This window comes from Phaseolus vulgaris, chromosome 5, assembly GCF_051622355.1.
Source record: "Phaseolus vulgaris cultivar YP4 chromosome 5, ASM5162235v1, whole genome shotgun sequence".
In the NCBI taxonomy this organism is placed as follows: domain Eukaryota; kingdom Viridiplantae; phylum Streptophyta; class Magnoliopsida; order Fabales; family Fabaceae; genus Phaseolus; species Phaseolus vulgaris.
In genome coordinates this window covers 2,012,842-2,082,950 of record NC_143502.1, presented here as the reverse complement: position 1 = coordinate 2,082,950, position 70,109 = coordinate 2,012,842, and the positions used below count along the sequence as shown (strand labels likewise).

General features: G+C 31.3%; 8 protein-coding genes across 11 annotated transcripts; 4 read left to right on the top strand and 4 right to left on the bottom strand.

The window, feature by feature from the left end:
• The first annotated feature begins 1,750 nt into the window (after positions 1 to 1,750).
• Positions 1,751 to 7,384, top strand: LOC137834759 (actin-related protein 7). The gene is made up of 7 exons (XM_068642935.1): positions 1,751 to 2,227; positions 2,365 to 2,580; positions 3,786 to 3,927; positions 4,450 to 4,694; positions 5,562 to 5,745; positions 6,560 to 6,627; positions 7,012 to 7,384. The coding sequence occupies exons 1-7, from the start codon at positions 2,150 to 2,152 to the stop codon at positions 7,162 to 7,164; spliced, it is 1,086 nt and encodes a 361-aa protein (XP_068499036.1). The 5' UTR covers positions 1,751 to 2,149; the 3' UTR covers positions 7,165 to 7,384.
• Positions 7,385 to 14,246: 6,862 nt separating this feature from the next.
• Positions 14,247 to 15,679, bottom strand: LOC137836205 (putative cytokinin riboside 5'-monophosphate phosphoribohydrolase LOGL6). Its single transcript, XM_068645053.2, has 7 exons — positions 15,414 to 15,679; positions 15,184 to 15,281; positions 15,058 to 15,088; positions 14,860 to 14,959; positions 14,731 to 14,801; positions 14,486 to 14,629; positions 14,247 to 14,395 (listed from the first exon to the last, which is right to left on the bottom strand). The coding sequence occupies exons 1-7, from the start codon at positions 15,546 to 15,548 to the stop codon at positions 14,354 to 14,356; spliced, it is 621 nt and encodes a 206-aa protein (XP_068501154.1). The 5' UTR covers positions 15,549 to 15,679; the 3' UTR covers positions 14,247 to 14,353.
• A 441-nt stretch (positions 15,680 to 16,120) lies between these two features.
• On the bottom strand, positions 16,121 to 17,441 carry LOC137836204 (two-component response regulator ARR14). Its single transcript, XM_068645052.2, has 5 exons — positions 17,246 to 17,441; positions 16,963 to 17,118; positions 16,554 to 16,880; positions 16,384 to 16,460; positions 16,121 to 16,304 (listed from the first exon to the last, which is right to left on the bottom strand). The coding sequence occupies exons 1-5, from the start codon at positions 17,343 to 17,345 to the stop codon at positions 16,197 to 16,199; spliced, it is 768 nt and encodes a 255-aa protein (XP_068501153.1). The 5' UTR covers positions 17,346 to 17,441; the 3' UTR covers positions 16,121 to 16,196.
• Positions 17,442 to 18,988: 1,547 nt separating this feature from the next.
• On the bottom strand, positions 18,989 to 23,825 carry QRT2 (Pectin lyase-like superfamily protein). Its single transcript, XM_068645050.2, has 9 exons — positions 23,381 to 23,825; positions 23,183 to 23,308; positions 22,930 to 23,097; positions 22,437 to 22,457; positions 22,102 to 22,309; positions 21,934 to 22,015; positions 20,540 to 20,648; positions 19,410 to 19,526; positions 18,989 to 19,309 (listed from the first exon to the last, which is right to left on the bottom strand). The coding sequence occupies exons 1-9, from the start codon at positions 23,639 to 23,641 to the stop codon at positions 19,079 to 19,081; spliced, it is 1,323 nt and encodes a 440-aa protein (XP_068501151.2). The 5' UTR covers positions 23,642 to 23,825; the 3' UTR covers positions 18,989 to 19,078.
• A 5,500-nt stretch (positions 23,826 to 29,325) lies between these two features.
• On the bottom strand, positions 29,326 to 34,170 carry LOC137834758 (F-box protein SKIP23). Of its 3 annotated transcripts, none has more exons than XR_016521057.1 (2): positions 31,230 to 34,081; positions 29,326 to 29,883 (listed from the first exon to the last, which is right to left on the bottom strand). XR_016521057.1 is itself a non-coding variant. In XM_068642933.2 (2 exons), exon 1 carries the CDS (start codon positions 34,050 to 34,052, stop codon positions 32,934 to 32,936), a length of 1,119 nt encoding a protein of 372 aa, XP_068499034.2. In that variant the 5' UTR covers positions 34,053 to 34,170; the 3' UTR covers positions 29,326 to 29,883; positions 32,923 to 32,933. The 3 variants fall into 3 exon arrangements, 2 of the variants coding, with proteins under 2 accessions (XP_068499034.2, XP_068499033.2); XM_068642933.2 differs by having other exon boundaries at positions 32,923 to 34,170; XM_068642932.2 differs by having other exon boundaries at positions 32,911 to 34,136.
• A 4,578-nt stretch (positions 34,171 to 38,748) lies between these two features.
• Positions 38,749 to 40,281, top strand: LOC137834757 (Nucleotide/sugar transporter family protein). The gene has a single exon (XM_068642931.2). The coding sequence runs from the start codon at positions 38,909 to 38,911 to the stop codon at positions 40,166 to 40,168; it is 1,260 nt and encodes a 419-aa protein (XP_068499032.2). The 5' UTR covers positions 38,749 to 38,908; the 3' UTR covers positions 40,169 to 40,281.
• A 3,381-nt stretch (positions 40,282 to 43,662) lies between these two features.
• LOC137834753 (BRCA1-A complex subunit BRE-like protein) lies at positions 43,663 to 48,288 on the top strand. Of its 2 annotated transcripts, XM_068642927.2 has the most exons (13): positions 43,663 to 43,857; positions 43,939 to 44,029; positions 44,119 to 44,296; positions 44,369 to 44,459; positions 44,676 to 44,711; positions 44,822 to 44,920; positions 45,004 to 45,134; positions 45,256 to 45,304; positions 45,414 to 45,503; positions 45,591 to 45,644; positions 47,241 to 47,306; positions 47,834 to 47,931; positions 48,018 to 48,288. In XM_068642927.2, the coding sequence occupies exons 1-13, from the start codon at positions 43,774 to 43,776 to the stop codon at positions 48,082 to 48,084; spliced, it is 1,134 nt and encodes a 377-aa protein (XP_068499028.1). In that variant the 5' UTR covers positions 43,663 to 43,773; the 3' UTR covers positions 48,085 to 48,288. The 2 variants fall into 2 exon arrangements, with proteins under 2 accessions (XP_068499028.1, XP_090158473.1); XM_090302347.1 differs by lacking the exons at positions 43,663 to 43,857; positions 43,939 to 44,029; positions 44,119 to 44,296 and having other exon boundaries at positions 44,817 to 44,920.
• Positions 48,289 to 50,247: 1,959 nt separating this feature from the next.
• LOC137834752 (cellulose synthase A catalytic subunit 3 [UDP-forming]) lies at positions 50,248 to 58,563 on the top strand. Its single transcript, XM_068642926.2, has 15 exons — positions 50,248 to 50,823; positions 51,144 to 51,386; positions 51,519 to 51,714; positions 52,413 to 52,633; positions 52,782 to 52,893; positions 53,014 to 53,191; positions 53,481 to 53,747; positions 53,864 to 54,209; positions 54,321 to 54,458; positions 54,814 to 54,939; positions 55,024 to 55,236; positions 55,385 to 55,649; positions 56,002 to 56,204; positions 56,874 to 57,224; positions 57,595 to 58,563. The coding sequence occupies exons 2-15, from the start codon at positions 51,360 to 51,362 to the stop codon at positions 58,177 to 58,179; spliced, it is 3,228 nt and encodes a 1,075-aa protein (XP_068499027.1). The 5' UTR covers positions 50,248 to 50,823; positions 51,144 to 51,359; the 3' UTR covers positions 58,180 to 58,563.
• The last annotated feature ends 11,546 nt before the right edge of the window (positions 58,564 to 70,109 follow it).

Below are 70,109 nucleotides of genomic sequence, written 5' to 3'. Positions count from 1 at the left end.
ATTATTTTCAAATGTATATTAAACTGTATTAATTAATATTAGTAGCATGTTATTATCTTTAAATTCTTCTGTATTTTAAGTTCTAATAAATCAGCATATTTCCTTTAAAATGTTTTTTATAATATTTGTGGAGTTTTATCTTGTCTTTTCATCTCTTTTTGGTAAATTATCTAGTTAGTGTTTGATAGAGATTGTCTAGTGAACATAGTCTATTTTCTTAAGCGTTAGCCTTTGTTTAAAACTATTATTAGAAACTGTTATTAGATGATTTGTTTGGTTATTAGGTTTTTATTTTATGTTTTTAGTTACGGTTGTAGCTACTTTACATATATACATAAGTCTAATTAATTTGAAGGTGTGTAGATTGATGTGTGTATGTAATTCATTGTTAATCATTCATGTAATTATCTCTTTTGAGCTTTTGTACTCTATTCTTATAATCATGGTGTTGTTGAGGCATATAGACTCTTATTTTATGTCATGTTTAAGACACTATTTTTTATAATAACAAACAATATCATGTTTTGATGTATCAAAAGTTTGAGTATGAAAACAAGTTTTAAATGTAATCTAATTTATAAAGTTTAGACAAAAGGCACAATATGCATATTAAGTTCAACCGAAATGTCCAATACAAAAGCTTAGAATTGTGTCTTTATGAGATAGACTTATGAGACACAATATAAGATAACACATTATACATGTGTTTAACACAAGTTTTCTTACACAAGGTTTACATTTAGCAAAGAATATTTGCATGTCAACCATTTCAAGTGACCATCCTTTTATCATTATGTTAATATTTTATATTCTTAATGGATTATTTTTCAATACACTCTCCATTATCTCTATCCCTATATTGAGCTTTAATATTTTTTAAATGATCAATAACTAAAAAATATCTTACATCTCAATTTAAATACATTTATATGAAGGCAGTTTCTTCCTGCACCCCCACATTTTTCTTCCTGCACCCTCACAATGTTGTGCAAAGACAAAATTGTCCCTATATAAAAACTGTACATTTATTATTTTGCATTTCGGATTATAAAATCCGGTAAATTTTTGGATTGACGCTTCCACTAAAATTTTGGATTGGCACGTCCGGTAATCTCTCGGATTGATGCTTCTGGTAACCTTTTGGATTGGTGCTTCTGGTAGTACATGAATGGTAATGTTACAAAATATGCATTTCGGATTCAGAAATCCATAACTGAAATTATTCCAGATCCACCAATTCGTAATAGAAATTAGGTTTCCAGATTCAACAATTTGGAAATCAACAATTTATGCAAACTTTATTTTTGGAATACCCTCTCATCCGAAAAGCAATATAATTCACTTATGGATTGATGAATTCGTAGCACACTCTCAGATCCTTATTTCAAATAAAAAGTAAATATCAATTTTAAGATTTACAAAATTGTGGGGTGCAGGAAGAAAAATATGAGGATGCATTATGAATTCAATTGGTGTCCACTAACAATTTAACACTGTTAACTTATTATAAATATTCTTCACTATAACTTTTAAGATAATTATTATACTAATTAAAAAATTTGTCATGTATAATTGTTAATAATTTGATGATAATATAAATTTATAACATTTTTATTTACATTATTATATATTTTATTTCTTGTAAAGCTATTTATTTATTATGTTTTAATTACGCAATTTATATCCTAAAATATCAATACCCATATTTATAATATATAAGTATAAATTTAATAAAATCGATATACCTTTTAGTTTACACATGTTTTTTTACTTTCTTATCTTTCAACTTAAATAGCTTGACCATCCCACTAATTCCATAAATGCCAGTTACTCCCCTTTCTATAAATAAAAATATTTTTTTTACATTGTTTAAAATTTGCTTAAATATATTAAAATTATTTGAAATCTTAGAATAATAAATAAAAAAATATAGTGATATAACTCTTCCGCTGTAAGAAAATAAAAAATAAAAAATGGTAAAATCATATTCATATTCAAATTAAAACGCGCTAATAACTATATTTGTTTCTTTCTTCTTCTTCTGCAATTTCTCTCTATTCAGTTTCAGCTCAGTGCTCAAAGCTTTCTTCTACAAAACCGAATTCTAGGGTTAGGGTTAGGGTTAGGGTTTTCGTTTTAGTGCAGAGCCATGGAAGCCGCAGTGGTAGACCCCGGTTCCAGCCTCCTCAAAGCCGGTTTTGCAATTCCCGATCAAACTCCCCCCATGGTATGGCGTGAATTCTCACCTGAAAATACGTTTTCCCCTTTGCTTCTATTTTCATTTCTCAACAAAAGTTATGGAATTTGTGTTAATTTTGTGTCCTCCGCCAATGTGGGTCCCTAATTGTGGCTCTTTTGGTTCAGATAATTCCCTCTCAAATGAAGTCAATGCTCGATGATGGGTCAGTGACCGATAACCCAACATTCGACGAGGTTGCCGTGGATCCGGTTTGCCGAGGTTATGTCAGAGATTGGGATGCCATGGAGGATTTGCTGCATTATGTATTGTATACTGGCCTTGGATGGGAAATTGGCAATGAAGGGCAGATACTGTTCACAGATCCACTTTGTAATCCGAAGGTTTGACTTTAGAAGTTTATGCATTTAATTGTCATTAAAAAAATATTACTGATTTAAATATGTCCCGTTTTGTTGACCCTATTTTTAGCTTGTTTGGGACTATATGCCGCATTGAGCACTTGCTAACTATTTTTGGCCCTGTTTGGATGATTTAATTTTTGACACAGTTAGGAATTAAAGCTTATGAAAACAATAGATTGCGGCAGCTGTTTCTATGATAGTTTTTTTTTTGAATTTACTGTATAGAATCGTGCAAACTCCATTCGTACAACAGCATTTCTTGTAGTGTGTATTACTATTTTGCTTATTTTAGACCTGTCGTAGGTTTGACAGTGGAGCTTATTTAACAAGCTTAATTTCAACAAGTACCTACATATGCCTTTTTTATCCTAATAGGGTCTTAATGTGTCTCTGGAGTGTATGCGTGTATATTTGTTATTGTGTGTATATTTACGTTATTAGGAAACAATTGCGTTTCTAGTTTGTGATTTTGTTCAACTACATAATAAGCTTTCTATATGATATAGCATCTGTTGGGATAAACTCCTCCAAAAGCACTTCTCTACAAGAGGAGAATTAGAAAAAAATGAAGCGAGTTTCTCCTTAAGCTAAATCAGTTTATGTATAAGTTAATTTATAGAAGATCCCTTATATTTTCTTGAGTAAAAGATGATTTTTAGCTCATGTTTTCAACTGTAATTACTCTACAATATATATAGAAGTTTTCTTTTCTATTTCTGTAAAGCAGTAGGTATTACTGTCACCGAAGCAGTACAGCTGTCTCTTATAACCTTCTAAGTATATAGGTTAGGTTACAGGTTAGTTAGAGCTCTCTATATACTTGATTGTATTCAGTTAGCTTTGTTACAGATTATTTAGCTATATATACTTGATTGTACTAAATTGCACTTGGGTTAAAAATTCATTTTACATGAATTTCAAATCTCATTCTTTCTATCTCTCAACCTTGATATTATTCATAAAATAATTTTAACATATAGAGAAGCTTATTTCATTTTTTTTTCTTCTCCTAAAAGTTTTTATAGAAAGGTTTATCCAAACATGCCTGTAATTCGTTGTACTTTCCTTGAAATCCAAATTGAGGGTTACAAGTTTGTAGTTCTCTTTAATTTAACTTTTCTTCAATGTTTTCTTTAACAGATGTATATATTACACTTTAATAAATATATATTATTGTTTTCCAGGCTAACAAGGAACAGTTAGTGCAACTAATGTTTGAAACATTCAACATATCAGGGTTTTATGCTTCTGAACAAGCAGTGTTGTCACTATATTCTGTAGGACGTATCTCTGGATGCACAGTTGACATTGGTCATGGAAAAATAGGTATCATATCTGAAAGAATGGGATTTCAAGTTTTGTTTGAATTGTATAAGTAAAAATTATAAAGAAAGATGGTTTATTTGATTTTCTTGCTGTACATCAAGTTGTCTAATTTGAATGTGGTTGTATGTATTATCTCTATCGCATATTCATGTGATATTTGTGCCCCAACAGCTCTATGGTGGGTGACTAGAAACCTGTTGTAGTCAAATCTCAGTATTGCAATGCAGTAAAATAAAAATAATGTATAGTTGCATATCATGTCAGTGGTCAAATATAAATCACTTGGGACTTTGTCTGTCAGCTCTTGAAAGCCAAAAAGTGTCAAAAGGATAACTTAAAAATTGAACTATTGCCTGCAATTGCGTATTCATTTTACCCTGCCTATTCTACGTGCCATCTTTGGTGATCTAATAACTATTGTATGTGCTATCTAAGAGCATGAGTAGAAATCTGAATGTTTCTCTTTCAAAATCTGAGCTTACTAATTGTCCACAACTTGATCTTTTTGGCTTGCCTGATCAGATATTGCACCAGTGATTGAGGGTGCTGTTAACCACATTGCTTCAAGAAGATTTGAGTTTGGAGGTATTGATCTAACTAATTTCCTTGCTCAAGAACTTGGCAAATCCAATCCACGAGTGAATATCAGCATCTCTGATGTTGAAAAAATAAAACAGCTATACTCATGCTGCGCTGAAGATGAATTAGCTTATCAGCAGACTCAAGATTCTTGCCCTGCGGAGACACATACCTTGCCTGACGGACAGGCATGTCTCTTTGTTTCTGATGTTTTTTACTCAATGTTTTTTCATTTACTTATTCCTGTTTCTGATATATTTGATCAGTTCTTCAACCAAGTTTGTTTTACTTTAGATCTGACAATCTTAGTACTAATGGAAAGCAAAATTGAAAGGTGGGTTGAAGAATTGTTTGTGTTAGGGCTTAAGCTTAAGAGGTGAGTCCAACCCAGAAGACTAGTTCATTATGTGGGATAACTGTTGAATGTGGTGGTGGCAGGGGCTTCAAACTGTTGAATGTGGTGGTGGCAGATCTGAATGGGAACAATGACTTTATACCACATAGCAGAAGCTCATCATACTAAGAATAAAAGAAGAGTTAAAAGTTAGGAGCTGTTTAGTTAAATGCAGGAACTAGGAAGAAGATATGTTTTCTGAAATATTCAACTGAATGCAATTTGGTTAGCTGATAGATACCAGAATAAGGAGTCTAGCCTCAATAAGTATTATTGAATGAGAAACAAAGAGCACAAGTACATATACAAATCAATAATCTGAGCAAAATCTCCTCGGAACAAATTCACAGGAACACCACCTCTAATTGACCACCCTATGTCCTGCCTATTTTGTCTAGAATAATCTCTCCAAATAGCAGGTCTTTCTTCTTGCTGACCTACAAATATAACTCTCTCCAAGTCCATGGTATGAAATTGGTTGCCAGATACAGTGTTTTTGGGTTCAGTTTAGTAGTTTGTTTTCCTTTCTGGTTTATTTTGCTCACCTGTACTACCTATGATTGCCATGTTTCTCTACCTTACTGTGTACACTCTCTCATTCTTACTTTAGATCTTCTATATTTTATGACTTGTTGGAATCCTGATTTTTTAATTTGTCTAGGTCATTACAATTGGAAGAGAAAGATATACCATTGGTGAAGCTTTATTCCAGCCATGTCTATTGGGTTTAGAGGCTCATGGTATTATTGACCAGCTTGTTCGTACTATTTCAAATGTGTCATCTGATAATCATCGCCAACTTCTTGAAAATACTGTGGTTTGTGGTGGCACTTCTGCTATGACTGGTAAACAATTATTTCATTAGCTCTGCTGAATCTAGTATACAAGATCCTGTGTTTTCTTTTTCGTTAATATGAGTACAACAGAACTATAATAATAAAATTTTAGTTTAATTATAATCTTAGTCTCAAACTTATGGGGAGTTTGTTGTTGCTTGTTGAAATTTAAAATTGATATTTTTAATTCTTATAAAAAAACTTGTTTTTTGTCTTTTTGTCTAGTGGTTTCTACCAAAATGTCATTACAATGAACTTTGACAGGAAGTTAATCATGCAGTAGGTTATCATGTAAACAACTTATAATTTATTAATTATATAAGTGAAACACTTAGCGATATTCAGGCGAAAAGGAGTAAAAGAAGTTTTTTCCAAATTATTGGAGTTAAAAAGATCAACTCTAAATTTGGGGAACTAAAACTAAACTTATCACAAATTTGAGACAAAACATATTTATACATAAAATTTATCTTGTTCTTTCCTATACTGCTGATGTGTATGAAACGATGAACACAATTTCTCATATTGTGCATTCATAACCAAATAGTAGACAGAACAAAAACTTATCTTGCAACTCGCTCTTCTTGTGCAGTTCTGTATGTGTGGTTCCTTGATGTGCACAAAATGCAGTTTCTATTGCATTGTTCAATAACTTCTTTCATATAGTTGCGTATGGAATTTAGGTTTTCTCTAATTAACAAGGAAATCAATGTCATGTTAGACATCAATTTGTTCAGTATGTTCATGACAAGAGGAGGGTTATCTCAGTAATCTGATCGCTTTTTATGAGAAAGCTAACTGCCAATGTTGCTTCTTACTGTAGGTTTTGAGGAAAGATTTCAGAAGGAATCTAGCCTAAGTTCATCTGCCATTCGACCTACCCTAGTAAAGGTAATTCTTTTGTCAAGTAAATAATCTGACAAGCACATCTCATTGACATCATATTTATGTTAACTTGAGTATTTAATCATTGAAATAGTTTGTTTAACTTTTGTGGTCACTAATTCTTGAAATCTGGTGCGTAATGAAATATGGGATCCATGTGTTGCTAGCTATCCTTGGTTTTCTTTCCATCCCTTTGCAATTCACATGCTTAGACCAATAAACAGTTCTCCGCAGCAATCCCCTGCTCCCTCTCTTTCTGGGGATAAATAGTTGCTGGCTAATCTTTATAATAGTTCGTTGTTATCCCTTAGTTTTGTCCATAAACTTCAATATCGTTATTCATGTTCCAATTTATGTTTCCTCTGATGGGTAATCTCTGGCATATTGCAGCCTCCAGAATACATGCCAGAAAATTTAACCGTATATTCGGCATGGGTGGGAGGTGCCATACTTGCCAAAGTAGTTTTTCCTCAAAATCAACATGTAACCAAGGCAGACTATGATGAAACTGGGCCTTCCATTGTTCACAGGAAATGCTTTTGATGGGATTCAACTGCACAATCTTCTCAAACAGCCAGTTCCTTTTTTACACTTGTATTAGCACATGTGGATAGGCCCTCATTTTGACTTTAGATAATGTAGTGGATATTCTTTAATCATATTTCCGTTTTTAGGTGTCTTCAGTAAAACCCGGCTCTGCCAAAATCATGTATATCGCAGCAGTAGCTGCTTGCATATCTTTGAGCAAACTAATTATTTTGCAGGTTTGCTTGTAATGTTCTTTCCTTGAATACCATTTTTAAAACAGTTATGTGAAAGTTAATAACTCATTTTAAAATACTTAACAATGAAATAATAAATTAAAAAGCTGTACAGGTATAAGAAGCAGTGAGTATGCAAGAGTGAAGAATAATTGTATCTCAACTTTACCAATGAGGACAGCCAATAAAATTAGAACTATAGTCATAATAAGTTTAGTGTATTTAATACTACTAGTCTTGTGAAACCTATGCCCTCTAGCATGCATGCCAAATAATGAGTTGGAAGGCTCATTTTCCAAATCACTAATTGTAAGATTTATAATCCATAAATAAAACATAAATATATACTAACAGACATGTTGAAGCACCTATTCAATATAACTCTAGGAACATGAGATGTACCAGCTATGTTAAAGTTTGTTAGTAGAATAACATTAAAGTCTTTTATGATTAAGTTATTAGATATTTTTTTATTAACAAATTTGGACATCCCAATGAGGCTCGAACTCCAATATTCAACAATCATGTCATCACATGAAAAGTTGTACAAAAACATTAGAAACCTAACTAAACTCATACTTAAAAATAAGTTCTCAAAGAATATATTTAATAAAAACGAAAATTGATACTTATTTGGGAAAAAAATCTAAAAATTAATAGTAAGAAGAATGACACTAATCCACTTAAAATCAACTCTATTATTAATCTCTAGATTTGAACATCAGCAAAGATTTATTTTATATATCATCACAACTTTTAATGCACTTCATCCATATTCCTATAATAAGAGCCCAAGCTACAAATTGAGGTGAGGAAAATTTTTGACAAATACTTTGCAAAATCTCTCTTTCTCCACTTAGAGGAATCTTCTCCAACTAGAGGATTACCTACTGTCTTAAAAAATTGCATAACATTACACTTCTCATTGGAAGGAATTATATTATGCAATAACTTTCATAACGCTAAGAATTTTAATTAGCATGTCAAATGGACTCAACAAAACCATCCAAAGTTTAATTAAATATACCAGGAGGCTGGGAATTAAGCTATGCATGTTTATTAGATATTTGCATTTATAAAGATTATAACATATTTTACTATACTTTATAATAGATTTTTTTTATAATAAAAGGATGTCGACCACTTGAATCGTATTGAATCACATGATTTGATATTTTATGTGTAGTTTTATGGTTAGCTCAACTCTTATTTCTTAGTTTCTTATTAATTAGATATCTAAGAATGTCTATGATTAAATAAGTGTAACTTTTGAGTTATATATAGTGATATTTGGTAGACAACTCCACTTCAAATGGGTCAGTATATAGGTATTGAGTATTTTATATTAGAGTAGCATTATTAAGCTATGCATGCACCACTTCCTTCAACTTGCTAAAATATCATTATTTTCTTAACTTTAACATTATTTTATTTCTTCAACTTGTAACTATTCAGGAAAAAACTATTTTGGGAGAATTTTTTAGAAATTTTCGCTCACACCAAACCTATCCTCCACCAAAACTTGTGAAATTTCGCCATACTTTCTGCAATTTTTATTCTGTGTCCGTATTGCGCTGAAAAAAATCACACAAGTACTTTCATATGTTGTTTGCGCCCAGGTAAGGAGGCGCGTCCATAAACGAATCACAAAAAGAAGATACGAGGAAGAAAAGCTAGAACGTTTTGTTTTCGGAAAACTAGTTTTGTTCCCACTCGGTCTGGGACTTACTACGCCTTACTCCTTGGTGTTTTGGTCTGAAATTTTTACCAGACGTTCGTCACTGTGTCTATTGAATTTTGGCTGAGATTTGAGCACCAGATTTGTCTCACAAGATTGGCAATAAATTTTTTATTGATCAGTGTCAGAGCTGAAAGGAAGGTTCGTTCGTGTGTGAAACTGTTTGATATTTTTCGTGGGTCAATACTCATCCGTTTGACCTAAAATTTGTCGCGTTTTGTCCCGAATTCAGTGGAGATTCTTACGTGGAAGTTCAGGAAAAAATTATTTCGGGAGAATTTTTCAGAAATTTTCGCTCAAACCAAGGCTATCCTCTACCAAAACTTGCGAAATTTCGCCCTACTTTCTGCAACTTGTGAACCTAACTACGCCTTACTCCTTGGATGTTTTGGTGTGAAATTTTTACCAGACGTTCGTCACTGTGTCTATTGAGTTTTGGCTGAGATTTGAGCCCCAGATTCGTCCCACAATATGGGAAATCAATTTTTTATTGATCATTGTCAAGGCTGAAAGGAACCTTCGTTCCTGTGTGAAACTGTTTGATTTTTTTCGTGGGTCAATACTCATCCGTTTGACCTGAAACTTGTCGCGTTTTGTCCCAAATTCAATGGAGATTCTTACGCAGAATTTCAGGAAAAAACTATTTTGGGAGAATTTTTCAGAAATTTTCGCTCAAACTAAGGCTAGTGAAATTTCGCCCTACTTTCTGCAATTTTTATTCTGCGTCCGTATTGCGCTGAAAAAATTCACACAAGTACTTTCATAAGTTGTTTGCACCCAGTTAAGGAGGCACGTCCATAAATGAATCACAAAAAGAAGATACGGGGAAGAAAAGCCAGGACGTTTTGTTTTCGGAAAACCAGTTTTGTTCACTCTCGGTCTGGGACTTACTACGTCTTACTCCTTGGGTGTTTTGGTGTGCAATTTTTACCAGACGTTCGTCACTGTGTCTATTGAGTTTTGAGTGAGATTTGAGCACCATATTTATCCCACAAGATTGACAATAAATTTTTTATTGATCAATGCTAGAGCTGAAAGGACGGTTCGCTCCTGTGTGAAACTGTTTGATTTTTTTCGTGGGTCAATACTCATCCGTTTGACCTGAAAGTTGTCGCGTTTTGTCCCAAATTCAGAGGAGATTCTTATATGGAATTTCAGGAAAAAACTATTTCGGGAGAATTTTTCAGAAATTTTCGCTCAAACCAAGGCTATCCTCTACCAAAACTTGTGAAATTTCGCCCTACTTTCTGCAATTTTTATTCTACGTCCGTATGGCGCTGAAAAAAATTCACACAAGTACTTTCATATGTTGTTTGTACCCAGGTAAGGAGGCACATCCATAAACGAATCACAAAAAGAAGATATGGGGAAGAAAAGTCAGGACATTTTGTTTTTGGAAAACCAGTTTTCTTCACTCTCTGTCTGGGACTACCTACGCCTTACTCCTTGGGTGTGTTTGGCTGAAATTTTTACCAGACGTTCGTCACTGTGTCTATGGAGTTTTGGCTGAGATTTGAGCCCTAGATTCGTCCCACAAGATTGACAATAAATTATTTATTGATCTCTGTCACGGCTGAAATGAAGGTTCGTTTGCGTGTGAAACTGTTTGATTTTTTTTTCGGGGGTCAATACTCATCCGTTTGACTTGAAATTTGTCGCTTTCTGTCCCGAATTCAGTGGAGATTCTTACGTGGAATTTTAGGAAAAAACTATTTCGGGAGAATTTTTCACAAATTTTCGCTCAAACCAAGGCTATAATCTACCAAAAGTTGTCAAATTTCGACTTACTTTCTGCAATTTTTATTCTGCGTCCGTATTGCGCTGAAAAAAATTCACACAAGTACTTTCATATGTTGTTTGCAACCAGGTATGGAGGTACATCCATAAACGAATCACAAAAAGAAGATACGGGGAAGAAAAGCCAGGACATTTTTTTCGGAAAACCAGTTTTCTTCACTCTCGGTCTGGGACTTACTACCACTTACTCCTTGGGTGTTTTTGTCTGAAATTTTTACCAGATGTTTGTCACTGTGTCTATTGAGTTTTTGCTGAAATTTGAGCCCCAAATACGTCCCACAAGATTGACAATAAATTTTCTTTTGATCACTGTCACGCTGAAAGGAAGGTTTGTTCCTGTGTGAAACTGTTTGATTTTTTTTCGTGGGTCAATACTCATCCGTTTGACATGAATTTGCCACGTTTTGTCCTGAATTCAGTGGAGATTCTAATGTGGAATTTCAGGAAAAAACTATTTAGGGAGAAATTCTGCAATTTTTATTCTGCGTCCGTATAGCGCTGAAAAAATTCACACAAGTACTTTCATATGTTGTTTTCACCCAGGTAAGGAGGCACGTCCATAAACGAATCACAAAAAGAAGATATGGGAAAGAAAAGCCAGGACGTTTTGTTTTCGGAAAACCAGTTTTGTTCACTCTCGGTCTGGGACTTACTACGTCTTACTCCTTAGGTGTTTTGGTCTGAAATTTTTACCAGACGTTCGTCACTGTGTCTATTGAGTTTTGGCTTAGATTTGAGCCTCAGATTCGTCCCACAAGATTGGCAATGAATTTTTTATTGATCACTGCCAGGGCTGAAAGGAAGGTTCGTTCCTGTGTGAAATTGTTTGATTTTTTGTGTGGGTCAATATTCATCCCTTTGACCTGAAATTTGTCGTGTTTTGTCCCGAATTCAGTGGGGATTTTTACGTGGAATTTCAGGAAAAAACTATTTCGGGAGAATTTTTCAGAAATTTTCCCTCAGCTATCCTCTACCAAAATTTGTGAAATTTCGCCCTACATTCTGCAATTTTTATTCTGCATCTGTATTGCGCTGAAAAAAATTCACACAAGTACTTTCATATGTTGTTTGCACCCAGGTAAGGAGGCATCCATAAACGAATCACAAAAAAAAGATACGGGGAAGAAAAGCCAGGACATTTTGTTTTCGGAAAAACAGTTTTCTTCACTCGGTCTGGGACTTAGTACGCCTTACTCCTTGGGTGTTTTTGTCTGAAATTTTTACCAGACGTTCGTCACTGTGTCTATTGAGTTTTTGATGAGAATTGAGCCCCAGATTCGTCCCACAAGATTGACAATAAATTTTTTATTGATCATTATCAGGGCTGAAAGGAAGGTTCGTTCGTGTGTAAAACTGTTTGATTTTTTTTCGTGGGTCAATACTCATCCGTTTCACCTGAAATTTGTCGCGTTTTGTCCCGAATTCCGTGGAGATTCTAACGTGGAATTTCAGGAAAAAACTATTTTGGGAGAATTTTTCAGAAATTTTCACTCAAACCAAGGCTATCCACTACAAAAACTCGTGAAATTCCGCCCTACTTTTTACAACTTGTGAACCTTACTACGCCTTACTCCTTGGGTGTTTTGGTGTAAAAATTTTACCAGACGTTCGTCACTGTGTCTATTGAGTTTTGGCTTAGATTTGAGCCTCAGATTCGTCCCACAAGATTGGCAATAAATTTTGTATTCATCACTGCCAGGGCTAAAAGAGAGGTTCGTTCTGCGTGAGACTGTTTGATTTTTTTCGTTGGTGAATACTTATCTGTTTGACTTGAAATTTGTCACGTTTTGTCTCGAATTCAATGGAGATTCTTACGTGGAGTTTCAGGAAAAAACTATTTTGGGAGAATTTTTTAGAAATTTTCGCTCAACCCAAGGCTATCATCCTCTTCCAAAACTTGTGAAATTTCACCCTACTTTCTGCAATTTTTATTCTGCGTCCGTATTGCGCTGAAAAAAATTCACACAAGTACTTTCATATGTTGTTTGCACCCATGTAAAGAGGCACATCCATAAACGAATCACAATTAGAAGATACGGGGAAGAAAAGTCAGGACATTTTGTTTTCGGAAAACCAGTGTTCTTCACTCTTGGTCAGGGACTTACTACGCCTTACTCCTTGGGTGTTTTTGTTTGAAATTTTTACCAAACGTTAGTCACTGTGTCTATTGAGTTTTGGCTAAGATTTGAGCCCCAGATTCGTCCCACAAGATTGGCAATAAATTTTTTATTGATCATTGTCAGAGCTGAAAGGAAGGTTCGTTCGTGTGTGAAATTGTTTGATTTTTTTTCGTGGATGCAAATCTCATTTTATGTGGTGGTTTTATAAGGTTGAGTTAGACTAAAGTCCAAAGACATTTCATAGTGTATAAGACTAGAGTATAAACTTCACTTTATAAAACCGATTTTATAACTTAAAGTTCACTTAATAAATTAGTTTCAAATTCACTTTTTAAATTTTAAGCACGAAAATTAGTAAAAGTGGTTTCAATTTAAACGTAAATCTGGATTTCGCATTTAATTTGATTTAATATATAGATGGTACAAAATGGGAGGAGAGGACCAGTAATCTTAGTATCTAAAATTTACACTATCATAAATTAAAACCTTAAAAAAAATAGATAAATTTTACCCCCAATTAATTTTATCCCATTTTTGAAATATAATACTTTTAATTTGTTTCGATAATACTTTATAATTGATGTATTTCAAAAGATTTAAATAATACTTGAATGAGAAAATTTGATGTATTTCAAAATTGGAAAAATAAAAAAGAATAAGAATTTTACATGACTAAACTCGAACTTCAACCTTTTTACAGGATGATTCCAAATGCTTCATAATTTCTTTTCGTATTTTAAATTTAAGATAATAATAATAAATTACATATTCCATATAGTTTTGATATAGTTCTTCCATAATTTTATCGTATAGTAACAGAAAATTATTGTTATAATTATTGAATATTATTGGAAGTTTTATAAAAATAATATCTTAATATCTTTCTTTGAGAATTTGAAGGGAAATTCCTTGTAATTAAATAAGAATAAGATTAGAAATAGCTGAACTGCTTATTTTGAAAAAAAAAATTAGCGTAGCATAAAAATTGATAAGAATTATAATAATTTTAAAACAAGCTATAATTGACTCACTTTAAATAACTGCATTGAATTAAGTGTTGTTTTTTAATTAATTGAGAAAAATAACCCACGTAAAATGTCTTGAAATAATTATAAAATATGTTTACTTTTTTTAGACCAGTACTAAAAAAATGGTTCCATAAACATAGCAGTTTTTATATCACAAAAGGAGATAATTATGTTGGATGACATTCAAAAGTTGATGATGATGAAAATATATTCATACAATTTTCATGCTGAAGAAAGGGTAGTTCAGAGGATCTTGAGTGATTTTGGTCTGATGATGAAGATTTTGGATCATAATTGCTCCACTCTTCCAACTTTATTTGCAACATATTCCTGTCAAACAAACAAACAAAAATCATCATTCCTCTCTTCTTTCTTATCTTCATTCACTCCAATAATCTCCAAACCACACTAATTAATTACCTCCATTTTGTTTATGAGTTCTTCTGGTGTGTCTCCTATGAGCATAATATGCCTTGCAGACTTGTCTATGAAACCATCTTCCACTCCCTTATCAAATACCTCCAACAATCCATTGAAATATCCTTCCACATTCAGCAACCCCACCTGTTTATACAAATCAAACACCACTAACACAATATACAACAATATATAACAAAAAGTTTTTATATATGTTTTCTGATTGAAGATGAGCACAGTAATCATACTGGTTTGTCATGTATTCCTAGTTGAGACCAGGCTATGACTTCTAGCAGCTCTTCCATGGTTCCATAGCCTCCTGAAAACTTCAACTTTGATGGTAAACATCACACTGCAATTTTATGGTTTTAACATACCAGGAAGTGCTATGAATGCATCACCATGTTCAAACATGGTTGATTTTCTTTCATGCATGTCTGCAACTCTTTTCACTTCTCCAAAGGTCTCTCCAGACACCTAAAAGTGGGATTTGGCTAGAGTTAGCCTCTGGTGTGGAAGAATTCAGATTCAAATAGACACATATATGATCATAAAATTGAAGATAAAAATGGTACCTCACGAGGCAAAAGAGTTTCTGGAATCACTCTAGCAAATAGAACATAAACAGTTTAAGGTCTATATGTGAATTAATAATATTAGCATCTAATGTAATATATTTATGAAGAAAAAAATATATATACCCAACAACATGGCAACCTCCATTTAGCACAGTCTGAGAGATCAAACCCATTAGTCCTAAGCTTCCTCCTCCATAAACCAGATCAATTCTCCTTTCAACCTTCATCATCACAAATCAAAAAAACAAGTAAACAAGAGCATGCAAAACTCATGAAAGTAGAATAATTGCACAAAAGGGAAACAACCCAATATTCTTTGATGAATTGGTATGCATAAGTAGTATAGAGAATACCATGAATTTGCCAAGCTCAAGAGCTGCATCACTGAATGCAGACTTGTATCCAGCTCTACTACCACAGAAAACACATATTCTTTTGAACCTGCTTTGTTGCTCATTTTCTGCTGATACCTTTCCCTCTCCTTCCATTCTTACAATGTAATCATACAACAAAAGTACAAGTGTGTGTGAAAGAGAAAAACCAAAGACCAAAAGAACACACCCTTACTCAAAAACGTAACAGTTTTATCTGCTAGAGAAGAAAGAACTTGGAACTGCAACTATCCCCATCTTTACACACATATATATAGGAATGAATTTTTTTGAACTTGAGAGAATGAAAAGTCTAAACCTGTGAGTTATTCCATTTGAACTTGGTGGGGCATGAGGTTTGATTATATAAATATATATATTTATATTTATATTTGTTTCAAAGTTGCAAGGGTAATTATATCACCTTTTTATATGTTATTTAAAAAGAAAAACATGAGACAAGTTTGATATGAGAAAGGGAGACAGTGAGAATGTTTGAAGTAACATCCTAAACAAAATTAATGATTATATAAAATCCACTTTTACCAAACAAAATTCATCATTGAATCTCCCCTTTGCTAGACAGAATCCTATTAAATTAATAATATATTCTCAAGCAGAATCAAAGATAAAATACTGTTATGATATGTAAATGAAAGGTGAAGAGTGAGATGAACTAATCACATTCATAAAGAAAAGTATTGTAGATTGTCACAAGTGAGTTACAAAGTGTCCTAATATTGAATTGAGTGAACAATGAGAAGATTAAGGCGCAGGCTTTGTGATGGTTTCATCATCCATTGTTTCATCAGAAGATTGGCTGCTAATCTCAGTTGCATCAGAAGCTTTCACACCATATAGATTTCTCATGAACTGTGGAGAATTCGCAGTAATGGCAAGGTTAGGAAAGGTTATTATGAAACTAGAACATCAATTGAAGGTAGAAACTAACCTCTAGATGACTTTCAACATCTTCTAGTTCCAAACCTGGCACGTTCATAGCTTCAAGAATATCCTCGGGCTTGGATACTAAAAGAAAATAATCAAGCAAGAAAAATAAACCAAAGAAAGAAATACAGATATTGATGAACATAGAGAGAAAAAATTGTGGAAGAATCATACTTTCCAATCCAATTTTTATGAGAGCCTGGTGAAACAAAAAATTAAGTTCTGTTGACCATTGTACACTATCAGCACTGTCTGAGTCATCATCATCAGAATCATCAGTCACTCTTGTTCTGTCATCATCACAATCATCAACCACTCTTGTTCTGTCATCATCTTTCTGGCTACCAATATCTTTTTGCTCCTCATCTTTTATGTTGTTCTTCACAACATCTATCCACATATTCACCAGCCGTTGCTCAGACAAGGGTTTGACCCAATAATCACAAGCTCCAACTTCAATGGACTTCATTATGGAAGGCCAGCTACCATCCGCGGACATCACTGCAACTTATAAAACACTTCAAATTCAAATTATTCTTTATCAATGAAAAGTTGAGTAAAAGTATAAACAACTGTTACATACTGATGAGAGGAATATTAATTTTTTTTTTGTTGAGAAATTCCATGAATTCAAAGCCATTGATCAATGGCATGTGAACCTCAATGAGTATCAAATCAATAGGCTCCTTTGTTTGCCCCAAAAAATAGGCAGCAAGCGCAGATTCAAAGCAGGGTATAACTGCACAAAACTCAAAACAAAACAAGAATGAATCTTTGTTTTTCAGAAATTATTATGACTAGAATATTACCATAACAAAAAAGAATGAATCTTTGTTTTTGAGAAATAATTATGAGTAGAATATTACCGTGATAGCGAGAGGGGGGGCATGTTTTCTTGACGTATTCTAAAACACTGAGGTCATTGTCAATGACAAAGACATTAAGCACTGGAGAAATTTCCATCATGGAATGCAAAGAATGGAGAATGGAGAATGCAGAGAAAGCAGAGAAACCAGAGAAAGCAGAGAAAGCAGAGAAACCAGAGAAACCAGAGAATGCAGAGAAAGCAGAGAGAATGCAGAGAAAGCAAGTGAAAGAAAGAAGTTTTGGTGGGTAATTTATAATTCAAATTCAGCTCCTCACTTTAATTTTTGTTTTTTTTTCAAAATATAATAAATAATTAAGTAATGGTGTTGATATATTAACACCTTCAATAATAAAAACATATACTTCACACCTTAATAAATTAATATTTTATTTTTTTAATTTAAAAATATTATTATATTATTATACACAGAGTAAAATTACTTTATTTACTATTCATAGTGTTAACAAAACAAAAAAATTAAAGGTTAAAAATTATGTAAAAGATTATATCTCAATTTATTATTGTCATTCACAATGGTTGTCACAAAAGATGTGATGGTATTTTTATATTTTTTGTGATTTTTTATTAACGATTCCTAACACGTCATTTACAAAACAAATTTAACTTTATTAGATATTAATTTTTATTTGAATAAATTATTTAAAATACCATCCAATAAAAAAAATTATTTTAATATTAAACATATGTAATAATCTATTAATTGAAAAATAATTCCTATTATTTCTAAAATATATAAGAAAATACAAAGATAAAAAAAAACACGTGTAATAGAGAAATATAAAGAATTCAAAAATTTAATTTTTTAGATGAATTTTAAATTATCTAATTTTAATTAGTTAATATGTTCTTTTAAAGCTGTAACATTTAAAAAAAAAACTATTCAAATAAAACATTTTTATCATAAAACATATCAAATTCTTTATAAAACTACATTATCCTCTAAAAAACTATCCAAAACACTATTTACACAGATAATTAATTGTTGAATAACTTTTTTCATGAATTGAACCTGTTTTTATATCTTTTTACAAACGATAATTAACCTATATGAAGAGCAAGTCATTGAAATTAATTTAATTTTTCTTTTAGATCAAATTCATATTTTTTATTTCAATTTTCTAATACTATAAATAAAAACATTACACTCAAAAATAAAAATAAAAATATTTTTTAAAGAAAGATAATGAAACAATAAAACATAAAAATTAAAACAAATAATGTTACCTTTAAAAGAATATAAAAATAACGATAAAAAGTAAAAGAAAAATAAATTGAATTAATATAAAGGTTTTCACTTCCAATGCTCTAAAAATTCAATTTTAAATACTAATTTAAAAATTATCTATTAATAATATATAATAATTATTAATACATTTTAAGTTGAGGTGATGTCTCTTAGGTGTGTATTTTTTTACATTATTTTATTTATTTATTTTATTATTAATTTTTTAAGATCTCAACATGAACTCAAAATAAGGACATTTCAAAATTTATAAATGAGTGTAAACTTTATTATATGAATCGGTTTTATAAGATTGAGTTAAGTTTCTATTTCTTAATATATTATCAAAATTATTTTGAGTCTATCCTAAAAAAAAAATTAATCTTATCAGGTCACTCGATATCGGATAAACTCCACATCAACTAAGGTCACTCGATATCGGATAAACTCCAGATCAACTAATAACATGTCAAAACAATATGAAATGTCTAATACTGATTGAAACTAAGTGCTAAATTTTATTAAACCAATGATTAACTTTTGGACTAAGATGTATATACTCATTTACAATTCTTATAAGTATAGTGATCATGAATTAGAGCATGGAGGAAGAAACTTTCCCCTATTAACATATCTAACATTTTGACATGTAGCAATGGTTTTAGAGGCAGCATGGCCATGTGGTGTTAAGACCACATCTTCAAAGTGTATTCCTTTGCATGGGAAACTTTTGCTGCACTCAAATTTTATTGCCACTTCTGAAGCACTTGTTCCTCTGATGTTTTGGTACACAATGTTGCTCACTTGCACTGCTGAGACCTGAAATTTTACCAAAATGGTTGTGATTGTGAAATCTTATTCAATCTTAATGCAATGCAAACAGTTTCTCTCTTTGCTGATTCAGAGCTTCAGAACTCACCTTCTCTTTGCATGGCTTCTCCTGGTCACAGTAGTTTTGATCTACAATTATGGGATTTGTCACATTTCTCATTGCTATATTCTCAAATTTTATGTTTTTTGCATATCCAGAACCTCCCTGTGTTGTCATAGAGAAATTATGTAAGATCATTGATTAAACACCTCTCATAATCTGAAGATAAACTTTTTTAATTGTGACTAATTATATTGGCAAATCCGCATCGTCTAGAAATAATGACAGTTGGACACATATCTTAGTAAGATTGAGTTTAACTTAAAGTTTACTTTTTAATATGTTTATAGTGAAAATTTATTGGATTTATTAGAGAATGCGTTATCGAATTAACCATAAATATATAATTTCCTGAAAAAAAAATCTCAATTTTTGTAAGGGTAATGATACACTGATAACCCACAATTTTTATACAGTCACACTACAACTCCCAATACTATTATTTTAATATTTTTTATATCATTTAATTAAAAATTTACCATTTATTATATATTTATTTCCAAATTCATCCCTTCAAGAATGGTATATAAGTCTTGGAGTTTTCAAACCATATTTTTTTTTAATTTGAAAGTACCTTTAATTTTGAGGTTTTCTTAAATACTATTTATTTTTCCTCTTTGAATTAGACCTTACTCACTAGCTAGCAATCATTAAATTCAGTTAATCAGTTAAATTCAGTTAAAGTTTAGAAAAATGTTATGTGTCTTTTCATGCATTATTAGCATAAAGAACTTCCAAAAAGTAGTTGCCATGTCATTCCACAAACCCAAATGAAAACAAAAAAGAAAAGTTGGTTGAGATTAGTTAAGAGGAAGGATACAAGAAAGTTGAACTACACAACTTTTTAAGAGAAAAAAAATGTTGACTTGTGAGAAGATGGTTAGGAATTGGTGGAGTGTGTGTAAACTTGCCAAACCTTGTTAGTTGAAGCATTTCATGTCAACTTCCTAAAGTAATAGTCTTATTGTGCACAAAATTTGGCAATGTGCATGTTCTAAATTGTCAAGAATTACCAATTTTTCTTGAAGAACTTCTTTGAACTTTGTAAAAATCCAAAATAAATTGAAGTGGGTAAGTTGAATTGCAGTTTTTAGAAGGAAATTTAAAAAGTTGTATACCTGCCAAGTCTTGATTCTAACTCCATTAGTGGTTCCTGTTATGGTGGCTCTGTTCACTAACACATTCGACACTTGAGCTTTTGAGTTACCAGCCCCTAAGCTTCCAATGCTGCAACACAATAATTCAACATTAACTTTTTTAACACTATTATTAATATAATTTTTTTAATAAAGTTTTCATGTTAGGTAGTACTATGTAATTTGACATCTCAATTATACTGACACTCTAAATAACAACAATCATTTGTTATCACATGAAAAAGTATTATTAAAAAAATATGAAAGATTAGACCAAAATTCATATGTTAACAAAAACGATTTATAGGTAAATTATACTTATTCATAAAGAACTTTAATAATAGACTAAATGAAAACCTATTATAACAAATGAAATGAGTCTCTATGAGTAAATTCTAAGTTAGCTAGTTTATCCGCACATGTATTCCCTTTACGAAAAATATGAATAACTCCAAATCTTATTTTCCCACATTAATAAAGAAAAGTGTTCATCGATTACGAAACATTCACGGAACTTTCGATATAATAATAATAATAATTTATAATTGTATTTTTTTTCCTGACACTTTCTTTTATCTACTAAAATAGACTAATTTTATTGCTATTACTTATTAAAATTCAAATGTATACAAGGTGTATAAATATAGGAGAAAATATTATAACATGCTTCAATTCCTTTTTTCTTACAACATATTTTACTTTGTAACTAGTCTAACGAGTTTTTGAACACAATAAGATCAATTTTAAATTTTTCATCATATAAATTATTACACTAACACTATGATTAGGAATGGAAAAACTTGTAGTTATAGGTATTGTTCAAACTTAAATATTTTCCATCCTTATTTCATGTGATACCATATTGTTTTAAATTCCTAAATTAATATTCATTTATTTGTATTTATTTTAATATTTATCCAATTATAATTTTTTATTACTAAAAAGAAAAAAATGTTTGTTTTTTAATTGAATTTTGTTATAATATTATTATTATTAACTACTATTTGATCTTTATTAAATTTATGAAGATTTTTTTCTGAAATTTATTTAATAATTATCAAAATAAATAAAATTATTAAAATTATTAAAATAAATAAGTCGTGTTAATATGATACAACTTCATTACAAATAGATCATATTAAAGTTATACAACTTCATTGTATTTAAATTAAAATCGTATCAACATAACACAACTTCAATATAATCAGATTTCAATTGAATTGTACTTGACACAACTTATTATTTTGTAATTTTTAAAAAATTTATCTATTTTTTTCATTATAGTGTGAAATTCCACTTGGGGGAAAATCCCTATTCTTGATGCATATATACTATTTTATAATTTGTTCTACCATGATTGTTGTATTACTACAAACCTGATTCCATGCCCTGGTCCACATGTAACATCTGTGACTCGAACATTCTGGGACCCGCTCACTATTGAAATACAGTCATCACCTTCAACGAAACAGTGAAAAAACAAAGTTAGAAAACTTAAAAGTCGTAAACTTTTTTTCTAATTTTGTGTTGATTTTGGTTTTCACCTGTCCCAATGGAACTATTGCTTATCATTATATTTTTTGTCTCTGTGACGTGAATTCCATCAGTGTTGGGGCTGTTCCCTGGTGCTCTCAGGATCAAATTCGAAGCTGTGACATTGTTGCACTTTTGAAACCTTACATGCATTTGCTGTGCATTTTTTAACCTCAGGTTTGTCACTATCAAGTTGTTGCATCCAAAGAATGTCACAGCCTGTGCAACAAATTTCAACCAAATTTAAGGAAATTTTTTTGTATAGAAACAGAGAAATGTGCATCAACGTGTCAAATTGTTGCACGTAAAGTGAAACATCATGTTACAGAGAAGAACATGAACTTACAGTTGGGGCATGTTTGCATGGCTGTGGAACACAAAGAGACAAAAAAAATGTTCAGAATTGAAAATCACAAGAAATTTGACTTAAATAACATCAAACAGATATGCACTATTCATTGATTTAAAATGTAATGTAAAAAAATTAACAAATGTGACTCAGTTAATTAACATTACCCTGAATTTATAGGACCAATCTGAGTTTGATTCTGGTATAATGTATCAGTTTTGCATAATACAGTGAATAGATTCAAGAATAGATTTCAATTACTTATATATATATATATATATATATATATATATATATATTATGAAATGTTATTTTTAATCGATTTTGGATCTCCCACAGTTTTATAGTAATATTCAAATGATGGAAGCTTGTGGAATAGTACAAGATTTCTCCTAAAGGGAAAGATTGTAATCACAATTGTTACTAATGTAAAGAACAATGAGAATGGTTCAAGAGTTTGAGTCATTTATAGTAAAATTGAATAACTTACAAGGTTTTCATTGGTTTTGCAAGAGTTCTCCCACCATTTTCTCCCATTGCCATTGATGGTGCCACCACCATCAACTCTAAGATTGGTGAGATTCTGAAACATAATCCATAGTAGTCTTTGTTTTCCATATGCTGATATTACAGGCCATGCTCTGATTGTTCCATAGACCTAATCAACATGAAGAAGCAAATTGTGAGAGAAAGTAAAATCACCTAATCTCTAACTAATAACTGGTTGAAAATGTTAATCTCACCCTGAAAGCAGTGTTGGGATGGCATGGTCCTGAAAAAGTTATTGGCTTCAAATGGTAGATTTTTGCTTCTGGGACTACAAGAACACCCCCTCTAGAACATGCCTCATTCCATGCCTTCTCAAATGCCTAAGGAAGAAGAAAGATTCATAACTGAATAGAATTGAGCACATTTGTTAGACTGTAACGTTCATTAATTACCTCAGTGTCATCTCTTCCATCATTAGCTTTGGCTCCAAAGTCATCAACACTGATCTTTCTTTGAGGCCCTGCAGAAGGGGTGGATCCATAGGCCCTTTTCATGATGCTACCAAAATGTTCATTATTTGGTTTGATAGAGTAATGTTGGTAGTTAGTTAGATGATAAGTGTCTTCTAGGAAAGAACCAAAACACACCCCAAATGAGAGAAACATGGTGATGAAAAGTGAATGAATCACACCACTTTGTGGAGACATTCTCATGTGTCTGCACTTTTTATGACAAAACAAAAAAGAGAAGAAAAGGTTGTGAGGATTGTAGAGAGATTTGTGGTGTGATAAATGGCAAAGGAAGAGTTATATTTAAAGGGGAGTTAGAAGTGGCTTTGCAGAAAGAGAAAAATTGGCATTGATTGTAAGAAAGATGCAGAATGGTAGAGACTGATACGAAATGAATACTGGGGTGTTACCAGAATTTTGAATCAATGCATCTTTGTTGAAGAAAAAATCAAAGTTGAGTTCGTTATTTTCAGGTGCTTTTGTGCTTGTTTACCAACTATCAAACATTTTGTGCTGCTAAAGTATGTTGTTATGTTTCCATTGACCTTAAACCAGTTTAACATGCAAGATTAGCTGAAACTAGTTTAAGGTTTAAGGATGCTGATATGTTTGACACTGTCAACAGTGAAAACATAAAGTTTACATTCCAATAAATTAATATTCTATTCATTTTTATTTTATTTTTTAATTCAAAATATTGCATGTCATTTAGTGTTGATGGTGTTAATTTAATCAGTAATGTCAAATTCAAAGTGCAGAATAATATGCAATATTAAACAAAAGGAAAACTTTAACATCTAAAAGATTGTGAAAAATCTGAATTTTGAATACTTTCTGTATGGAAAAATGAAGAATTTAATGGGTGAGTCATTGATTACTCTGATTGGAAATTGATAAGAGTTTTGGAGAATAAGGAAATTATTTATATAAATTCAAGACATGAATGTTTATGTACTTTCCTATTCAGCAATATTCATATTATAAACTTCAGACTTCTAATTATACTATATTTAAAAAATTTATCACTTTCCTAAGCTATAAAAAATGATATCAAGTTTTAAAAGCTGGTTATAGAACCAAATGAAAAAATTTAAGTGTTAAAAGGTTATGGGACAATATTTTAGGAGGCTACTTTTTTAATATAACCAAAACAAAACAAAATATATTGTTTTTTCCTTGTCATATTTTCCTTTTGTTAGTTTTTTAATTTATTTTAAGAAATTATATTATGTTAATTTTTTTTTAGTTATTTAAATTATGCTTATTAAATAAATAATTTAATATTTTTGTAATTAAATTTTTAAATATTAAGTATAACTATTTATTATTTTTAATAATAAAAAATATTAATTTTACCAATTATGTAATTAGTAAATATTTTAATAATTCATAAATATTAATAATTTAATTAATAATTCATAGACAAAATGCATTTCATATTTTAATGCTTTTAATAAAACTTCTGCTTAAACTTTTTGAGCAGTTACATAACTATTGAGTATTTGAACTAAATGTTTGATATTAAAAGATCAAACAGAAGAATAAAATAAATGCAAATTTAAAAGTTAAGAATCACACTGCACCATCCTAAATGGGTAGATAAACTTGCAGAGTTATTATAATTTAATTTTCTTCTTTTCAGTTTATTCTAATTCACCTATTAGAGATTAATTTTGTTTATTAATATTATGATTGTTACTGATCTAACTAGTTCTGCCACATAATTAATAACAACTGAATACACTTGCATGAACTGTTCTAATAACATGTGACTATAAAGTTTAACATCTACATCAATTTATGGTATTTATTATAATTTAACCTAAATTTTCATGTTTGAGTTCTCATTATGCATGTCAAAAATTTGAGTTTTAATAGAAAAAGTACTAAAACTAGTGTACTCAACTCTAAACTGAAAAGAATAAATTAATTTTTTTTCAAATATTTCTTTTTTTCTAAATCTAACATTTTATTAGTTCAACCACGAATAAAATTATCTGAAAAAAAATTAAATATGTAACGTAAAATTAATTTTTTTCTGTCATAAAAATAAGTTTACAATGACTCGTAAACATAAGTTGATAATGATTTATTCCAGTAATTTTCTTACCACAAGTATTCAGGATATTTAAAGTTTGAACTAAGAACGAAAACCAATTTTACATGAAGATGGTCACTACAAGAAAAACATGAAATAAAAATAAATTTTAGAAACCAAAGAAAAAATAGTTGCTATGGTAACTAAATTAGAGACCATTTTAGAAATTAAAAAAAATGGTTTCTAAATTAGTTTCTATTATTGTTAAATGGTTTCTAAATTGGTATCTAATTTGCAACCAAGGCTTTACCAATTATTTAGTTTCTAAATTTGGTAGGAAAAACCTTGGTTGCTAATTCTATACAAATTTAGAAATCATTTAATAATAATAGAAACCAAAAATTTTTTAGTCTCTAATTTTGTCATTATAGTAACTAATTATTTTTTGTCACTAAAAATTAGTTTCTATTTTATGATTTTCTTGTAGTGGGTGAAAAAAAAAACAATTTTACATAAAGGTAGTGGTATGAAAAATATATTTTTTTTAAAAAAAACACAAAGTGTAAAAAATTATTTTATCTTTGTTTTGACTATGTTCCCTTATGTCACAACTTCTTATTTTTTTTGTTTTAAAATATGTTTGACTAAGCATGATTTAGTTCTTGTTGTGAAAAGTGATCTTAAGACTTATGGTGGGTTAGGCAACAATTTAACACTTTTTTTTGGCATTTGACAAATGTGGATTGGTAGCTATCCACCCACACTAGTGTGAGAATATGGTTTGACAAATAAGAAACAACAACCTTCACTAAAACATTCTAAAAGAACAAGAACCACTTTTCTTTTCTTCACTCAAACTAGGTGGAAGAAGACCCCATGGTTTCTCACATATGAATCAAGACTCAAATATTTTGGCTTTGAAATTGAATCTTGATGATTCAAAGAAAACTTCATGACACCTTCCATGGTGGTTTTCACACTAGGGTAAAGAGAAGTTCAAAGTTAGCACAATAATGAGAGTTTTTTCTATGAAAACATTCAATTTAATTCATAAGATTAAATTAATTAAATTTTTATAATATTATTAAAATGAGTCTCATCCGATAGATTAATTCATAAGATTATAAAACAGGTTAGATGATATTTTTAGAGAAAAATTATAAATTTTTAAAAAAAAAATTTAACTTTTATTATTTTATTTATATATATGTTATGTATGAAATTGCAATATTTAAAATTAAAATTAATTTATTCAGTTCAATTTTTAAAAAAAAAATATTATTATTTTCTTACTTTTCAAAATAGGTTAAAATGGTTTGTTAGTTCAATATGACTCTATGTTTTTCAACTTCACCTGTGGAATCATGAAGATATTCTTCTAGTACACCTGTAATTAAAATATCATTATTTTTGTATAGACACGTTTGACTTTGATTTTGATTCCTACATTTTTTTCTTGATTTTTAATTTTTTAAATTTTAAAATTATTATTTTTAATCTTTAATGGTAATTTTAAGATAAATAAATAATATTTATTTTCAACTCAATTTTTCATTAATATATTTTATTATGATTAAGAACAATTTATAAAATATATAGATAGATTTTTTCAATGAAATTTGACATTTACATATTGAATAAACTTTAGATTATATTGCTCTTAATAGTCATGATTTGTTTTGTCTCTTGTATTTTTTTATGTGAGAAACAAATGTGTGTGTTCAAGATTTAATTTCCATATAATTAATTATAGTTTTATAATAAAATATTTTTTCTTTTATCATATTTATATTATTTTTTTATATCGTAGATTATGATAATGACAAATAAGTTTGTTACAATTTAATTTAATTTTTTATTGATAGTATAAGATTATTATAAATAAGATAATAATAATCCTGATAGATTAATATATACGTGATATTATTTATTGGATAAATATTAATAAATATTAATTTTTTTAATTTACGTATACACATAAAGGGCATGTTAGTGGGATCATTCAACTTACTTAAATATGCTAGTAGTTAATATTACCTTTAAATATTTTTTTTAGTTTGAAATTACCATGTTAGTTAACAAGCAAACTATGGGTAATGAGTTTAAATTTTATGATAAAATTAACACTTCATCTGATTAAATTGAATGAAAGAATAAAATGATTTTTTAAAATCAAAGTTTGAAGGATGAAAGAAAATATAATATAATTTTTCTAATGGCTCTAAAATGTAAAACAATATTACTTCATCTTATTTGGACATTGAGAAGTATTGTTAATTGCTTACCATGATTAATATATTATTAAATTATAATTTTAAACTTAGGATTGATCAATTTGAAGTGAAATATTATTATATTATTTGATAATATTTAAAATATGAATAATATAAATGTGAAATTGGTGTTTGATCTAATAGAAAAAAGTGAAAAAGGAAAGAAAATGTTTTGATAGAGTAGGAAGCATGAATAAGTTAGGTAGAATAAAAAGGGGAAGTTGGGAGTGATTTTGGTTGAAGGAAAAGGGTTGAAGAAAAGTAAGATTATGTTTTGATATATGAGAGAATGGGCTTCAAATATGCTACCCATCATCACCTACAAAACTTGCCGTAATGTGCTTTTCAAATTCCTCAAAATAACCATTCTTGTTTTGCTCAACATAATAGCCATTCATTTATTTCTCCATGCCTCCTTATAAAACCAGTCATTGTTCACCCATTACAGAATAATTAACAATTATTAATCAATTGAAAATATGTGTTGATTAACTCTTAGATTTCGTATTAATTGTATAGGTAGATATTTTGTCGATCTAATTAGTAATCTTTTCGGCTATGCTCCATATTAGGAGATTGTGTACTAATATGTATTTTCTTGACATAATTGATAGTCGTTTAGCTTTCCCTTCAGAATAAAGGATTTTGTATTTTAGGTATTTTGTCTACTGATTAATTTTCTGTTTGCTTATACTCAAGACTAAAGTGTTGTGTAAATGATAGACATTTTGCCAACCTGATTAATGTATTGTTAAATCTCATTACACATTAAGCATATGATCAAACACGCACATGTTCAATAATTGAAAGATACATGATATCATATAATTGGACGATTACAAAGTCTCGACCTTTATGCCAAATACAAGGATCATGTAAGTTTGGTAATCAGGAATATACAAATTACAATACTTTATTTTTATTGTTTTTCTAATAAAAAAAAAGATACAATGAATCGTGCAATTAGACGATTACAAAGTCTTAACCCTTATGCAAGATACAAGAGTCATATAAGTCTGATAGTTAGGAATATACAAACTATAATACGTTGTTTTTGCACTAATAAAAAAAAAAAGATACATTATTTTCAACAAGATCTTACCTCTAGATAACTAACTTAAAGGCCAAACTGCGCCATTTAGAGATCTCATATTGAATGGTGTTGCTTAAGGCACAAAGGTTTTTATGAAGCATAGTTAAAACCAAATACAAAATAGCAACCTCATAAAGGAAGAGATTAAGAAGAAAGAAAAGAAAAATACAAGTAAAAGGATAAGACATGTATATGTTTCTTGGTTTTCTCTTTGTTCGTGCATGGATTATACATATACCTCTATCTAACCCCATTAGGAATAGCACAAAATGATGTTGCATGTTTGTCAAAATTAATTACACAAAGTGTATAAATTTTAAATAACAAAATGTCTCTCTTCTCATTCATCATTAATTCCTATCCAAACATGTTTGTTGTTGCCAAATAATATTAGACCTTTCAGAAGTTAATTCTCCTGTTCAACATTTAGTTTACATATGAAATAATGAAACACGTATAAAATCAACTCAAAACTACACCTTACTTAATAAATAAAAACTTAAAATTAACATATGTAGAATCTAAATGTATTCTGGAATTTTTTGGAAAGAACTTTTGGACACTATATCATTTGCAAACTACACCTTTTTCCTCTTCCCTCCCCCTCCGTTGCAGTTAAAGGAAGAAGGGTTGTGGAAAGGAATTATTCACTACTTGCATATGAAAAAAATGAAAGTAACTTTACAGCAAATGTCCACTAGGATGAAAAAGATAAGTCTCGACATCTCAAGAAAATTATTTGCAAAGATGGAAAGCAGTTTGGAGTGAGATGTCTCGTCCCCACAAGTGCTGCTGAGGATCACAAGTTTAGGCTGTGGAACCTTGTCTGTACAGAGATGATGATTTCATGATCTTAGTAATCGATTATTCAATATGCAATAGAACTATAGAAGCCTGATCAACCTCAATAAAAACCATTGCTTCCAAGCATCGTAGTCTTTATTCAATTTACAGTAGAGTACTCATGATGAATGTTGCTTCACCGAGATTTGGTGGTTACTGGGGATATAATCTTCATAAATGTCGGTTTTTTTAGCTGATCCTGCATTCATCATATAAGCCATTTTAGCAATAACATCCATTATTCTCAAAGTCAAATAAAAAACATTTACAGAAGCCACCCAACCCAGCTAGGATAATTTATCAGATGTTTTTAAATAAAAATATGTGTAGGTGAAAAGTCAGTCCATTCTAAGACCATTTCCCTTCAATATAACTAAACAGTAATGAACAATGGCATACAATGATTGCCACTTCAAGGGGTTAACACACCAGGCAGCAAGAAAATTGAATTATTATAATTCATACAAGTATGATATTCTATTTAAATGTTAACGTTACCTGCAAATGCATAAATTACAGACCATGACTCTTAGAAGCTAACTTTCAAAATTAAATAAAGCACAATATTTCCAGCATCGCTAAAATCACTAAATAGAATAATGATTTGTCACAGTGAGTAAACAATGTGGAGAAGATCCACAAAGGAATAGTGTATACTTCCATTATTAGCAGTAATAATAACATGCAAATCCTTTTATGATCTCCTTTTCTAAAGGTCTTCTATAAACATCAGTCAACGGGGAAAATACCATTCAAGTATGGATACTTAATAGCCCCAGATGTATTACTGATAACCAAGCTTTACACCAAAAACCATTTTAAAGCAGTTAGCCTATTCTCATTCAATATTAACCAACAGTAAACTGGAATGAAAGCAACATGAAACTCATCGTCCAGTGCTCTAACATGTTACTCCACTTTATAGATGCAATATTAACGAGTGAAACTCTCGTAATAAAAAAGAGTCATGTCAAAAATACCTATACTTCTTCAATACACACAAGACACCCATAGTCCTTATCTAAAACTGCATTAACCAACCTTCTTTATATACATCAAAACCTTAGCACATCTTGTACATGAGTAATTTCAATTTCTTAGTCTTTTAGATGAACTTGAGAGAAGTTAGAAACTCGTGTTTTGAACTTGAAAGAAGACTTGGACCAAATTGAGAGTTAGAAGTGACTTTTGGAGAGCTTCCAACTACCATATGTCACTTTCAAGTGCACATGGGTAGTTTGGCTCTTCCATTTGATCCATCAAACTTTCAAGAGTTATTTTTGTGCCTTTTAGGAGAATAATAGGTGATATCCATAAGACTCTTACAAAAGTCATCATTGCTTTTCCAAATGTAATCATTACATCTACCTAGATTCAAGGAACTATCCGTGTACACTTCCTAATTTCAAGGGGTTAAGATGTGTTAATCATATTTAGCAGAGTTAACTCTTCATTAGCAAAGTTAACCCCATTTTCTTGTTCATTTCACTCCTTTGCACGAGCTCCTTGTCTATAAAAGGGAGTCTCCCCCACTTGTAAACTCACCCTTGAAGATTGAATAAAAATCTCCTTTGAGAGTTCACTTTGAGAGTCTTGAAAGTTCTTAACTCTTGTTTTGGTTCTTATCTTGAGAAGTTTTCTCAAGTGGTGAATCTTCTGATACTATCCTTTTGCTTGAATTGAAGGTTGCGTGTTCTTCTCCATTCTCTTGTCTTAAGCCATTTTTGCTTTCATTTCTTTACTTGATCCTGTTTTCTCTTTGAAACTAATACAAACAAAATGGGTCTCTCCATGGGTTTACATGCTTCCACCATTAATGCTTCAAAAACTACGGAGTTTTTCTTCTCCAACACCTAGGTTATGCACCATGTCATATAGAAGTTATCCTTTCAATCAGAATAAGAGAAAATGAAAAACATTCCCACCATCGCTAAATAGAATAAAGAACTTTCATGGAGAATGAGAATAAAACAGTGAAAAAGAAGATGCACAGAACCTAAACGAAGAATGTTTGCTTCCATTTTATGGTAGTAGTAATCTATGTAGATCCTTCATGATCTACTTTTGTGAAGATACTTTAGAGACAGCTGTCAACAAGGGAAATGTCATCCCAGTATGGACACACTGCTGCAGTGGTAGGATTTACTACTGATAACCAAGGTTTATAAAGCAGTTAGTCAATTTTTATTCAAAGATTAACCGCAGTATCTCATTATGGAAGAAAGCAACATGAAGCTGATTGCACAGTGCTCTAGTATGCTATTCCACCACTCAGCCATGCAATATTACCCAGTGAAACTCTTCTAATTAAAAAACCATGTGAAAGGACCTATACTTCCTCAGTAAGCATCACACCTATAGTCCTAATCTAATACTAGTGCACTTACCAACACCCTTCCTCTATAAATACGCCGATCCAAAGCAGACGCACAAATTAACAATGAAGTAATAGCTCATTTACTAAGTGTCAGCATATGGCTTTCTAGAGCCACAACAGAACCAGCAAGATATAGGGCCCTACAATAAATTAACACACTAAATTTTGCATACTTAAGTTTGAATGAACTTCATTTAGCAAACAGAGTTCATAAAAGCAACTCTCTCTTTACTCATATTTTCCAGACTGAGTTTCAAAGTCAAACTCAGTTTACAATCAGACCCAACTGAAAACCAAAGAAAGAGACTTTTCAGTTGTACATTTTGAACATACATTGGGACCCCCGAACACTCAGAAATTACAAACAACCCCATCAATACCTCTCATTTCTCTCTACACCTCACTTCTTCTAACATCGCGTCTTCAATCATAGCAATTCCTTATTATATCTTTTCTATTCCCATCTATCTCAAGGGGTGTCCAAGAATCATCTTCCCAACTGAAAATTAAACATGCACTAACCAAGGGAAATAGACGTTCATAGCACAATTCACCATGAAAACACTTGAAAAGCTTCTGCCAAATCAGCATACACAAACACCAATGGAAATAGCCATTCATAGAACAACTCACCATGAAAACACGTGAAATTCCTCTACCAAATCAGCATACATGTACACATACATACACACACCAAGGGAAACAAATATTCAAGCAAAATTCACCATGACAATACTAGAAAGCCTTCCATCAAATCAGAATACATACCAATAGAAACAGACATTAATAGCACAATTCACATGAAAACACATGAAAGTATCTAGCAAATCAGCATAGACACATACATACATTCATACACACCTGGCGAAGCATCAATTGGACCTGACCCAATCCGGGGGCGGCCAGAATAGCTCAGAAAGGCCGGGACACTCAGACAAGGGCGAAATCTTTTCATCGTCCAAATCAAAAACCCCCACTCCATTAGCAACCCTGACAGCACCCAACCCATTATCTCTAAACACCACGTAGTTCCCTCTCTCAACGCCCAAATCCTTGGCAGAAGCAGAAAACGCACAATCATCTCCCAAGAACAAAACCCACTCCCCCAAACTCGCCATCTCCACCCACCTCCCCACCTCCTCATCGAGCCTAAACACATCAAACCGCACCGTCCTCTCCCACCCCATGTCACCGACATCCTCCTCGTCCAAATTCTCGTAGTCCGTGGACAAGTACAGGTCCACCAGCATCAGCGCGCCGTCGCACTCCACCAGAAACTTCTTGTCCCCGCCGAAGACGCGTTCCGCGACGACGCGCACCGCCGCGTCGAGCCCCACGGTGACTGTACGGCCGTTGCCGTCGACGGCGTAAAAGGTGCCGCGAAAGGCGCAGACGTCATCGTAGGGGGTCGGCATGTCGGGGAGGATGGTCCATCCGCAGTCGCCGCGGTGGAAGAGCGCGAGCTTGCCGGAGATGTGGATGGTGATAAGGGCAAAACGGTCATTTCCGGCGGGGAGTAGGACGAGCTTCTCGTCGTAGAGGGATTCCGTGGAGGAGCAGGCGCTGGAGAGGCGGAACTCGCGGCCAATCTCGAGAGCGTGGAGGCGGAGGAAGTCGAGCGCGAAACGGGGGCGTTTTGGCTGGAAGCGGGAAAGCGCATGGAAGAGACGCGCGGTGCGCGCGCGTGGGTCGTGGGAGATTTTGACGAGCCAGGGGCGGTGGTTGGGAGCGGTGGAGGGTGGGTTGATGAGGAGGAGGGAGCGGTGGGAGAGGGAGAAGGCGGGGGTGAGAGTGATGGAGTGATAGAATGGAAAAGGGGAAGAAGAGGAAGACGAAGAAGAGCGCCACGAAGAACAAACGGATCTGAAACGGAGAAGGTAGAGAGGGTTTTGAAGGCGTTGGGAAATTAGGTTTAGAAGATCCTTTGGGAGTTCAGACCAGTCCGCCATTGATGATGAACTTGGACTACTGCTACATCCTACACTCATCATTTCTCTTCACGCACAATAACCTCCAAATCATAACTGAAAGCGGTTAAGGTCTTCAAAATAGGTAACAAAACGGATCCTGATACGGTACAGATACAAATATGAATACGAAAATTCTAATGTGATACATATACAAATAACGGATACTGATATGGCACAGATACAAATATAAATATGAAAATTTTAATACGATACAGATATAAATAACGGATACTGATATAGTACCGATACAAATATGAATACAAAAATTCTAATATACAAATATGAGATAAAAGAAAGCATATATAATATCTAAAATGTAAAATATATACTAAAAGTGTAAAACACATGGATACGACTAACATCAAAATATGTGAGTGGATCTCATATTGGAAGCAATTGTGTGTGATATTCTTCATTGAAAATAATCAAACTTTAAAAGTCTTATATAAAAATTTTAAGAAATTTAAAAATGAGAAAAATTAATATATTGTTTCAAGAAGAAGAAATTATGGTGGAGTTTGTATATCAAGAATTAAGTTCTGGAATCTAACAGTTTTCCAACAAAATGATGAAATAGGGAGAAATGATAGGTTATAGGAAGATATGGTTAAAATTATGTTCAATTTTAATTCAACTTTTAAACACTTATAGGTTTAAAGATAGAAGATAATCTTTTAAAGTTTGATTCCAAAAATTATGAATGAATCGTACTTGTATATTTTCAAATATCACAAGCTTCTAAAGTCTATTTATCTTACAATTATGATAGTCGTAGAGGCAATTCATATCAAATTCAATTATCATAGGTTTAATAAGGAGTTATCATAGCTAGACGGTATTTTTCTAACTTATAGACTGATCAAAACAAGAATAATGAACAAGTATATTTTCCACCATCATATGATGTAACAAAAACATTTGAACCTATGTTAGACATTCCAACTGAAGAAAAAAAGAGTCAACCAATAGAAATATTTAACTAATTAGAGGTCGTCCATTGTGAAATCCCTCTAAGTGAGTAAGAACAAGATCTAACTTTCAAGGGAGCTCAATTTTCATGTCTCACTTAGAACCAAAAGTTGTCTACAAAACATTAAATGACCAAGACTAGGTGCAAGTCATGCAATAAAAGTTGCAACAGTTCCAAAAGAACAATGTTTTGAAGCTTATTGAGCTCCCAAAATAAGAGTCAATTGTTGGAACCTAGTCAATTTTTCGCAACAAGCTCGATGAAGAAGTTCATGTTAAGAGGAATTTTTCGCAACATTTTAGTAATACTCCGATCCTTATACATAAGATCAGTTAAACAAATACAATTCCTTTTATCTAAAGGTTTTACACAATTTTAAACCTAGCTACATTTTCACATACAAAACTTAGAAAATGAATAAACTGGGGTATGTTCCTTCATCAATTTTTTTATTTTGATTTTTGTATTTTTTTACACTTTTATATATGTAATCCACACATATATTTTGACTAGTGTCTCGTGGATTGCTTTTGTAAATTAGATTTATTTTAAGTTCTATTTGAAGATGTTCACATTATTGTCTTTTTTTCCCAACACCTTCAAACTATTAATTAGGTGGTCATGGATTGGATTTTTCAATTTATATCTAATCCAAATCCAAATAAATGGATTGGATTTAAAATCCATATCCATTTTAACTAGATCAAATTTATTTGGATTTTTCTTAAATCCATTTAAAGTGGATTAAATCTAAATTAAATCCACTTTCTTAATTACATTAAATCCACTCTGTCAAATACATTAAATCCATTTTGATATGGATGCAAACAAACTTGGCTCGAACTAGACCTAATTCGACTCAACTTGGAGGCGGATTGACGCGGACAAACTCGGTTCAACATCGACCTGGGCCCGGATCACTCAACATCCTGAGCCCGAACGACTCGACATCGGCCCGGGTCCAGACGACCCAAAATCAACCCGAGCCCGGACGACTCAACATCGACTCAAGCCTGGACGACTCGACATCAGCCCGGGCCAGGACGACTCGACATCGGCCCAGGTCCGGACAACTCGACATCGACCGGGCCCTCTTGGCTCGATATCGACCCGAGCCCAGACGGTTAGACATCAGGCCCGGGATCGGACAACTCGACATCAGCTCGGGCCCGTACGACTTAACATCAGCCCGGGCTCGTACGACTTAACATCAGCCCAGGCTCGTACGACTCAACATCGGCCCCGGCTAGTACAACTCGACATCGGTCCGGGCCCGTACGACTCGACATCGGTCCGGGCCCGTACGACTCAACATCAGCCCAAGCGACTCGACATCGATCCGAGCCCGTACGACTCGAGATCGGCTCAGGCCCGTACGACTCGACATCGACCAAGGCCCGTACGACTCTGCCCGTACAACTCGACATCGGCCCAGGCCTGTACGACTCGAGATCGGCCCAGACCCGTACGACTCGACATCGGCCCGAGCCCGTACGACTCAATATTAGCCCGGGCCCATACGACTCGACATTTGTTTGGGCCCGTACGACTTGAGATCGGCCTGGGCACATACGATTCGAGATCGGCCCGGACCTGTACGACTTGAGATCGGCCCGGGCTCGTATGACTTGAGATCGGCCCGGGCCCGTACGACTCGAGATCGGCCCGGGCCTGTACGACTCGACATCGGCCCAGGCCCATACGACTCAACATCGGCTCGGGCCCGTACGACTCAACATCGGCATGTGCCTGTTCGGATTGACATCGGCCCGAGCCCGCTCAGATCGACATCGGTCCGAGCCCGCTCGGATTGACATTGGCCCGGGCTCGCTCGACTCAACATCGGCCCGAGCCCCCTCAACTCGACATCAGCCCGCGCCCGCTGTACTCGACATCTGCCCGGGCTCGCTCAACTCGACATTGACCCGGACCCGCTCAGCTCAATATCCGCCTTGGCCCGCTCAGCTCCAAATCGGCTCGGCCTGGACGACTCAACATCGGCCCCGGCCCGGACAATTGACAACGACCCGGGTCCGAACGACTCAACATCGATTCGGGCCTGCTCTGTTCGACATCGGCCCAGATTGTCTTGGCTCAACTTGATTGGGCCAAGTCAAAACTCAACCCAAAATGCAATTTTGATAATCCAAAAATGTATCCAATCCATATCTAATTCATATCCAATTAAATAGATTGGATTTAAAATCCAAAAATATGAATTTGAATTTGGATTTAAGATAAATACATTTAAATAGATTAAAAATTTAGATTGGATTTTGTAATTTGGATTTTTTACCACCCTTACTATTAATTGAAACCATTGCCTATATTTTGATAATTTTGAAAGTCATTGATTACTTGTATTACACTTTTATTCTTTTAGGACGTGTAATGTCTTCATTGTATTATTTCATGATTTCTTTTCTCTAATTAATAATTATTTTTGAAGTTATTCTTTTACTTTGGAAATTTATTCTATTTTATTTAAATCTCACATCTTGAAAGTAGTTTTTTAGCATTTTAGTTTGACATTTTTAATTCCAAACCTCAATTACGTATATAATATAAAAAAAAAACAAGAGGAGAAGTGACAATGGATTATGACCAATTTGGACAATTTTTATAGAAATTTTTAAAATAGAAAATAAAACATAAAACGAACATCTTAAACCAAAATTGATTTATACATAAGAAAAAAGTTAAAATTATAATCTTTTTAAAAATTCTTGTAGAAGAGTTTGTCTAGAAATAATCTACAAGGTGAGGTAAAAAAAACATGAAAGATGAACATGAGAAGGAATGACTAGATAATAAATGGTAACATATAAGGGCTTTATCATCAAGTTTGTAGGAAAATATTGGAAGAATGATAGAAATGAACATGCTTTTGCTTCTTGCATTCATGCATTTCATTTATTTTAAAATGATCAATTTATTCCTTCTATTTTGTAATAATCATATAGGTGTTTTATGCTTAATTTTTGGGTTGGTTAACTATAATTCAAGTATATTAAAGATTGTTAGTTGTTGGAGATTAAATGTAACATTTTGAACTATACAATAATATGTACTTAAATTGAGAAAAAATAAAAAATATACAACTTAATATACTTAAATCGAGAAAAATATAAATTATACAATTCACTTAAAGCATGTAGGATCCAACTCTTATTACTAAGGTTAAAAGTGATAATTAAAAGTTATTATGCATCTATTTCTAATTAATAGCTTAATGATCTAAGCATTATGAGTCGATTGTGAGTTCATGAGCTTTTTCATACACTTATTTGATACTTTTGTATGCTTACTTTAATTTTGGAGTTACTATTAGTGCTATTGATTTGGTAATATTTTATCTTAGGTAGTGTTTTTTTTCAGTGAAATATGATGAATGCGTTATGAACGAAAAATAATCATTTATTTCTCTGTTTTATTGTTGGAATGAGTGTTTTTTTAGCGGAAAATTATGGTTTGAGAACTTCAAGAATTATATATAATTTTTGATGTGATTGATTTAAAAATAAATATATATAATATAAAAAATAAATTTATAATTAAATAACATAAAAATATATTAAAATAATAATATTGAAAATTGTAATATAATTTAAAATGTATTATTAACCATTTTCACCCGTTTTCTAAAAGTTTCTAAAGGTTGTGACACCTTAAAACAAAGATAAAAAAGTAGCCATTGATTTGAAAATACAAAAATCTAACGGTTAGAAAACAGTGTTCCACCGTGTACTAGGTTTTTTTGGAAGGGCTTGTTTACACTTCAGAGTTCCTCTTCTGCTCTCAAAAGGACTCCATTGATTCTTTTTGTTCCCTTTTCAGAATCAGTTTTTCAGTTCCCTTGTCTCAGGTGTCTGTGTCTGAGATCAAGAACAACTACAGATAAAAAAAAATGCTGTCTTCAAATGTTGTTTCATCATCATCCCCTCTCACTTTCTCCAAACCCAATCCCCATTTCTTCATGCATGCATCTTCCCATGTCAAACCAAATCTTCTCACCAGGTTTCAGACCCATCACAGACCCTCCCCTCTCCAAAGTTCCAAACTTTCTTTCACCCCAACATCTCAGATCCAGCTTTCAATCCCAAAGTTAAGATCTTTCAACCGATTTCTCCCTCACCCATTTGAGCCCTCGCCAAGACCCACCCATCAAATCGTTAAGGCTGCCTCTGAACCAAATCCTGGAGGAGAAAATGTCACCCCCACTGCCCCCAAATCCAAGAATCTCAAACTTGCTCTGGTGTTTGGGCTATGGTACTTCCAAAACATTGTGTTCAACATTTACAATAAGAAAGTGTTGAACATTTTCCCTTTCCCATGGCTTCTTGCCTCTTTCCAGCTCTTTGTTGGGTCTATTTGGATGCTGGTGCTTTGGTCCTCCAAGCTCCAACCTTGTCCAAAAATCTCCAAAACCTTCATCATTGCTCTCCTTGGACCTGCTTTGTTCCACACAATAGGCCACATTTCAGCCTGTGTTTCATTCTCCAAGGTGGCTGTGTCCTTCACCCATGTCATCAAATCAGCGGAACCGGTTTTCTCTGTCATGTTTTCTTCTGTTCTTGGTGATAGGTACCCCATTCAGGTTTGGCTCTCCATTCTGCCCATTGTGCTTGGTTGTTCTTTGGCTGCTGTTACTGAGGTGTCTTTCAATGTACAAGGATTGTGGTGTGCCCTTATTAGCAATGTTGGTTTTGTGTTGAGGAACATCTACTCTAAAAAAAGTTTGCAGAATTTCAAGGAAGTCGATGGCTTGAACTTGTATGGCTGGATTACTATTCTTTCATTCCTCTACCTGTTTCCAGTGGCTGTTTTTGTAGAAGGGTCTCAGTGGATCCCTGGGTATTACAAGGCTATTGAAGCTATAGGGAAACCATCCACATTTTATATCTGGGTGTTGTTGTCTGGGGTTTTCTACCATCTTTATAACCAATCATCATACCAAGCACTGGATGAAATCAGCCCATTATCTTTCTCTGTGGGAAACACAATGAAAAGAGTGGTGGTGATTGTATCTACGGTATTGGTGTTCAGGAATCCGGTTCGACCTCTTAATGGCCTTGGTTCTGCCATTGCAATTCTTGGGACTTTCCTGTATTCACAGGCAACATCCAAAAAGAAAGAAAAGAAGATTGAAGGGGAAAAGAGTAGTTAGACAAAGAGAAGGAAAAAAAAGTATTACAGATGAAAAAACTGTTTCATTATTTGAGTATTACTGTTACTCTTGTTAGAAATAGACATTGAATAAGATCTTCCATTTTGGTTTCATCTGAACTATTGCCTATGATTTTTCTATTGATATTTTGAATTGCCCTATCTTTGTTTGGTCTGTTATCATGAATGCAATATCTTCTTTCTGATCTATTCTATGTTGGTTAATTTCCTTGTTTTTTGACTGCTTCAGCTAGCCAGTAGGATTCATCATCTGTTGGCCGAAAGTATAGTGATTATATCTTGTGTCTGTCTTATAAATCTATTTCCATTTTCATATTGCCCAACTCATGCTTGCAATACTAATTATAAATTATATTCATCTATCATTTTATTGCTTGGGATTTGTTATTTATTACCTACTATAAATCATGAAGCCTATTTCTCATTTGATGACTATGTAGCATAAGTGTGAGAATTTTTTCCCCTAACACTCACACTGCTGTCTGTTCCCATGGCTTTAAAAGAATCTGCTTTTCTTTCGATTCTATTATTGATCATCAGAAGTGAATTAAGGTGGTATGTGAATTTCTTAATTTACCATTCTAATGGCTATGTGTGGAACTAAAGAGTTCCTCACTTTGCTGGTACAGCTCCACTTTTATTTATGTTCTGCTCAGCTGTTTTCTCATGGAATTTACAATTTCAGGTTTTAGCTAGTCAAACATTTCATGCTGCATAATCAGTCTGTCTTGAGCTTTTCATACTGCATAATCATTGATCTGACATGGTAGTGAAGGGTCTGAAGTGATTTTCCAATCTTTCGCATCTATTTATTTTATTTTTATCTCTTTGCAATGTTATTCTCAAGTTCAGTTACATCTATAATTTATAATTTTATGCTTATGCCTATGTATGCACTGGTGTTATCACGATCTTCCAATCACACATTGTTGTGTGATTACCCCTCTCATCACTTCCCTTCCACTGTTCCATCCAACCCAAATATACCCTTTGACCATATCTAATTACATAGAATGATTTTGTGACTAAGCATGATGAGAAATTCAGCTCATTGGGTAATCAGAAACTTGTATTTTTGTGTCCATAATCACTTATGGCAGAAGAAAATAAAAGCAAATTGAATACAACCTTTTTCCACAAGTTTGTTCCATAACTTTGAGAGGAAGTTATATCACAGAACTTACATAAAGTTGAAGTCTGTAAGATGGTTTAAACTGAGTGAAACTTGATGTATTTTACCCTTTTATTTTCTTCTCTTAAAAGTATCTATAGGAAAGTTTATGCAAACAAGACCATGGTTTTCTATTATTTGTACCATTGTTTGATTGTTAGCTCAAACTCTATATTAGCCAGGGAAGGTTGAGCTTCTTCTATGGTTGACTTGTGCATGCATGTTATTGTAATTCTGCAACTACAAGCTTCCACTGGTAATTGACTCTTGATTGTGCTTTTTTTTGTTGTCTTTGTTTTGTCAGTTTTAGTTAAGTAGAATCCTTGTTCTAGATCAACAAGTGCCAATTATTTATCAGTATATTGTCTTCAGGTCATCTTCAGTTCCCATTTTACTTCTCAAGCAAAAGATTTCATTTATTTATAAACCAAAGTAGTTCCTAAATTTTGTGGTTCCACACAAAACTTGTGGAACACTTTGGATAAAACTTGACTAAATTCTTCAATTGATGAAGAATTTCTTGCTTTTGAAGTTGCAAAATCAAGTAAATGTAACAGATCTGTCATTGATTTAAAAGAAGATCCATTTGCATAGAGTAAACTAGATCCATGAACCTTCTATAGTAGCATACAACACCTCAGTTAAACAAAACAACCAACATAACAACCACACCACCTCAAACAGACACAAAAGAAAAGAAAGGATTACAAGCACTCACACCACAAAGTAAAACAAAGCAAAAAGATCCTAAAGAGTTAGGTTGTTTGAATTAATAAAAAAGTGAACGAATTTGAGTGAAAAGTATGTAGTAAATGTGATTGATGTTATTGGAAAAAATATTAAAAATAATTATTTTAAATAATGAATTACTAACATGTCATTGGTGGTGTTTTATTGATGATGGGTTTAAATTTTTTTAATGATTGATAACAATGAAGTGAATTATTTAAGTAAAATAAATAATATTTACTAAAATTATTTTAATCATATATATATATATATATTTTGCATATATGTATTTATAAGTAAAGAAATAATGAATTTGAGTATGGGTTGAAAATATTTTCGTTATTGGTTGTAAAAAAGCTTAAAAAATTGTCATACGTGAAGTTTCCATTAGAATTTAAAATTTAAACATTTATTAATAAAAGAGTAATATGTGATTGAAAATAATATAACCCAAACCAAAATTATTTGAACATGAAAAGATAGTAAACATGGCTTAAAGAAAATACATAACACTAAAAAAGAACAGAATATATAAAGAAAGCAAAAAATAATAAAGTGCATAAATAAAAAGAACATTGTCCATATTGATAGCAAGTTTTTGAATATTGTCTTCAACTTTATTTAATATACGATGGACATGTTCTTATACAAGAAATAAAAATTAGAAATAACAATAAATTAAATCGGGATTTTAGTTGGTTTAATAGACAATAATAGAAAATAGTAAAGAAAATATATTGACTTTCAAACTTTTCCAACAATTAATTCTTCATCAATTGATAAATATATCATTCATTCAATTATCTAAAAATAATTGAATTGACCAAACATGAGTCGATCCAAAGACAATCTAATCTTATTAATGAAACACACATCTACTAATTTATTAAGTATTTTACTTGTCTTCATGCGTATATCATAAGTTTTTTAATCTTTTATCACTTGAATCATGCGATCAAGAAATTGTTCATAAAACTAGAGTTTAATTAATGACATAATTGAATTATTAACATGTGTTTAAAAAACAATTCTCAAAACAACAATTAAACTCAGAGAAATACTAGACATTTAGCACAATAAGATGTTGAAGAACAAAACTTTAATATCAGATAATCTCTCGATTCATTGTGTAATTATAAGATAAACAAACCAAACGAATTTACTATTGAATGCAAAGATAAAACAAAACAATTACAAATAAAAAAATATAGAAAAGTAAGAAAACTCTAATGTCATAATTTATCCTTAAAGTTTAGTTCGAATTCAGTTTCTGAACCATTGTAGATTCTATTATTTAATAATTTTTCTCATATTTTATTTTCTATTTTAATTCAAATTTATACTTAATTCAAAGAATCAACTTGTAATTTTTCCATATTCGGTCAACTCAGGTTAATAGAAAGTTCTTTACGTTATACTACAACTTAAAAATACAAAATTAATATTTAAAATCAAAATATACTTAATTAAAAATTTAAAATAGTAGAAAAAAATGCAATGAACTTGATTCAACGTATAATTAAAGGTATTTTGTATTTAGTCTAATAAAAAAAATACAAAATCTAATTCCATCTAATTTCGAGATTTTCTTACCCTCCTTCCTTGTGTGTGTGTCTGAATACTATTTCTGATCAGTTACGTCTTCAGAGAGCAGAAGAGAAGCTACAGTACCACCACACGCAGCCATGGCTGCACCTCCCGAAAACGTCCCTTCCTTCATCGCCGCCCAGCTCAGCCACCTCCTCTCCCACTTCCGCCTCACTCTCCAGGCACTCTCTCTCTCTCTCTCTCTTTCTCCTTCTCTTTCTCTTTCCATTTTCTCTCACATTTTCCCTTCTTCTCTTTCCCAGGTTGAACAAATGTGGTCCGGCGACAAATTCAACACCGGACCCCTCGATCGCTTCACGCTCCTCATCCCCTACTGCTTAGACTTCATCAAATGTATTTCTCCCTTCAATCGTTTTCGCTTTTCGTTCAGTTCGGAATGGAACCGAACCTCTTTCTAGGGTTTCTTTCTTTCTTTCTTTCAGGGGATGTTGTATTCGATGCCGAGTCTCCCAATGCTGCTCCTGATGTTATCTTCGGTCCCGAGGACGATCGCTTTCACCCCTTTCACATGCTCCCTTCCCCCGAATCGAACTCCAACTGTTTGTCGGATTGGAACCACAAAGACCCCTCGCGTCTCTTGACCCTCATTCAGTTCTTGAGGTCTTTTTTCTTCTCTTCTTGTGATGCTGATTGTGGTTTTTTGTTGTGACGGGACGATTCGCTGTTTAACAGGGATCAGTATGTGCTGTACCAGAGGAAGCGCGTTGAAGAGGTCGACGATGACCGCTTGAAATTCGAAATCAGCACTATCTTGTCCAGGGAGGTAAATTTTGTTTTATTTTATTTTATTTTATTTTATTTTCAGTTTTAGTTTCTTCGTTTGCCAATGTTCAGAAATTTGGGTTTCTGTGGTGAAATTTCATTTCATGTTTAAAGCCTGTTTTTAGGTTAAAGACTGGATGTCTATGAAAGAATAAGGGATTATGTTTTGTTTAAAGCGTGGAGTTGACCTTTTGCTTGATTGATTGTTCTGCTGCAGGGAATAGAAATGCATATGAGCTGTAGTGCTGAGAAGGTATTCCTTTAGAAAAAACTGTGCTAATGTTTTGATGATCTATGGATGACCAAATTCATGTAGCCTTTGGCCAATTTTGTTTACTTCTGTGACTTTACATTTTAGTATAGTTAGAGGAGGTTAAATTTGCTGTGCCCCTACTGGACATGAACATAAACAAGATGGTGTCTTGCTGTCCCTGGAGATATTCGCAGAAGATATACTTACAGGTTGCTTTTGTTTCACTCTTTAAATATTCTTTTGAAGTTTTCACTTGCTTTAGGACAAACAGCTTATGATGTGTTAAACCTAGGTTGAATATCCTGTTGGAAGAAAATATACGTCATTACCTTCAGCTCCTCGTCTGAAGTTGGTATCTTCTCCTGAGCTGAAAGCCGTTTTTTCCATTGATGATGTCAAGCTACCTCCTTGGTTGGATGGGATGTAAGCATTTCAATTTTTTATTATTGTATTTGTGCTGCATGGACGCATATTCAAGATTGAGATAGTTTTTTTTTTTTTTTTTTTATAATATTCTTGCTTTTAATTGATCTATTTTGCAAAGGTGTTTGGCAGAATATCTTCCAAATCTGGAAGAATATCTTGGGAAACAGGTTAGCTGACATTATCTTTACTGTGTCTGTTTTTTTATTATAAGTGCTTAATGAACATCCTCATTTATGTTAAAACTGTTATAAATAATTAAATATTCTTTGTACTTAGGTCTTAGATGCTGTTTCATTAATTGAAGTTAGGAGGCACTTCATTGAAGCCTTAGCCATTCCGTTTGGAAGGCCAGTTGAAGCCGATCCTGTACCTGCCCTTGACGCCTTCTCTCAAATTTGCTAGGGTTGCTTTGTTTTTATATTTATTGCTAACTTCTGATTTCTCTGTTTCTAGGTATTTTGCAGGAAGGCAACTTTTCTTTGTGCATCCGGTGTTTTTACATTCCTGGTAATATATGGCACTCGTGACATGATATCATGTATTCATTTGAAAGAAGCTTTTGAAAAGTGAAAGTGTTTTGCAAATGAAGTTTATTGCATAACTTATGTTATACTTGTCAGTTAAAGACATCGATGACATGTGACTAGGTTAGGGCAGAAATCTATTGTCTGTATCTTTCTTTTTTATTTGATGGAAGTCTAGGCTGGCCGAAAGAGAAAGTTGATTAAAATGTGTGCACTTGATGGCCCTGTTTTAGAATTATCCATTTCCCTATTTTTTTCACTGATGTGACAACCTTTGTACCATCTGTTAGCCTGGAAACTGGAAAAAATCCTGCCAGTTGTGGATTTATGATCATCAAACAGCAAGATGATATTACTTCTTATTTCCAAAATGTTAAGAAAAATTCTGCCTGAACACTAGATCTTGCAATAACATTTTATCTCTTTTCCAAAATACTAAGTTTCCTGTAATCAACACAGTACTCAGAGGTGGATTGCCTATTGTCGGGTAAACCTGCCTAGTTAGCATCTGAGTATATTTGGGCATGTCTTCTATCTTCACAAATTAGACCTTTGTTTGGAAAACTGTTAATATATTTCAATATCGCAATTATTGCATCCCAAGGCCTTTGGTATGGAAAGTTCAAAAACTGACTCATTACACTAACTCAAGAGTTTGACTTTAGGATTCAGTAATGACTCCCCTCGATTGTAGTAGTTTCACTTTAGGATCCATGACATCACCTACCCATCCTAGGATTGAGGAACTTCGGTACCTAGGAAGCATTGGAGCTTACTGTGATAACAATATCGTCCACATACTTTATGAGGTAAATGCCTCCCTGAGATGAATGGTTATACAAGGCAGACTGGTTGCCATTATTGCAAACATCCCAAATTGATGTACAGAAGTGTGTGAGAATGATTGAACTAGGTTTGTGGTGTCTGTTCAAATCCATGAAGGTAGTAAAGCTGACATGTTGATGGAAACCCCCTGATGGGGTTTTCTCTTCATTGTGGACCAACTATATCAATCTACAAAATTCGACTGAATTAACAAGAATGCTTCTCTTGGAAGCTACCAATCTTGAACTTTGAATAATTCAATGTGCCATTCATTTTTTAGATAAGCAAGGGAAGGAGGATTGCGATTTGAGATATTACACACTCAAGATAAGAACTTTCTGAGAAACCTATGCGCCACTCTTGACCAAGGGATAAACATTTGTTTTTTTGTCATTTTTCTTCATTCTCACATCACATACCATGTTAAAGGACTTCCCCTACGCAATGAAACCAAATGGTAAACTTCTTCATCAAGATCATAAGGCTAGAATTCATTTTTTATATCAATCTAAAAGAGGGGCCAGTGGTGAAATGTGGTCTTGGAGTAAAGGAGTCTTACTGGAGCCGAAACCACTGGAGAGAAACTTTCAGTTTAGTCTTGATCATGCAAAGTCTTGTTATAACGTTGAATACTTCAAGTGTTCAGTAGTTTTATGTTCTGAGGCTGATGCTGATATCTTGTATGAATTTTATTTTTTACATTTCATAACTGATATTGCACTTGACCAAAATTCTGATGCTTTTGTTTACCTAGGTACACTTCCTGATTCCAACTCAATTTCCAAAGCAACAGCCGGCTTTTATGTTTCAAAGTTCACAGGTTATATTTGTTTCAACTTTCCTACATCTCTTTGCTTGAGAACTTAAGATTGATAATTATTTACTGTGTAGGAGTGAATTTGACCGGTAAAATGTCATTTCGTTTTGGTGTGATGACATTGAGTGTTGAACATAAGTCTTCATGCATCCATCCTACCCCCCACAGGGAGACCAATCCTAGTGGTTTTGCAATATCAAATTACACTGAATTATTTCAGTTACGATGTTAATGTACAGAAATCTGGTGACCTAATTGTATGGTATAGTTTTTATATCCCATACATCTTTTGTTGGAGACAGAGGAAAAGGTCTATAATCTATTTCGAAATCGTTTTATTCAAAGAAGAAGTACTGTACTCTAAATGGGTTAACATGGAAACATTCTTTTAATTTAATTGTATTTTATTCATCTCCTCCCAAATTATTTTGTTAGGGGGATCTCCGAATCAGGATAGTAGAACAAAAGTGTATGTTTGTGACGGAATCATGATCACTGTACAAGTGATTTGTTTATGTGCTTTATTGCAGCATTTTAATTCACAAATGGCACCTTTGAAGTCACGGCTATTGTCTGAGTATCCATGGAGTCCAAGATGGGAACCATTGCTGATGGCTGAGCGTATTTGGTGAGTGCTTTCTTTATATTATTTGCTTCACTTTTTCCATCAGGTTAACACTTCTTTCCTTTAGCTTATACGAATCGTTTCTACAGTGAGTTTCTGGCAGATGAGGCCTTGATCTTCAAGAGGCAATGCACTGAGGGTCAGCTTCAGCAGTAACATGCCCAATCTCCAAACATATTCACTCAAAAATGTCATTTTGGGATCATATTCGTCATTGCAACTTTTTGGGATCCACTTCAAATGAATGTTTTTAATGATTGTATATGTCTTCATTTTGTTAGGATTCTTAAAAAGATTGAGGTTTCTTTTTTAATTGTATAATCCATAAATATTATGATATATAAATCAAAATTAAAATCATATTTTGATAATTATAAATGAAGCTAAATGGAATATAATGCAAGATTAGTTGAAAATAACCAGTTATTTCTATTACGGTATTTGTGCAATATTTTTTTAGAAATGAACTAATTCATGCTACCTGATTAGTCCATAGGGTTTTTTTCCATTCAAAACTTGGAAGTTTCTTTCCGCACCCCTACATTTTTCTTCCTGCACCCCTACATTCTTTGAAATACAAAAATAACCTTTCAGTTTTAGGTGATTCTAGAATAAAGGTTTCGTAAACAAAAAGTTGTTAATGTGATTAACCCCTGTTCTACCATAACTAAGTAATTGTATGATTTTTAACAAACTCTAATGTTGATTTTAATCTCAATTGTATGATTTTTAACTAACAAATATTCTTGTATTTTCTATTTATAAAGTATAATGTCCTTTTGTACATATGGATCAAACTTCTAATGGGTATAATTTACTTTAAAATTTCAATTGTTAATACAAATTATTAATATCATATGTAGTTAATTTTTTATTAACATTTAGAGTTATTTACTTTTATTTATTTTAGAATAATCATATTTGATTCGAAAATAAAACTAGTCGTTCAAATGCAATCTACCAAAAATGGGAGCGTAGTAATCCTAATTTTTAATAAAAAATAATTTTTAATTAGTGTCTAAAGGACTTAATTTAGCAATTGCATCAAATATTTTAACAATATTATAATTTTAACAAATTTAACTAATTAAAAATGAGTTAAGAAATATAGAAAAATTATATTTCCCCTTAAGTTTCGGCATGCAAACCCTTTTCTAGTTTTAAAATAGATTTCACCCTTAAGTTCTTAATAAAATAAATAATAACGTATAAACCTTTCTTCTATTTTTTTAAAAATGACATTCATAATTATTTTAGTTTTAAAGTTGACATTTACATTGATAAAATAACACTTATATTTCTCACTATATATATATATTATAACATATTTATACTTATACTTATATATATACTTATAATAGTAAATTACTAAATTTAACTTTATACTTTATAATTAATTTTATATTAAAATAATTTTTCACAAAAATATAATTTTTAAAATTTTTATAAGATAATTTATAATTGAGTGAGAATATAACGTTCTCAGATACTGTAACATTTTTAATATGTAATAATTATATTGCAAAAAAATATTTATAATTTTTATTTAATTTCTATATAAATTTTAAATAAAATAAAACATAAATATTATTTTATTACAATATATAAGAGTTAACTATCATTTTATCAAATACAAAATGGAAGTAGACATCTTTTAAAAAATGAAGAAGAGTGTAATAATTATTTTATTAAAAACTTAAAAGATTCATCTAATTTATAATTTAAAATTAGGGAAAGTCTTAACATAATTCCTCTAAACATATATTAACAAATATTTTTTAAGTTGGAGAGAAGTCTAAATTAAAGTTATGTAATAAATAGAAGTAAACAAGATCAAGAAAGGAAAAAAAAACCCTAAAAATCAATTTTTTCATCCAATCACATTCTAGACAACAATGTATTCCCAAAATATCTATAAACTTAGTTATTGAGTTGCCACTGTTTCAATCTCCAGCTGTTGTCTACTTGGCACTCCACCATTATAAAACTTGTGTAAGGGTCTTTAATAATTTATTTTTATTAAAAATATTAAAAATAAATAAATAGATTTTTAAAAAAAACAATTGTGGAACAAAATAAATAGAAGAGATTAACATTTTATTCTAAGTAACTTTGTTGTAGTTGAATAGAAATGTTAACAATAAATTATTAGTAAAATTTACTAAATAAGAATCAAAATTCATAATTAGTTCTTAATAATGAAAAAAAGTTATACTTTTAACATTTCTTAATATAATATGTACAATAATTGTTATTTATTTGGACCATTGAATAATTATTTTTGTCATGTTATATCATATTATTGATTAATGTTTAGAAGAAATATTGGGTTGTTGAAGAGTAAATGATTGAGTCTGATGCAGATCCGTTAGGTTTCAAGCTTCCATTTTTTTTTCTCTCTCTTTCACTCTCTCTCTTTGTGCATAGACAGAAACACAAAAACACTGTGTATGAAGGTGTCGGTGTCGGCATAATAGTCAAGTTCGTAGTTACATTGTCCCTTTCGTCATGCCTAAGCCATTTGAACATTTTTATATATATTTACAGCTATGCACATGCAGTTCAAATAGAAAAAAAAAAGCTTAAAACTTTGGGAATACACTGAGAAAGAGAGAGAAGCATTTTTCTACCCTTACTCTCTCTCTCTCTCTGTCGGTCAATTTTCGATCTGGGTCTCTTTTATTCAGTTCGGAATCTCGTGGAGTGTTGTCTCACACCTTCATGGGAATTGCTGAATTGGGGTGCTCCTGATTCTGTATCTTCCTCTCACTTTGTGAGCTTTCAAGTGGGGGGGATTGTGATCTACTTTCTGGCTTCATTGCTCAGGAATTTCATCTGGGGTTGTCGCAAACTTAGTGATCCAGCTACTTTGGAGACAAAGATTGTTCTTTTGAGGTGAGTCTTTGTGATGCAATTTTCGAAAATGATGGGTTGGGTTTCGTTATTGGGGAAGTTCAGGTAAATGGAAACCGTTTCTTTTGTTTTTTGAAGTAGATTTGGCGTCATAGGGAAGGCCATTTTTTTGTTGCCTTTGGTGAGTTGAAGTGCATTGTTGCCTCAGTCACACATAAGTTTAACCCTCCTATCATTTCATTTCATCTATCTTTTCTGGGCTAGTTTGGAGTCTTAGAGATCTAAACTTTTTTTTTTCCGTGTTGCAAACTGTTGATGGTGCTTGTTGAACCAAGTGATCTGATTCATGGTATTGTCCATAGGTCTTATACAGATCCGAGCTTCAATTTCTATACCAAGTGAAGGGAGCTGCTTCTGAAGTGGAACTGGGGGTGGAACAGAAGAGAGGAATCTTTCAACTGATCTTCTGAGCAATTAGAAAGTGCACAGGGCTTTTAAGTCATGTGTGTATCTTGTTGAGCTTGAACTGTCTTTTGATCCGTTGTTATTGGCATCTGGATAGAGCTTAGTACGAGTCTATGATGGAGTCAGAAGGAGAAGCTGGGGTGAGTTAAATGTTATATGAATTTTCTGCTTGATTTTTCCTTAAATTGGTGTGAGAAGCTGTTGTTTGGGGTGCCATTATTTTGAATTGATGATGTTCAATGATGCATTTTGGTATCATTTCCAATGAGCAGGCAAAGCCAATGAATGCATTGGGTGGCCAAGTCTGCCAGATCTGTGGTGATAATATTGCGAACAATGTGGATGGCAGTTCCTTCATTGCTTGCGATGTTTGTGCTTTCCCTGTCTGCAGGCCGTGCTATGAATATGAAAGGAAGGATGGAAATCAGTCTTGCCCTCAATGCAAGACCAGGTACAAGAGACACAAAGGTAAGTGAGGATAAAATCCTTGTTTCTCAATATTCTTTAAGCATATAGTGCAAGATTTGTAAGAAAAAAGCGAGGGAAGATTTTTATAGCCTTTTGTTTGAAGATAATTTTCTCAATGAACTACATTACTCAAACTTCTATAGCCATGACAAGCTTTAGAGTACTAAAGCCACTAAACAAAGCCTGTAAAACCAAGCAAGTTCTTCACTCTTGGAGTAGGTAGTTGCAGACTGCAGTGTTGTGCCCCTACAATTTATAGTCTGGCTCTTACCTTTTTTTCATCCAAATCTGCTGGGTATATAAATAGTTCATAGAAGAATTCATCTGTACTGGAGGACTTATTCCAACTGCTTAACCAAGAATTAGGAGAAGACACCAACCAGTTAACTTAGTGAATCAGTGATTAACTTTATCGAAGGTTTTCTGATATGCATAGTGCAGACTGCAATCCAAAATCATAAAATAATCAGATTTATGCTCAAGAAATTTGCTTTCTTACCAGTGCCCCAAAAACACAACATCGTTTTGTTTCCACCTATTGGATTGTTTGCCTCCAAAATACAATTATTCTTCCACACAATGTATATTTCATGTTATAAAATTTTCTGTTTTGATCTGCTATCACCAGTACATATATGAAGGACCTCTACCTTCCAAACTAATTAGCAATCACCCTGCTTACTTTAACAATTCTATAGGTAGTCCTGCTATTCTTGGAGACCGGGAAGAGGATGGGGGTGCTGATGATGGTGCAAGTGACTTCAATTACAATTCAGAAAATCAGAACCAAAAACAGAAGATTGCAGAGCGCATGTTGGGCTGGCAAATGGCATATGGTAGAGCAGAGGATGTTGGTGCTCCAAATTATGATAAGGAAGTTTCACACAATCACATTCCTATGCTCTCCGGTGGACAGGAGGTAGTTCAACTAGGTTCCTCTGTGATACTTTTCTCCACTCCCACACCCAACCCTTGAAATTGTCCACTTTATCCATCGTTACTCTTTTAGCAAGTATCTCTGAATGGAGTTTGAAATTCAATTTTCTTTGGTATATCTTCCATTTCAGGTTTCTGGAGAGTTATCTGCGGCCTCACCTGAAAGGCTATCAATGGCATCTCCTGGTGGCCGCGGGAAGCGTGTCCACAATCTTCAATATTCGTCTGACATGAATCAATCACGTATTTCCTCCCACCACCCTCCTCCTTGAACTATTCACAATTTCAAGTAGTGTCATGGTTATATATTTCTTTTTTGCTTAGCTTTCTGATTTTATGCGTTTGGTTATTATAATTGTGCAGCAAATATTAGAGTTGGGGATCCTGGATTGGGCAATGTGGCATGGAAAGAAAGAGTTGATGGCTGGAAAATGAAACAGGATAAGAATGTTGCTCCAATGAGCACGGGCCAAGCTACATCGGAAAGAGGAGCTGGAGATATTGATGCTAGTACGGATGTGCTTGTGGATGATTCCTTGTTGTAAGTACTTCATTTAATTACGAGAATATTTGCTGCTTCATTTCTGTTGTGTTTATCTTTACTCTTAGTCCTGTCGGTATAATGGAGCTTTTTTTAATGTCATGTGTGATTTATTCCATAATCACTGTGATTTTGCTTTTTGGCAGTTCAAGTTTGATACTTGGAGAATTTGCACTTCCTGTTGTACTTTTTTTATAATCGTGTTAAATAACCAATGTCATCCATAATGCTAGTCCCTTGTCTTCAGATTCTGTGAGACATGACTAAATAATTTGTTTTTATTATGCAGGAATGATGAGGCTCGGCAACCTCTCTCCAGGAAGGTTTCTATTCCATCATCTAGGATCAATCCATACCGTATGGTCATTGCTCTGCGGCTGGTTATCCTATCCATATTTCTGCATTATCGAATAACAAATCCTGTTCCCAATGCATATGCATTGTGGTTGATATCTGTCATATGTGAGATTTGGTTTGCTATATCTTGGATATTGGATCAGTTCCCCAAATGGCTCCCTGTAAATCGTGAAACATATCTTGACAGACTTGCATTAAGGTAGGGCCTCTCTAGATGATCAGAACTTTCTCTTTCTGTATAATCTTTCATTTGAGATGTTTCATTTTTCCTTTTCATTATGATTTTCTCTAATACAAGCACCATGTGAGTTGCAGATATGATCGAGAAGGGGAACCATCGCAGCTTGCAGCTGTTGACATTTTTGTTAGTACTGTTGATCCATTAAAAGAGCCTCCACTTGTGACTGCTAACACTGTACTATCTATTCTTGCTGTTGACTACCCAGTGGATAAGGTGTCCTGTTATGTCTCTGATGATGGTGCTGCCATGTTGACATTTGAAGCACTGGCTGAGACTTCAGAATTTGCAAGGAAATGGGTTCCTTTCTGCAAGAAATATAACATTGAACCCCGGGCACCTGAGTGGTATTTTGCACTGAAGATTGACTATTTAAAAGATAAGGTTCAACCATCATTTGTCAAAGATCGAAGAGCAATGAAGGTGAGAGTTTGACCTACAAATGGACTATCCTGCATTCTGGTTATCCATGTACCTACAAATCTCATATTTCTTACAGGCACTTTTTAAGATTAATTCCTTTTTCTGTTTCAGAGAGAATATGAAGAATTTAAAATCCGTGTCAATGGACTTGTTGCAAAGGCACAAAAGGTTCCTGAAGAAGGGTGGGTGATGCAAGATGGTACGCCATGGCCTGGAAACAACACGAGAGACCATCCAGGAATGATTCAGGTAGTTTGCTTACTTGTTTATTTAACTTTTTTGGTTGGTTGAATTCTTATGGTTCAGAATCCTTGCAACAACATTTCATTTTTCATTCATTACTTTGGAATCATCTCAAAAGTTTCATCTACATAGATAGAGTAAATGTTAGTGCTATGAAATTAACATATTGATTGTTTCTAATGTTTGGCTTTTGTGAATTTCCGTTTGAAAATCATTTACTCTTGTAAATGCAATGACCTTTATGTATATTTCATACTTTACATTTGGCTCATCTTAATCCGTGCCTTTGTCAGATTTGTCAGGAATTTAGGGGTATTATAATAAGCATGTCATTCACCAAGTTCTCATTCTCTACCTGTAGGTTTTCTTGGGCCAAAGTGGAGGACTTGACACTGAGGGTAATGAACTTCCACGTTTGGTCTATGTTTCTCGTGAAAAACGTCCAGGATTCCAACATCACAAGAAGGCTGGTGCCATGAATGCACTTGTGAGTAACTAAAGAAAATTTGGAAATTACTTATCTTCACCAATGTATTTGTCTCACCACAGGTGGTTCCCATAACTGTTTCAGGTTCGAGTGTCAGCGGTCCTTACTAATGGACCTTTCTTATTGAATCTTGATTGTGATCACTACATAAACAATAGTAAAGCGTTGAGGGAAGCTATGTGCTTTATGATGGATCCGAACCTTGGAAAAAATGTTTGCTATGTCCAGTTCCCACAGAGGTTTGATGGTATTGATAGGAATGATCGATATGCCAACCGTAATACTGTTTTCTTTGATGTAAGTATCTCACACCATACTCATCTGAGGTTTAGATAAAAGATTTAAGACATTCAACTTCCTGTTGCAAGGATGATCCTTTGTTAACATATATTGTCATTAACTTCTTTGTGATACTTATTTCCACACCTTGTCTCTTTCTGAACAGATAAATTTGAGAGGTTTGGATGGCATTCAAGGCCCTGTTTATGTGGGTACTGGGTGTGTATTCAATCGAACAGCATTATATGGCTATGAGCCCCCTATTAAACCTAAGCATAAAAAGCCTGGGGTGCTTTCTTCAATCTGCGGTGGTAACCGGAAAAAGGGCTCAAAATCTAGCAAGAAAGGATCGGACAAGAAAAAATCTAGCAAGAATGTTGACCCAACTGTGCCCATCTTCAGTCTTGACGATATAGAAGAAGGGGTGGAAGGTAAACCTGTTTTTTTTAATTTTATTAATTTTGGCCTTTGTGCTTTCATTGGTATGAATGCCTTGTAAACTATATTTTGCCACATATTGATGTATGAAGATTTGTATATCTATTTCTATTCCATTTCTAATGTAAAGTGTGTGGTAGCTAGCTATCGAGATTCTGTGAGAACTTGAACTTATCTTCCCATAACATCTTAAACTGACTGGCCCATCTATAAAATTGCACATGCCTTATTAATGCTGTGCATCATTCCTAGTTATTTTAAAAAATCCGTAGTGTATTACTTTGCATGGCAATTTATTCAGTTGTTTTCAACTAAACCATTTTCTTATACAACCTTTTTATTTAGGTGCTGGATTTGACGATGAGAAATCACTACTTATGTCACAAATGAGCCTTGAGAAAAGGTTTGGTCAGTCTGCTGTATTTGTTGCCTCTACACTCATGGAAAATGGTGGTGTTCCTCAGTCTGCAACTCCTGAAACTCTTCTTAAGGAGGCAATTCATGTTATCAGTTGTGGTTATGAGGATAAAACAGAATGGGGAAGTGAGGTATGAGTTAACTTACGTTTAAGGCTCTTTTATGTCTCTTATTCCCAAGTCTCAATCATTTCATTGTTAGCAGATTAGTGCATTCAGGGACCAAAGATAAAATCAATTAGACTTAAATATGATAAAGTATGAATCAGTTTAGCGCTCTCTTTTTAGAGAGATCTCTAATATATTTCCCTGTTTACACAAAGTTATGGGGGAAGTCTTAACTCTTTCTTTGTAATGTGTGAGATTTCACTTGAGGCATATTTTTCCAACCTTTTCTCTTGTTAACTTATTCAATGAAAGAGAGCAAGAAATGAAGGTATAGACTTTAGCAATTCACCTCCATCCATAAACAATTTATTTTGTTAAACACTCTTCATGGCCACTATGCATGAAAGCGTGCTTCACATTTTGTGGTTCCTTCACTCTATGTGAAAGTTAAAAGGCTGATTTAACATTCAAACAACCAATTGGTTTTTCTGTTATGGCAATCCTTTAGTTATCAGTATTTCTGCAGTAAACATTAATGGTTGCATGCAATACAAAGAGTGATATTACAATAAACAAGATGCAATGGTTTTTCTGTCTTGGCCATCCTTTAGTTATTAGAATAAACAAGATGCAATGGTATAATTTCCTCAAAGATCCTCAAAGATAATCGCTGTTTTGTTTTTGGTTCCACAGATAGGATGGATCTATGGTTCCGTCACAGAAGATATTCTTACTGGATTCAAGATGCATGCCCGTGGTTGGAGGTCTATATACTGCATGCCCAAGCTCGCAGCGTTTAAAGGTTCGGCTCCTATCAATCTTTCCGATCGTCTGAACCAAGTGCTTCGTTGGGCCTTAGGTTCGGTGGAAATTCTTCTGAGTCGACATTGCCCCATCTGGTACGGTTATAGTGGAAGGCTAAAGTGGCTTGAGAGGTTCGCATATGTGAACACCACAATCTATCCAATCACTTCCATTCCCCTTCTCATGTATTGTACCTTACCTGCAATCTGTCTCCTGACTAACAAGTTCATCATTCCACAGGTTTGTGATTTCTTCATGTAGCATATTCCTTGTAGCCTTAATTTGGATACTGTTCTCAATGATCAAATTCACTCATTGCCTTAGTTTGGTTATGACTTGTGGGTAGGATATATTACTAAAACCAAGATAAACTTTACCAGGAGAATTTCAATATAGTAAGCCCAGTCTTCAATCTGGGATGGTTAACCAAATGAGCTATGATCAATGTTCAAGATGGTTCATACGCATGTTTTCTTGGCTAAAAGTTATTTTGGTTAACTGTGACTTATTTTATCCTAAATTGTGGCATCCATATCTTATGCAAACATATATAACTTCTCAGAATGTAATCTTGTGTAACACAACACTGTACCTTCTATTTTGTTTGCAGATCAGTAACATTGCAAGTATATGGTTTATCTCTCTCTTTCTTTCCATCTTCGCGACGGGTATCCTTGAGATGAGGTGGAGTGGTGTTGGAATTGATGAGTGGTGGAGAAACGAACAATTTTGGGTTATCGGCGGTGTTTCGGCCCATCTTTTTGCCGTGTTCCAAGGTTTACTCAAAGTGCTGGCTGGAATTGACACTAACTTCACTGTTACCTCAAAGGCAACAGATGAGGATGGAGACTTTGCAGAACTCTACATGTTCAAATGGACAACCCTCCTCATCCCACCCACAACACTTCTCATCATAAACCTGGTTGGAGTTGTTGCAGGTATCTCCTATGCCATCAACAGTGGCTACCAATCATGGGGTCCCCTCTTTGGTAAGCTCTTCTTTGCATTTTGGGTGATCATTCATCTCTATCCCTTCCTCAAAGGTCTCATGGGACGCCAGAACAGAACACCAACCATTGTGGTGGTCTGGTCCATTCTTCTTGCCTCCATTTTCTCTCTGTTGTGGGTCAGAATCGACCCTTTTACCACCAAAGTCACTGGTCCTGATGTTGAGCAGTGTGGAATCAACTGCTAGAGAAACCAAACAACTTTGTCACACACCAGTGTCAACCAACAACATAAGCCTGGTGGGAATGTTGTGACTAGGCTCATGTTGTGATTGTCTTCCAATTCTTTGGTTTACAACATTTTGTTATTTGTTCTTGCTTGTTTAAGTTATGTGCAGTTAAATGGTCCACCATACACAAGAAATCATGTTAAGTTATGTGCAGTTAATGTGGACCATACAGAAGAAATCAAATTAGAATCAAATTATTCAAGGTTGTTTATTTTTTTGTAATACTTTCAACATACCTTCCATTCTTTTGGAGCTGTTCATCTTATTTATAAACTATTCATCAGAAGACAATATCCTTGTATACACATCATTGCTATCTGAATGAGTTTTTCTTCTGATTTCTTTTCTTTGCAGTGCAAAATAAGCAACTTCTGCTTCTGCAAACATCTGATATATGTTTTATATTATTATTTGACCTTTTCTATTGTTGAGCTTTTACTTGCATTAGTAAAATCAGTTATAGCTTCATTAATCATGTGAAATTCTCTTTGCCTCATCAACTTTTGCAAGATTTACTAATTAATGGTTATCTTTGTTTGAATCAATTTTACATTTGTAGGAAGTAGGTTATTTTACACCATTAAACTAAAAGAAAATAAAGAGCAAAGTAGAGTAACTTTTTGAAGTTATTTTTGGGGTAACTTCATTATTTTCTCATTAATAATATTCTATGTATTTTATATGTTAATTCTCTTTTTTTTATTCAAAACTTTGTATTAAGGATGAGCTATAAGACAAATTGAAATTAGTTTATTCATATAAATTGTACATAATATAGTATGAAAATATTGTTTCTTCTTGTTTCTTATTTTCTCCCATAAGGATGAGCTATAACCCAAAATACACAAGAAACAACATTAATTTCATTCATGCAAACCCATAGCATCATGTAAAAATAAATGAGAAAAGTTAAAAGGCATGTGAGCTTTAAATATTTTATGGTACCATTAATTCATTATCATGTTATTCATATCATATGTGCCATTATACTTCCATCAATTTTTTCCCCTTCAAATTATTAACTATTGTACAATTTTTTTATTCATTTTTACAAAAATTCACAAGCAACATGAGATCTAATTAAAATATAACTTTTACTAAATATTCTACTATTCAATATTTTTAGATTGAGTCATATTTTCTTACAAATCTTATTGTTAGAGTGAACATTTCTTTTACATAGACTATGCATACACAATTTTATATTATTATAAAATTATTTTATGTTTCTTTATATGAATCAAAAACAATTTAATATATATTTTCAGAATATATTAAGATAAAAATAATATGGATAATTATGATAATATGAAACTATAATTTAATGGTAGATCAACCAAATTAAATTTTTATATAAAATTATTAACGTTTTAACATTTAATAAAAAATTGTACCTGTATAATTTGATTTTTCCTTATAAAAATAATATTAATTTTTAAAAAAATAAAATTTATTTTTAAAAAAATAAAATTTATTTTTAATATGTAAAATTTTAAACAAAATTGATTCTATTAAAAAGTTAAGAAAATGAAAGTCATATTTTAATGCACAAATAAAAGAATAGAATTCAACATAATTAAATTTAAAAATGATAAAATATAAATTATATTTTCAAATATTACTTCTATCTAATAATCCTGCTAAACGCAACTTATTAATTTGTATATATTTTTTAAAATTATCATTGTAGTGTTTTTCAAAAACATTCTCTCATAAAATATCCAATATTGAAAGAGCATATTTAGAATTCTTAACATTAAAATTTATACTAATTTTTTTTACCAAAAAAATGGAACATCTTTATGCAAGTAATTAAAAGAATAAATTTGAATCTTTGTATATAAATAAAAAAAATAAAAAATTGGAGTCATTACCTTATCTGTCTTTAGTTTAGCTGAGAATGATAACTTAAAAGTTGATGTAACTGAGTTATTCAAATATTAGTAATAAGATTATTAAATGAATAATTAATGTGATACATTAATAACTAAATTGGCCAATTTTTCTTAATGTGAGTTGATGCAATTACATTTTTGTTAATAAATTTAATAGCTTTTTTCACGAAAATAAGATTTAGAATAATTTTTTAAAAGATTTTTCATAAATATTTCAAGAATAGAAAAACAAAATAACTTTTTTATAAATTAAAATTAGTTTATGTGTATATTAAAAATAATATCTATAAAACTAATATGAAAAAGATTATAAATTAGCTAGTAAATAATGTGTTTTTAACTTGTAAGAAAAAAATTTATTTCCTAAAAACATTTATAGAAAATTTTATCTACTGAACATGTTTTAATCTATTCTTAGTGTAAAATTCAGAATTTTTATTAATTTGATGCAATTTCATCTCTTAATTATTAAAATAGATAAAAAAATTTTAAAAATACTAAAATAAATATTTTTAAAAAAAATTATAAAAATGGGTAAATTTTTTTACTTTGCCACGACATTAATTAAAATTTGGTTATAATGATTTTAGCTCAAATACATTAAAGTTGTGTTACCTTGACACGATTTCTTCACAATGAAATCGTGTTACCTTGACACGACTTACCCATTTTATTAATTTTTTATTTTAATAATTAAAAGATAAAATTACATCATATTAATAAAAATTTAGTAAAATCCATAACATTTTAAAGCTATATAAATTGGATTTAAGAAAGAAGAAAAAAAAAAAACTTGGTAGGGGTTCTATATCATTTTCATAGCTAGTTTCCAAAAAAAGATAGAGAAAGATATAATGTTGATGCTCACAAGTGTATGGTTATATTTCATAGACAATGATACATCATTTGTCCATATACAATCCAACCTCACACAATTATTTAAATTATGTTTTTTATTTATTTTATTTATTCATCCATTCATTCATTTATAGGGTTAACATTTTATTTGAGAATTGTAATGTTCATTTTTTAATTTCATGTAGCAAAAATATATAATTATGGATAAAATCAATAATAGGTGATTAATGAGTTTTTTAAATGGGTTATAGTTATCTTTAGATACAATTTTTTATTTGCATTTAAGTATTTTATGAATATTTAAATACTTACATCTAAATTTACTATTTTTAAAAGAACAATAACATTATTTTGTATTGTAAAATTGCAAAATACATATCTAAGTATTTTAAATTTATAAATTAATTGAAAGCATAATATATGCTTGATGTTTCTAATAAATTGAATAATTTAAAGTTAAATAAAATTACATGAGTTTATATTTTAATTATATATTTGTTATTCTTTTCATGAATAATTCATCATATATTAAATGAGATAAAATAAGTCAAAAGTATATTATTAACTCTCAAACTTACATTATATTCCTCTGAGCATCATCATTATACTTCCTATTAAGATAAAAGATTGAGATTAACCTCTTTTTAGATTAATTTTTATAAACTTTACGTGTATTTCAATAACTTTTTTAGCTATATATTATTCTTTTTTATTCTTTTATGTTTCTAATATTTAAATTATTTTAACATATACTTTTTTTCCTTTTACATTTCTATTATTTAATTTATTTCCAGTAATATTTTTTATGTTTCTAGTATTTAATTTATTTTTAATAATGAACTAATTGTTTATTCCTTTATATTTTTATTATTTACTTTACTTCTAGTCCTTTTCATTATTTGATGTTTTGGTTATTTAATTTTTTTCTAAAAATATGTTAGTTATTTATATTATTTTATGTTTCTATTTTTTAATTTAATTTATATTATGTTGTAATTAATTCAAATTTTATTATTTAATTTATTTTTGGTTATATACTATTACTCATTCTTTTCTCTTTTATTTTATATTATGTTACGTAAATATTTTAGAAAAAAAATATCTTTTCACATATTAAGTTAAACAAATTTAGATAAAGGAAAGGACAAAAGTACACAAAATTAATCCCAATAAACTTCTATATATATTATTGATATACTTTTCATTCATCTTTTAAATGAATTGTGTGTATAAATTATTTTAAATATAAGATAATGTATATACCTTTGTAGTAACTAGGTTAAGGTTCTCTTGAAATTATATGTATGAGTCTCATTATTTTTTGTGTTTGTTTTTTACCTATGAGATTATGTCATGATTAAAGTTTTTTATATAAGATCTTTTTAAAAAAATAATAAAAATAAGAAAAAGCTCACTCCCATATTCTAATTGAACAAAAACATATATGTTAATATTGAGGATATTACACTTAAAAGTATTAAAGTAATAAAAATACAAGTTTTTTGTTATTACAATTTTTTAATGGACAAAAGTGTAAAATAGATAGACTCTTAGGAATAAGTGGAAATTAAGGACAACAATCAATATTTGTGATGATTTATTCTAAAAGATCTGATAGAAAATAATTGAAACTTAGAAGTTTTTGACTAAGAAGGGACAAAGATAATTGTTTATCATTTTTAAGAAAGATTGAAACATATCAAACATTACACATGAATAAAGAATGACAAATATCTTGAAAAATATGAACCAAAGATAAAATGTTGGATCTATAAAAAATCAAGGATTGTAAACCTTTCATGAGAATAATGTATAAAAAAAATTAAGGTTTAATTGTGCCAATCACAAATAGTTTATTGGAGCTGATGTTGATGTATTTTATGAATTCAATCAATGAAGTTTTAAAAAATGAGTTTGAAGAATTAGATGTATGTGTGTATGTGTGTTTTAGTTTTTTTATTTTGCTTTTTAAATTGTTTATTCTTATTCACCTAAAAAGTTAATTTTAAATTGTTTAGAATTTATTTGACATGATAATTTTAAGTTATTAAAAAATATTTTAATTCATTGAAATATTTATTATTGAAGTTGTAGTGAATATTTTAATAAACTATTTTATCGAATCAACATGTTAAAATCACTTTAAAATTTCAAGTAGTTTTAGAGGAGGTCTGATTCAATATGTTAAAACAAGTTTTCAATAAGTTAAAATTGTTTTGAGTTTTTAAGTAGATATGATCATTTTGTTTTAAGAGATTGAAATTACGAATTCCTTTCACTAGTTAATAAAATCCGCTCTATCATTTCATCTCATTTAATACGAATTTAAAAAATTGAGTTTCATATTTCTCAAAAATCTGATAGAGTTTGCACTAAGTAAAAACATTTTATTGGAGCTTTGTTTTTGTGTTTTTTGAGATCAATTATCATGGCTAAGTGTGTTCACTAGAAATTTAATCTTTCTCTTGTACTTGTTGTGGATTAGGTGATATTGTTTCAATTGTACTTTTCATTTTTGGTAAGATTGTTGTTTTGGATAAAGTTTTCTAGACTCAGCTTAGTAAAAATGTTTTATTGATATAGTGTCTTGCTTTTTAGGGTTCAAGAATAGTTTTCTTTGTGTTTTTTTTTTATATTTTTTTGTTGTTTAAACATTTTGGTTTAGTGGAATCTTGAATTGTACAATCGAGCAATTGAAACTAGTATAAAATTGTGCATCACTTCTTCTCTTTCTTGTTAATTTGTAGAACTTCAACATGTTATGATGTTATTGTTTAGGATTTAGGGTTTAGGGTTTAACCAAAATTTGGCATTGATTATCTCTTTAAAGATTCATTCTAAAATTTATTTTTTAAATTCTTTATATTTCAATTCAATTTCTCTTAAACTCAACATTTATTTTTTAATGAAGTTGTCAAAATTTTGTCAGTTAGTGAACATTCACATTGTTCAAAGTTCAAAACTATAATAAGGTCTAATATTAGACAAACAATTAATTATTTAGAGATTGTTTTATTTCTTATTCTCGTAAATCATCATAAAATTTATAAGGATGATACCTAGACGTCATTCTTAGATTAACACATTAGAATTTTAGAAAAGAAAAGACTAATAAACAAGTTTTCTCATGTACTTATGTGATATGATGAAAATGAAATAACTTTATGACAACATAAATTTCTTATACTGGGGGTTAATACGACTTAAAATTATTGTTATATATGACAAATTAAAATTAAATTTAAATAAAAAACACTATCCCACTCCCTCATTCTCTAAATGATAAACTAGGTGTCATATATATTAATTTGAGCACTCTTATATAATTATTAAATAAAAATAAATTTAAAATACAAAAAATAATTAGTTGTTATATTAACTAAATTATATATTATTTTAGAAACTAAAGAAAATATTAGTATCTAAATTAGTTGATATTTGATTAGCTACCAATTTTTTATATTCTAAAATTGGTAGTTAAAATTTTGGTAGCTAATTAGATATTAATTTAGAAACTATTTATCAATAATATAAATTGTTCTTCCATAAACAATTAACTCCTTCCCTCGGCTACTCAGTCTCTTGCTGTTGACTTGGACTTACTTGATCAACTAAGTTGGACTCTGTTATATGGGCTTGGACTTGTTCTTAGCTACTAGATGTGGACCATCACTCAACTATTGGATTTGGTTCAGCTCTTGGCTTCTAGGTTCAGGACCACTCTCGGATGGGTGTGTGTACTTTGTAAGGGACTTCGATGATAAAGTCAGAATCAGTTTGTTTGATTATCAGATAAAAACACTCTGGTTACATGTTAAACAAATCACCTTTTTATAGTGGTTGTTGTTGAACTTATACTTTTCACACCTTGTAATTACTAAGTATATTTTTAGTGTTTTGGACCTATTTATTGAGTTTTTATACAATATTATTTTATTTTACTATTTATTTATATTATTTTAATTTTTAATATTCTCATGATATTTCGATCTCCCGACTTAGTACGTAAATAAATTAATTTAAATACTAATAATTTTTTTAATCTCTAAAATAATATCTAATTTAGTTAATATAATAATTAATTATTTTTTATTTTTAAAATTGTTTTTTTTAAGATTTTATTGAAAAAGAGGAAAATCATCAATTATACAAAGAAAAAAAATATGATGAATTTTGTTGAAGTGATGGATTGATCTGAATTGAGATATTATAATGGTTATTAGTCAAAAAGTTGTGGAATAATGAAATGAATTATCTCATAATCTTAGAAACATTGGGTATTATAGAAATGATTTAAATATTGATTTTGGAAATAGGTCCAAGTAGATGAGGACATTGACGATAACAATGGAAGCATGAAAGGTGACGATAACATTTACTAAACTCAATACTCCAAATAAATGTCATGTCATTTTCCATTGCCATTCATATGCTTCTTTCTGCCCCCAATCACAAACCCACCCACATAAATACAAACAAACACCATTAAATTTGTTTATATGATATTATTATATTATAAATTTGTAATAGTTTTTTAATTAATATATGATATTTTTTTTAAATATTATTGTAACATATATTTCTATATATATGTTATAAAAAATGATAAAAAACACTTACAAAATATAAAAAGTAAAATAATAAAATAGATTATATTGATAAAGATACCATTGATAGATTAGAGAATGTGTATCCCAAAAATAATTATAAAAATAGTTAAATATATTTTTAGTTCATGTATTATAATGTTAAAAATTAATTTTTTTTTCTAGTCCAAACTTTACATCTTATTCTTGTGGGTTGACTTTGGTGACAAACTCTAGTTTCGGTCTATCTCTTCTAAAATATGTTCTATGTCTTGTTGCATTGGAACGTGGCTTCGTTACCTGTTGATCATACTCCGACGATTAAGTCAATAAGGACTTACTAAAATCAAAGAAGTATTCAGTTCCAGTCTAAAAAATAACGTACCTTTACATGAGGTCTCAAGCCCCTTTTGTAGCTTATCTATTGTAAGAATTTTATCTCATGAGAATCTAATCTCAACTAAAAGCATACGTAACAAAAAAAAAACATACATAACAAAAAAACATTATGTTTATATTCTCTCAATGTGCTACAACATAAAAGAATCTTATCTCTAATGAGAGCATAAAATAACAACAGAACAACCATTGCGTGCGACTCAACCATTGCGTGCCCTAAAACACATACACTTAGGTTAAAATATATTCACGTGACTTAACCACTACATGCACTAACATGCACCTTTAGGTTAAAAAATATCTTTTACTAATAATCTTATATTAACGTATAGAAAATACTATTTAAATTATTCTCCAACGAGCTTACTAACATAATTGGACCAAACCCATGACCCACCTTATAAGCCCAACAACCGAGCTGACCTACCCACACCGTGTCCTGAGCTCCGATCACTAAGCACTTAGCACTCTGTCCAATACACATCTCTTAGATAATTGTAATAAAAGAATTATTTAAATGAGTCTTCCCAGTATTCTTCTATGTAACAAGAGAATTTCTATTTTTATTGTATGAACTATATTATAATAATATAACGTTCACGTCACCGATAAATTATTAACATGAAATGAAATAATTTAACATTTTAGTCCTCACTAAAAATAGATTTCACACTTAAAAAAAAAACTACTAATAATGATTCATTATAATAATTCTCTTACTACAAATAATAAAAAAAAATCTAAAAATTAAATTAGAAAAAAAAATCAAATTCACGTTCAAATATAAAAACATATTTAACCTATTATAAAAAAATATTTTTTATTAATAGTTATTGATGAATAAATAAATACAAGTAGCATTAATTGAATTGAAGATTGTGACCCAATTAGGTTTTGTCTATTTCTTACTATAATATAATATAATATAATATTATTATTATATTGTTAAGCGTGATCCATTAACCTAATCACAATGCGTTCTCGGTTTCTCGCCTGCACTGACCGAAAGATGCCTCTGTTGTCGTTTTGTTAAGCGACGAAACCCTTCAGCCGTCGTTTTCATTTCATTCAATCACTTCCAATCTTCTGACTGAGACTTCAAATTTAATTTTATTCTTCTCTCATTCTCACTTTTCCTATCATGCAAAAACCATTTCAATTTTTTTTTATTTTATTTTAGCAACTCCATCACTATATGCATTTTTATATATAACTTTTTTTTTATTGAAATAAATTATACCAGTAAAATCAAAAGTAAAATACCATCAGATAAAAAAAAAATCCTTGTTAATATCAAATTTAAGGTAATTATTGTAAAAAATAGTAAATTAATTATATATTTTTAAGAAATGTACTTTAAGTCTAACTCAACCTTATAAAATTAATTTATAAGATGAGGTTTGCATTCACTTATATTTTATAAAATATTTTAATTTATAGTCGATATGAGATAATATCTCCTCAAACCAAGATTACTAACTCATGCGTTAAACTATAGTATATATCGTGGATGGTTCGATCGTTAAACTATAGTATATATCGTGGATGGTTCGATAACAACCTGATAGTGGTTTGATAAGCTCAACAAATAATCGTTAAGATAGATTCGAAGTGAATCTGATACCAAGAAATAAATTCTTAAACCTTAAACTTAATTCAACCTCATAAAATCCGCTACTTAAAGTAAATAATTAACAATGTAAACTTAGTTTTTAATAAATTACAATAACATTTCTCTAAATTATACTTTTATTACTTGATCGTAAATATAATGTTTTTCATAAAAAAAAAGTGCAATATCTTATTTTATCTGTCAACATTCAATGGAATTCATTTAAGGAAAACACAATGATAAATTTTTTAAAATATAGTAAAATATTAAAAACGGATTAAATCAATAAAAACTAAAAAATGTGTTTTATAAGTTTAACAACATTTTTAAACATATAAAAATATATTGTAATTTATTTTTATTAAAAGTACATTAAAAGGGTAAATAGAAAAAACAGAAAAGTATTTTTTTATTTAATTTAAGAGAACTTAAAAAATATTAAATAATTTTGTTTATCTTACACCTTAACTCGTCATCACTCCAATGTTTTGGAACTCTCACCTCAAAAAAACTATAGTCCTGGTTCTTGCAGTGCAGTGTGTGGAAACCCACATGAAGTATTTAAAAATTATTTTAATAAATAAACTAAAAACTAAATTATTCAAATTATATGTATGATCAATCATATCATTTTATTTTATATTCAATATTTATGTTTTTAAAAATATATTTTGAATATGATAAATTTTATAATTTAAATATTTTTTTTCTAAATAAAGTTCATGTAATAGTTTATAATATTAATATAATTTACACTATTTTTATTTATTGTATGATTCGTAAGGTTATTATGTATAATTTCTTGAAATATCTTATATTTTTATTTCCATAAATTATGAAAACGTAAAATTTGATTAAAACTACTTAAAAATATTAAAACTTTAAAACTAAAATACAAACTCGCTTGTAACTTTTGATTTTTTTTCTATTGTGAATGAAATATTTAAGGTAAGTCAATATTTTGTTTACCCTAAATAAGTAATTTAAAAAATATTATAAAAAAATAGATTTACAAAAAATATTTTGTTTGATTTTTTTTTTTTAAATAAATATTTGAAAAAATATATTTATTTTACATATTTAATTAAAATAATTGTCTAAAAATAGATATTGTAGGTACTAATACATTTCTTACATGTAATTGACTATGGATAATAAATTTAGTTTTGAAGACATTTTTTAAAATATTTTTTCGTTAATAAACTATGATGATCACTCATTTACTCATTTTTCAAAGATTTTTTTTTTCATCTTTGTCTATGACAAATGACTTTTTAATGATCTTAATGAAACAACATATTTTTCATTTTTATTGATCTTTATGTATACAACATTAACATTTAAGAACACAAGATTTTCTAGTTTATAGCAATAGAAATAATAAGATAATATTTTTGTTATATTCAATACATTTTGTTATGGAATATAAGTTCAATATATTTTTAATATTGAACCTTATTTTCTCCTAGAAACTTAAAACATTGTATCAATAAATTCATAATGATGATTAGACTCCAAACATGAATCTATTATTGTTGGTATTGAATTATAAACATATTATAAAAGTCTTAAAACATTAAATTTTTTGGTGAAGGAAAGACATAAGTCATTCTAGTGCTTTCATAAATGAATATAATAAAATATCTTGATTTGTATGACAAATATTCAATGTCATGATAATATATTAGTTATTGTTTTAGCTTTGTTGCTAACTTGATTCCTATGACAAATATTTTTTTATCAACTCCTACTAATTTGTTCCACCTAACACTATAATCAAGACTTTTTAGATCAAAATGGCCTAAAAAATATATTATAATGATCAACATGATAATTAGAGTGGAGGTAATTTAACTCATAATAACAAATTATATTCAAGATGAAATAATAAGAATATTATCTAATGTGAGATTTCAGACAAATTCACATACACTATACCTAACACATTATAAAAAGATAAACAAATAATTTGATATTAATTTTACCACTTTATGTCCTTTTAATATTAGTAATGTACAAATATATATTTATAAAATATAAAATATTTATAGAGCAATTATATAATTTGTCACAATCAGAGATATTTTTTCATAACATTATGTGTTCTTACAAAAGGGACTGAGAACACTCAAACAAGTTGATGATACAAATTTCTCCAACTGATCTTTCGGTTTTGGGCTTTCAGCTTCTCTCCAGGTTGGGTTTTTGACTTCTCTTTAGATTGGGCTTTCGATTTCTCTCCAAGTTGGGCTTTCGACTTCGCTCCAAGTCGGGCTTTCAGCTTCTCTCCTCACGGATGAGTGTGTGTACTTGCAAGACGCTCTGATGCCAAAGTCAAAAATAGTTTTACATTCATAAGATAAAATTCACTCTACCTTATCTCTTAGGTTGATCATCTATTTATAGGATTTTCTTATTGGGCTTATACCTTTTTTGGATTTTTCTTTTTGCACCTCTTTATTATTTTATGCACATCCATTAACTTGGACTTTTATTGATTTAAGTCTTGCATAGCTCTCGGTTATACCTCTTGGTCTA

Excerpts from the sequence above, each read along its gene's own strand:
- LOC137834759 (XM_068642935.1), top strand. The coding sequence starts at position 2,150 with ATGGAAGCCGCAGTGGTAGACCCCGGTTCCAGCCTCCTCAAAGCCGGT. Across the intron at positions 5,746-6,559 it reads TGGCACTTCTGCTATGACTG|GTTTTGAGGAAAGATTTCAG; the intron begins GTAAACAATTAT and ends TTCTTACTGTAG. Across the intron at positions 6,628-7,011 it reads TTCGACCTACCCTAGTAAAG|CCTCCAGAATACATGCCAGA; the intron begins GTAATTCTTTTG and ends GGCATATTGCAG.
- LOC137836205 (XM_068645053.2), bottom strand. The coding sequence starts at position 15,548 with ATGGAAGGAGAGGGAAAGGTATCAGCAGAAAATGAGCAACAAAGCAGG. Across the intron at positions 15,089-15,183 it reads GGAGGTTGCCATGTTGTTGG|AGTGATTCCAGAAACTCTTT; the intron begins GTATATATATTT and ends TCTATTTGCTAG. Across the intron at positions 14,802-14,859 it reads TGCATTCATAGCACTTCCTG|GAGGCTATGGAACCATGGAA; the intron begins GTATGTTAAAAC and ends TGAAGTTTTCAG.
- LOC137836204 (XM_068645052.2), bottom strand. The coding sequence starts at position 17,345 with ATGATGGAAATTTCTCCAGTGCTTAATGTCTTTGTCATTGACAATGAC. Across the intron at positions 16,881-16,962 it reads AATTAATATTCCTCTCATCA|TGATGTCCGCGGATGGTAGC; the intron begins GTATGTAACAGT and ends TATAAGTTGCAG. Across the intron at positions 16,305-16,383 it reads ATGTTGAAAGTCATCTAGAG|TTCATGAGAAATCTATATGG; the intron begins GTTAGTTTCTAC and ends AATTCTCCACAG.
- QRT2 (XM_068645050.2), bottom strand. The coding sequence starts at position 23,641 with ATGAGAATGTCTCCACAAAGTGGTGTGATTCATTCACTTTTCATCACC. Across the intron at positions 20,649-21,933 it reads GGACCAGGGCATGGAATCAG|CATTGGAAGCTTAGGGGCTG; the intron begins GTTTGTAGTAAT and ends ATTGTGTTGCAG. Across the intron at positions 19,310-19,409 it reads AGAAGCCATGCAAAGAGAAG|GTCTCAGCAGTGCAAGTGAG; the intron begins GTGAGTTCTGAA and ends GTAAAATTTCAG.
- LOC137834758 (XM_068642933.2), bottom strand. The coding sequence starts at position 34,052 with ATGATGAGTGTAGGATGTAGCAGTAGTCCAAGTTCATCATCAATGGCG.
- LOC137834757 (XM_068642931.2), top strand. The coding sequence starts at position 38,909 with ATGCTGTCTTCAAATGTTGTTTCATCATCATCCCCTCTCACTTTCTCC.
- LOC137834753 (XM_068642927.2), top strand. The coding sequence starts at position 43,774 with ATGGCTGCACCTCCCGAAAACGTCCCTTCCTTCATCGCCGCCCAGCTC. Across the intron at positions 44,921-45,003 it reads CGCAGAAGATATACTTACAG|GTTGAATATCCTGTTGGAAG; the intron begins GTTGCTTTTGTT and ends TGTTAAACCTAG. Across the intron at positions 45,645-47,240 it reads CCGGTGTTTTTACATTCCTG|GTACACTTCCTGATTCCAAC; the intron begins GTAATATATGGC and ends TTGTTTACCTAG.
- LOC137834752 (XM_068642926.2), top strand. The coding sequence starts at position 51,360 with ATGATGGAGTCAGAAGGAGAAGCTGGG. Across the intron at positions 52,894-53,013 it reads GTCTGACATGAATCAATCAC|CAAATATTAGAGTTGGGGAT; the intron begins GTATTTCCTCCC and ends ATAATTGTGCAG. Across the intron at positions 55,650-56,001 it reads TATAGAAGAAGGGGTGGAAG|GTGCTGGATTTGACGATGAG; the intron begins GTAAACCTGTTT and ends CTTTTTATTTAG.